Source organism: Lytechinus pictus, chromosome 12 (assembly GCF_037042905.1).
Source record: "Lytechinus pictus isolate F3 Inbred chromosome 12, Lp3.0, whole genome shotgun sequence".
Taxonomy (NCBI): domain Eukaryota; kingdom Metazoa; phylum Echinodermata; class Echinoidea; order Temnopleuroida; family Toxopneustidae; genus Lytechinus; species Lytechinus pictus.
Window position 1 is genome coordinate 7,831,109 of NC_087256.1, and position 72,089 is coordinate 7,903,197.

Below are 72,089 nucleotides of genomic sequence, written 5' to 3' on the forward strand. Positions count from 1 at the left end.
ATAAGAAATAACTAGATTTTAATTCGTCATGCGGACGAATTAGGTGGTCTGTCGTATAGATAGATAAACAGGAAAAAAATATTTAAACAGATATTAGATTGAAAAATAGATAGACAAACAGATTTACATAATCAAACAGATACATACAAGAAAGATAATTATATTAGATGGATGGAGTGATGGATGGAGAGATAAATTATAGGTGGTTATATTAATAAAACATAGACATATATAGATAGATATAGAGAGACAGACATATAGATAGAGAGACAGACATATAGATAGATAGAGAGACAGACTTATAGATAGAGAGATAGATTGATAGATATATAGATATATAGATAGATAGAGAGATGATTGGTGGTTATATTAATAAAACATATATAAACATATAGATAGAAAGAGAGACAGACAGATAGATAGATAGACAGATAGATAGACAGACATATATATAGATAGAGAGACAGACATATCATGAAGCTATTACGAGCTATCTCGTAATAGCTTCATGCTGCGTGGTCCTATCGCGTTATGTAAGCGGGCTCTAACTTTCGCCTGGCGGCTCGCCAATTGATGTTAGATATCGTTCCTTCGCCCGAAGGAAGCGATAACAAAGGATTAAGAGAGAAATTGGAAGATGGTTCTCCTTCTCGTGATAGCTTCATGGATAGATAGACAGACATATAGATAGACAAACATATAGATAGACAGAGAGACAGAAATATAGATAGATAGAGAGACAGACATATAGATAGATATATAGATAGATAGATAGATAGATAGATAGACATATAGATAGATACAGAGACAGACATATAGATTGATAGAGATCGAGACAGAGATAGATAGAGAGACAGACATATAGATGAATAGAGAGACAGACATATAGATAGATAGATAGATAGATAGACAGATAGATAGATAGATAGATATATAGAGAGACAGACAGACAGATAGATAGATAGATATATAGATAGATAGATAGATAGATAGAGACAGGCAGATGGATGGATAGATAGATAGACATATCTAAACAGATAGATACATATATATTAGACAGAGAGAGAGAGAGAGAGATAAACAGACAGATAGATATACAATGTAGGTAGATAGACAGACAGACATATGGATAGATAGAGAGAGAGGGACGTATTCAAACAGAAAGATATATATTAGACAGAGAGATAGATATGTCATGTAGGTAGATAGACAGACAGATAAATAGATATGATATAAAAAAGTAATTATAATCTGTTTTATTTTGCAATATTTTAGCTATTATTTGTTAGAATTCTTATAATTGATCGTGGGCAAGATAGCTAAAAAAAAAAAAAAAAAAAAAAAAATCATGTTCACCCGCGGACTCGAACCCCTGCCTGCATGATGGAATGAGAAGTAAGTCTGACGCCTAACCGATTGAGCTAGAATATTTCCCATAGACTTAACACGTAAGCAAAACACCAGAATCTCAAATCCAATCTTGCAAGTGAATTACGGGCATGATCCCGACATCTGATCGGAAAATGAAGGAAACGCAACCGAAAGCTTAGAATCTCAGCTACAACATACTAAAAGCTCAGGGATAACTAGCAACAAAAATTGGAGATATGGCTTACGAAATAGAAGAATGTAGAATCTAGTTTTGAGAAAAAGTCATGTCCCATAGAGATTACACGCAAAATGAGTAAAAATGACATGCCATTATTATTTGCAATTTTTGAGGATGATCTAATTATCAAAATGAAAAATAAAGGCAATAACTCAGAAAGAGTAAGAACTAAGCTACAACATATCAAAAATTGGGTGAAAATAGACCGATATTCACGGAGTTAGAGCAAGATTTGCATAATTATAATGACGTCATAATAGGCAAAATGGATTTTTTGACTTCCGACGCCATTTTGATGACGTCATAATATAATTGAGGGTCAAATGAGACATGAAATTATATCTCTAGTTCATACTCTATCAAAATATGAAAAAAAAATTGGGGGTCCCCACGCGTTCTGAAGAGCTACAGCGGATTTTCTATAGGCATGTTTTTGCCCATATATGGCCTATAGTGAGAGCTCGCGCGCACACGTGCTGCAAACTTTAACGGGTGTTAATTTCCTTATTAATGGTCGTAGAAGGTTGATCAAGGTATCAAATTGCTCAAAATTATATGATCAATGCAATGAAATAAAAAAATTGGTGTTTCTGAGTTGCATTCAAGGCGTTACGCGCGGAAACGCGCGCGCATACGTTTGCGCGCGCAATTTTTTGAAATGCTTAAAATGACCTAAAACGTACTCTGTTTTGGTCAAAAAGTGATTTTTAGCATTTTAAAATTTTGACGCGCGCGTACGTGCGCGTCGTGACCTTCAGGTGACCTTTGATGACATGACCTGATGACCCTTGATCTGAAGTTTATGTCATGTGAATTTGATTGATTTTTGATAATTGATAATGGAGATATGATTGATAATGTGATTTTACAAAATGGCGTCTAGATGACGTCATGATGACGTCATGACATTAAGATTCTTGCAGAATTGAGGTCTTATTGATGTTGATATGTGCTGATATTTTGATGATTATTGAATATGAACTTTCTGAGATTTGCTGTCCACAAGAAATGGAGGAAATAAAAATAAGAAATAAAAATAAATAAAGAAAGAAAATTCGGACAAACATAAGAGGTGATCTGTCATAGACAGACCACCTAACTAGAAATTTAATTCGTCGTAAGGACGAATTAGGTGGTCTGTCAGTCATTTGTTGACCAAGAATACATATGAAATCGAAATTCTTATGATTCTGATCATGATCATCTTGAAGGAACATTGGAAGGAGTAATGATGTCACTACTAAAATGAATTGCTTGATCATAATGATTATTATTAATTGCTCAATCATGATGATTATTGTGATAAAGATATGATACTGATAATAACACAGGATAATAATAATGAAGTGTTTAATGACAGAAATGAAAGGAAATCTATCAGTTAAATGAGAAGATGCAATGCAAAAGTAATACGAATTGAAGAAATGATGTAATAAAATACATGTAGCAATAAAAATTACCTAATGCACTGCAGTACTGAAAAATTAACACTATGAACATCGTCAATACAATCAGAGATTTGCATCACGACTATGGTGATGTTGATGAACAGATGAAATGTGCGAGAAATGAAGTGATCAAATGAAGCAGTGTAGACAAAATTAGCAATAGAATTGATCATGATCTTCATCATGATCCTTAAGATGAAGATTTAGCATAGATAACAGATAAAAAAGAATTAGAAAAGATCATTAAATATGTACCAGAGATTAGCAACATAACAATCGTCATTATCACCATCAGCGTCATCAACAAGATCATCATGATCACTTTCATAACATATTTCATTAAAAAGGAGCATGAATTCTTATGACCATGATCATCTTAAAGCAACATTGGAAGGAGTAATGATGTCACTACAGTGAAATAAATTGCTTGGTTATAATGATTAATATGATGGTGATATGATAGTGATAATGATAATCATGATAAAATAATGATGTGTTAAATGAAATAATGAAATGAAATCGTGAAAAACAGAAATGAAAGGAAATTTGTTTGTCAAATGATACAATGAAAACCAGTAACGAAAATTGAAGGAATGATGTAACATTTCAACTATAGAAATTTACTATCAAAATTAAGTAGAAATTCTATTAAATTCACTTTTATATCAATACAATATTCAATTGGTTCCATTTCATTAATTTAATAAGATATGTTGGATTAATCAAAATTCTTATTTGAATGCAAGTGGAATCGTTTCTGTTGAAATTGTTGTGGGTATTTATTCGCAATAAAAGGAAAAAATGAAAGGATAAAATTATTAAATCAAAAAAGAAAAGAAAAGAAAGGCAGGGGAAGTTGAGAGTTAATACGATGATGGTCGAAATGATGTCAAAAATAAGAAAGAGAAAGCATTGTCTTATAACGTTTCTCTCCTATATTTCCTTTCATTCCTTCTTTTTTTTTTTGGGGGGGGGGCTGGGGATTCGTTCTTTTTTATCACTAAAGTGTACTTGATATTTCATGCGAGGTGGTTCCCCATTGCTGTTGGTAAATTGTAATGATGATCATGCTAGTGACGATGATAACAGTTATTTAATATTATATTGTAATCCTCTTTCCCCCTTTTCCTTTCTTTCTCTTTTTTTCCAAAAAAGCTAGACAGTCATTTCACAAAGAACAATTAACATGGGATAATATTTTTGTTCCTGAAAGAGCGAAGAACAATTTCCCTGCGATAAGTAGTATAGCGCCATCTTGAGACGTGATCATCACAACTGGGCGTTGTGGCGCACGTGCGCCTGTACTGTAATCCAAGCTGCATTTCAAAGTTTCAAATTGATGCAGCAGCGCAGGGGTTCGAAGTTCGGCACACGTATATGGTTGACGCTCCCACATCGCTGCGAAGCACATCGATGAGAAGTACATTGGCTATAGGCCGATATTTCATTGAAATCTTCAAAATATGAAAAATCTGGTAAGTCCCTTGTTATTATTACATATCATTTTAGATATACAAATCCTCTTTTGATGTTCTGCGGAGTTAAATTTTGAATGCCAGTGTCGGGTGAGGTACCTCACCCCGCCTCACCCGCTTTCCTATAGCAGTGCTTAAGGCCTTCACTACAGCGGTGCGTATTGGAGACTTCGGTCTATGTAGGGACTCGGGAGGGATTCCGTGAGGCCAGACGAAGTCTCAGCGGAACATATCGTGACCAAAATAGACAGATTTTTCGGTCTAATTTTTGCAAGCCTAGGCCCTATAAAAGGCTATGTTATTTGCTGTATTTGCAAGGCCCCCTAGAATTGAAAACTCATTGCCAAACACAAAAAATATTTTCAAAATTAAAGATTTGAGTAGGGCCCTACTCTCTCTGGTGATAGTCTCTAAATGGAAGACGGATCATTCATCTGTTTTAATATTTTTTGTTACGGTACAGTAGATTCTATGCCTAGACTAGAGTCTAGACTCCTAATCATATTTTAATTTAAGAATTATTTTTACTATTTGTTCTTGTGTGCTGTCATCATCGGCCTAGTTTTACTAGTTTTGTTATAATAATAATATTTTAAGACCTTTTTTTACAATTTGTGTTGTGTACTGCTAAGTTTCACTTCACAGCAGGTCTTATTTACATGCTATTTAGTCTGTTTCTGTCTGGGGCATGTAAACAAACAACTATTCTACTAGTATTTTGTAATAAATCTAGAGGTACTCTACACATTTATCCAAAAGAAAATAGAGGGGTTAAAACATTGTACTAATGACAGAACAGCTCTTGCGTGGGTGGATCTAGCTTTAAGAGCGTCGTGATGAGAAAATTTGTATATCATTTTTGATATGGTCTTCATGACACTTTAAAGTCTTGGTTAAAATTTCTTGCGGGCTCATGTAAAGAAACGGCTATTCTAACATTTTATAAAAAATCTACACATTTTACAAAAAACTAGAGGGGTTAAAATATTTTACTTAACTTCCGAACACTTTTTGCGTGGGTGGATCACATTTTTCATTCGGTGAAAAGATGAAAAATAAGTAACAATTCTTATTCAGTGCTATGGTTTTCGCTTCAATATCCACGTGTCACCATGTTTTCATGTGTTAATTCTTGCCGTCGCAATACTGCCATTTGCACAACAAAGAAAGCCAATCTCGCCCATCACATGCACTAGTCTCGATCTTCGCGTACACGTGCAGAATATTTCGTTAGGAAAAACGTAATGGTTACACGTGGGGTTTTCTAAGCAAATATTTTGCACACCTTCAGATCAAGACTAGTGCGTGTGATCGGGTAAGATCGGCTTTCTTTGTTGTGCAAATTGCAGTATTTTACAGCACAAATTAACACATGAAAACATTTGTAGATTTTTTACAAAATGTAAGAATAGTTGTTTGATTCATGACCCGGGCAGGAAATTTTAACCAAAGTGTTAAAGGGTCTTGATCATCATTTCAAGAATCATATAAAAAATTTCATCATCACGATGCTTTTAAATGCTAGGGTGGATCGCATTATTCATTCGGTAAAAAGATGAAAAGAAAGCAACAATTCTTACCCAGCGCTGTGATTTTCACTTCGATACCCACATATCGCCATGACTTCATGTGTTAATTTGTGATGTCACAATACTGCCTTTTGCACAACAAAGAAAGCCGATCTCACACGATCGCACGTACTAGTCTTGATCTTCGCGTGTGCAGAATATTTGTTCTGAAAAACCCAATGTCGAGTTTTCCAAGCAAATATTTTGCACACCTTCGATGATACTTATCTGGGCGACAAAGAGCTGATTAGTTTTTGTTCCCAAGGTAGAAGGTCAAAGGTCATAGAATTCAATAAAGTACATAAGAAATAGATCATTTTCGCGATAAATCAATAATTCTTTGATGGATCAATTGCAAACTTGGCTCATTTGGCACATACAAGTGGTGATGAACTGATTAGTTTTGGGGGTCTCAAGGTTAAAGGTCAAGGTCATAAGAAAGAGACCGCTCTTGCGTTAACTAAAAAAAATTGATTGATCAACTTCAAACTTGGCTCATGTGTACATATGCAAGTGATGATTAGCTGATGATTTTTTTTATTTCAAGGTTAAAGGTCGAGATCATACAATTAGAAAGAATACATCAAAAATAGACCGTTCTTGCAATAACTTTAAAACCCTTTGACAGATTAATTTCAAACTTGGTTCATATTAGCATATACAAATGACAATGATCTTAAGATTTTTGGTCTCATGGTAACATGGTTCGATCAACTTTACATGTTTGATTTTTGGGGAAATAGTTATTTGACAAGACTTCATAGTCACAAGATCAAAGGTTTAGTATTTTTTTAAACTTTATTTGAACAGAAACTAGGATATATTTCTGGTCTTGCACTGGCGGAGGCATGCATTTCGACCGCACACGGTTGAAGATTCGTCAATTTTTTGTTTACCATAACTTGGAAACTATTTTACTCATATTTGAAACTTGAATCATGGACTCGTTACCAAATGACAATGATCTGATTCATTTTGAGGGTAAAAAGTTAGGGTTACAAATTCAATACATAATATGAGAAATAGATTGTTTTGCAATAACCTGAAAATCATTCCAAGGATCAATTTGGAAGTTTGATTACATGTGCCCAGGGATATGACATTTTTAAAATTAGTTTTCAGTTCATTGGGTCAAAGATCATGATTATGAATTCAATATAATACATAATAAATAGATTGTTTTTATAATATTACATTTACTTTTTCATGCATCTAATTGAAAGTTAATTCAAAATTGATAAGAGGGTGACAATGACTTGAAGGTTACATGTTTGAAAAAATTGCTTTATCAATAATAAAACATTATTGGAACACTCGAAAACAAGAAGCTTGGGAAATTTATGTTTCTTTCTATTTTCTCTACAGCTACCCGTAAACAGACAAGAACAGGTGCAAGCTCTATGTAAAAAAAAATAATTAAAAAAAAAAGAAGAGCAGTGGGTTTGAGTATGTATGTGTTATAAAAGCATTTATTTTTCTCTCATTTTTTTTCCCCATTATAGACTACCTAAGTTACGGCATAGACTGTTCGTTCCTGTATTTTGCTGGACATTAGAGTAAGTATGCATGTACAGTCAAAATTCATAAAAAGATCTGATATAATAATATTCCTGATAAAAGAAGATAATATTTTGGTCTTGGCTCTTTATATTCTTTTGTTTTTTAACCCTGATATAACAAGACTTGTGCTATTATTTCTCTTTCTCCCCCTGTTTTTCTTTAATCTCTCTATCTCGTTTCTCTCTTGGTTAAAATGTATACATGTAGATAGCCTATCGAACCAACTTTGAAATAATAGTTTAAATAAAAGAGATTAATTCATACATGAACAAGCAATACACTCTTCTGAAAATGGTATGAATTTGTATTTAATATTGTGAGTGGCAAGTCACGACTTGAAAAGCATTCTACTGATCAATTTTCGAAAGTTTGATCATATGTGATAAGGGAGTGTCAATTATGTAATTACAGTGGAAATTTGGTATAATGAGGTCCTTGGGTACATCAAAATTTCCTTGTTGTAGCGGGAATGTCATTATATCAGGATTAAAAAAAACAACAGAGTAATAAGAGTTGAGACCAAAATATTACCTTGTTATATCAGGAATATTATTTTATCAGATCTCTTTCTAACAAGTTTCTACTGAACTTTTGGGAGTGATGGGTCAAAGGTTCAAAGTAAAAAAATCTATAAAATGCATAAGAATGGACTTTTTATGCTTTCACCCATTAAAAGTGGATGCTGGAAGCATTATGTATTTGGGTTGTCCGTCCGTCCATCTCTCCCATTTTCACTCTCACGATAACTTAAAAATTGGTCAACTGATCAACTTCATACTTGGCTCGATATTTATCTTGGTGACAAAGAGCTGATTCGTTTTTGGTTCGCAAGGTAAAAGGTCAAAGGTCATAGAATTCATTAAAATACATAAGATATGGACAATTTTCACGATAAATCTGAATTCCTTTCAGAGATCAATTGCAAGCTTGGCTTGTGTGTGCACATACAAGTGATGATGAGCTGATTGGTTATAGGGATCTCAAGGTTAAATGGTCAAGATCATAGAATACATAAGACTGTTCTCACGATAACTCAAAAAAATCTGACGATCTACTTCAAATTTGGCTCATGTCTGCATATGGAAGTGATGATGAACTGATTATAATTTGTTTTCAAGGTCAAGGGTTGAGGTCATACAATTCAATAAAATACATTAAAAAATAGACCGTTCTTGAAATACATGTAACTCTCAAACCCTTTGACAGATCATGAAGGTTGTTGACAATGTCACACTTTTAAATTTTCTAAATTAATGAGGTACTATCTAAGCTTTAAATTGAGAATAATTTCATACAATAAAAATGAGTTAGAATTTTGACCCTATTTTGGACTCGTTGTCTTCGTTTCTCTTGAAATAGCCCACATACTCATTGCAAAATGACAATGATCTGATTGATTTGGGGTAAAAAGTTATGTTTACAAATTCAATAGATAACATAAGAAATAGATTGTTTTTGCAAAAACTTGAAAATAATTTTAAGGATCAATTTGGAAATTTTATTACATATGCACTGGGATGTGACATTGATGAAATTAGTTTTCAGGGCCATTGGGTCAAAGATCATGATCATGAATTCAATATAATACATTATATATAGACTGGTTTTATAATAACATTTACTTTTTCATGCATCTAATTGAAAGTTAATTGAAAATTAATTAGAGGGTGACAATGACCTGAAGGTTACATGTTGTGAAAAATACTTCATCAATAATAAAACATTATTGGAACACTACAAAAAATTTATGTTTCTTTTTATTTTCGATACAGCTACCCGTAAACAAACAAGAACGGGTGCTAGCTCTGTGTAAAGAAAAATAATAATTGTTTTAAAAAAAGGAGAGCAGTGGGTTTGAGTATGTATGTGTTATAAAAGAATTTATTTTTCTCTCATTTTTTTTCCCAATGTAGATTACCAAAGTTACAGCATAGCTTGTTCGTTCCTGTATTTTGCTTGAAGTTAGAGTAAGTATGCATGTACAGTTGAAACTCATAAAAAGATCTGATATAACAATATTCCTGATAAAACAAGGTAATATTTCGGTCTCGGCTCTTTATATTCTTTTGTTTTTTAACCCTGATATAACAAGATTTGTGCTATGTTTTTTCTTTCTCCCCGTTTGTCTTTATCTCTGTATCTCGTTTCTTTCTTGGCTAAAATGTATACACGTAGATAGCCTATCGAACCAGCTTTGAAATAATAGTTTAAATAAAAAAGATTAATTCATAATGAACAAGCAATACACTCTTCTGAAAATGGTATGAATTTGCATTTCATATTGTGAGTGGCAAGTCACTACTTGAAAAACATTCTACTGATCAATTTTTGAAAGTTTGATCATATGTGATAAGGGAGTGACAATTATGTAATTACAGTGGAAATTCAGAATAACGAGGTCCTTGGGTACATCAAAATTTCTTTGTTATAGCAGGAATGTCATAATATGAGGGTTAAAAAAACAAGAGAATTTAAGAGCTTAGTCCAAAATATTACCTTGTTATATCAGGAGTATTATTTTATCAGATCTCTTTCTAACGAGTTTCTATTGTACTTATGGGGGTGATGGATCAAAGGTTCAAAGCAAAAAATCTATGACATGCATAAGAATGGACTCTTTAATGCCTCTATCCATTAAAAGTGGATGCTGGAAGTATTACGTATTCGGGTTGTCCGTCCGTCCATCTCTCCCATTTTCGTTCTCACGCTAACTTAAAAACCAGTCAACCAATCAACTTCATACTTGGCTCGATACTTCTCTGAACTGATTAGTTTTTGGTTTGCAAGGTAAAAGGTCAAATGTCATAAAATTCATTAAAATACATAAGTACTAGACCATTTTTGCGATAAGTCTGAATTCTTGTGCCGGATCATATGCAAACTTGGCTCGTGTGCACATACAAGTGACGATGAGCTGATTAGTTATGGGGATCTCAAGGTTAAAGGGTCAAGGTCATAGAATACATAAGAAAGAGACTGTTCTCGCTATAACTCGAAAAAATCTGACGATCAACTTCAAACTTTGCTCATGTGTGCATATGGAAGTAATGATGAACTGATTTTTTTTTTTTTCAAGGTCAAAGATCAAGGTCATACAATTCAATAAAAGACATAAAAAATAGATTGTTCTTGCAATAAGTATCAAACCCTTTGACAGATTAACTTTAAACTTGACTCACGTATGCATATACAAGTGACGATGATCTGATTAGATTTGGGGTCTCAAGGTCAAAAGTCAAGCTCATGGAATTCAATAAAATACCTAAGAAATAGACCGGTCTTGTTATAACTAAAATATCCTTTGATGGATCAACTTCAAACTTGGCTCATTTTAACATATACAAATGACAATGATCTATTAAGATTTTTGGTCTCAAGGTCACATGATTCGATCAGGTTTACAATATACATGTTTGATTTTTGGAGTAATAATTATTTATTTATCGATTTCATAGTCAAAAGATCAAAGGTTTAGTATTTGTTTACTTTAATTGAAACAGAAGCTGAGATATATTTCTGGTCTCGCACTGGCGAAACATTGTTGCAACACTTGAAACAGGAAGGTGGGGAAATTCATGTTTCTTTCTCTTCTCTCTACAGCTTCCCGTAAACAAAGAAGAACAGGTGCAAGCCCGGTATTAAAAAAAAAAAATTTAAAAAAAATTAAAAAAAAAAAAATTAAGAAAAGGAGAGCAGGTGAAACCCCTGGAAAAGGAGAACAGGTGAAACCCTTGAACAGGAGATTAGGTGAAACCCCTAAAAAAAAAAATTGTTCAAAAAAAAGGAGAGCAGGTGAAACCCCTGGAAAAAAAAAAAGATAAAAAATTTAAAAAAAGGAGAGCAGGTGAAACCCCTGGAAAAGGAGAACAGGTGAAACCCTTGAACAGGAGATTAGGTGAAACCCCTAAAAAAAAAAATTGTTCAAAAAAAAGGAGAACAGGTGAAACCCCTGAACAGGAGATCAGGTGAAACCCCTGAAACAAATCCGTCTATCACACAATTCAAGACAGTAGACCTTGCACCTTGCACGAAAGCTTGGTTGAGTAAAAAAGAATTGTGGGTAGCAAACTAAAAAATTTTTAAAAGGAGAACAGGTGAAACCCCTGAACAGGAGATCAGGTGAAACCCCTGAAACAAATCAGTCTATCACACAATTCAAGACAGTAGACCTTGCACCTTGCACGAAAGCTTGGTTGAGTAAAAAAGAATTGTGGGTAGCAAACTAAAAAATTTTAAAAAGGAGAACAGGTGAAACCCCTGAACAGGAGATCAGGTGAAACCCCTGAAACAAATCAGTCTATCACACAATTCAAGACAGTAGACCTTGCACCTTGCACGAAAGCTTGGTTGAGTCAAAAAGAATTGTGGGTAGCAAACGGAAAAAATAAAAAAAAGGAGAACAGGTGAGACCCCTGAACAGGAGATCAGGTGAAACCCCTGAAACAAATCAGTCTATCACACAATTCAAGACAGTAGACCTTGCACTTTGCACCTTGCACGAAAGCTTGGTTGAGTAAAAAAGAATTGTGGGTAGCAAACTAAAAAATTTAAAAAAGGAGAACAGGTGAAACCCCTGAACAGGAGATCAGGTGAAACCCCTGAAACAAATCAGTCTATCACACAATTCAAGACAGTAGACCTTGCACCTTGCACGAAAGCTTGGTTGAGTCAAAAAGAATTGTGGGTAGCAAACGAAAAAAATAAAAAAAGGAGAACAGGTGAGACCCCTGAACAGGAGATCAGGTGAAACCCCTGAAACAAATCAGTCTATCACACAATTCAAGACAGTAGACCTTGCACCTTGCACGAAAGCTTGGTTGAGTCAAAAAGAATTGTGGGTAGCAAACGAAAAAAATAAAAAAAAGGAGAACAGGTGAGACCCCTGAACAGGCGCACAGGTGAAACCCACTGTAAAACCGGCGAAGAGGTGAAACCCCTCAACAAGCACACAGGTGAAACTCCTGTTAAGTTAGTAAAAAAAGGAGAACAGGTGAAACCCCTGAAACCAAGAAAGTCTACCCCACAATTCACGACAGTAGACCTTGCACCTTGCACGAAAGCTTGGTTGAGTCAAAGAGAATTGTGAGGACTGGTAGCAAAAAACTAGTTAACGAGATAAACGAGATAACGAGATAACGAGATTAACAAGAATAACGATAAAAACAAATAAAATAACAAGAAAAACAAAAACAAAAAAAATTAAAAAAGAAAGCGGAGAACAGGTGAAACCCCTGAAAAGGAGATGAGGTGAAACCCCCCAAACAAAGCAAAAACAAAAACAAAACAGAAGAAAAAAGAGAAAATAAAGACGTGTACTTCATTATTTGACTGTAAAGTGTTTCTTTCTTATGAGTTTGAAAAATTACAAAGAGAGTGAATAAAATTGGAGTCAAGAGGACAAGTGGTGTTGAGTAATCTGAAAGAGTTTATTTTACTAAGGTTATTTTTCTTTTAGGATAGCAGAGTGAGGAATATATAATTAAGAGAATAACATTCAGAAGTTTAGAGACTCTCAAGAGAAAGAAGTGAGTAATAAATTATATATACTGAAAAAGGAGACGAGAATTTATATCCAATTAAGTCTAGAGATACAGCTGGGCTTGAATCGTTGAGGAAAGAGTATTTGATTATTTACAGAGTTTTTAGAGGGAAAAAAAGGTGAGGAGAATTGAAGTAATAGGAGTAAGTTGTAATTACAAGTTAGCTTGAGTGGTTGTGAAGAAAATATTGATTAAAAAGTGTTTAGATTGAAAGTAAAGATGTGAGCTTGATTAGGTAGAGTATTGTGAATAAAATTGAAGTCTAGGAAACAAGGTTGAGAAGTACTAGTGGACTTAATAATTTCAGAGGATATTTGATCAAATATATTTCTTATTTAAGGAAGAAATAAGGCTGGTTAATCAGAAAATAAGTGATCAAAATTGTGCTAAGAGACAAAAGGCTAGAGGTTTACAACTTTTGCAAACAAGAAAAAAAGTGGCCTTGATATATTATAAACACAGTTTGTAAATTGAGAATAATTGAAGCTTATGAGATCCAGATAAACAAGTAGGCTCGAGTAGTTCCAGAGAGGGTATTTTATCATTTGCAGAGTTTGATGAAAAGAAGCACACCTGATATAAAAGAATAAGGCTCAGAAGTTCATAGATTCATAAGAAAGAAGTGACTGATGAACTATACTGAAAAAAGGTAAGGAAAATTGAATAGAATAAAATCGAGAGATAAAACATAGTTTGAGTAATTAAAGTAAGAGTTTTTGGTTGTATACAGAGGATTGAAGAAAAAACAAACAAAAAAGGGTTAAAAAACAGTTTGAGTAATCAAAGTAAAAGAGTTTTTGGTTATATACAGAGGTTTGAAAAAAAAAGAAACAAAGGGTAAAAAACATAGTTTTAATAATTAAAGTAAAAGAGTTTACAGACATTTGAAGGAAAAAAAAGAAACAAAAAAGGGTAAATATTATTTGAGTAATTAAAGTAAAAGAGTTTTTGGTTATGTACAGAGGTTTGAAGAAATAACAAAAACAAAAAAGGGTAAAAAAACATAGTTTGAATAATTAAAGTAAAAGAGTTTTTGGTTATATACAAACGTTTGAAGAAAAAACACACAAAAAAGGTAGAAAATATTGTTTGAGTAATTAAAATAAAAGGGTTTTTGGTTATATACAGAGGTTTGAAAAAAAAAAAAAAAGGGTAAAAAACATAGTTTGAATAATTAAATAAAAGAGTTTTTGGTTATATACAGACGTTTGAAGAAAAAAACAAAAAGGGTAGAAAATATTGTTTGGGTAATTAAAATAAAAGGGTTTTTGGTTATATACAGAAGTTTGAAGAAAAAACAAACAAAAAAGGGTAAAAACATAGTTTGAGTAATTAAAGTAAAAGAGTTTTTGGTTATATACAGAGGTTTGAAGAAAAAACAAACAAAAAAGGGTTTTAAAAAATTGATTAATAAGATAAAGTTAAATATCCAAGTGAGCTTGAGTAGTTCGAAGAAATATTTCATAAAAAAGTTTCTAGATTGCAAAAAAGGCTTGAACTTGATAAATTAGAAAAAGAAAATTCAAATCGAGATAACAAGACTGGGAAGTACTAGTGGCTTTCAAATTAGAAAGAGAATATTTGATAAGAGAATTTGTTTTTATCTAAAAAAGAATTGAGCTTGGTTTATTGATAAAAAGTGAGCGAAGTTGAAGGAAGAAAATAAAATTCAGAAGTTAACAGAGCTTGGAAAAGGGAAATTGACCTTGATAAATCACCTGTACATTAAAAAAAGGAAATATTGAAGAGAATAAGATCAAGATACACTGTTATAAAGAGGATATTTTATCATTTACAAATTTTTGGAGAAAGAGCTAAGCTTGATAAATCAAGTATCGAAAAGAGTAAGAAAAATTGAAGTAAAAGAAGAAGGCTTAAGTAAAACAAATTGGTTTAAGTGGCTGGAAAAAATTAAATCACAGATTTTCCATTTTTGTTAAAGCGAGCTTGATATATAACAAAAGTAGAAAAATTGAAGTAAGAAAACAAGGTACAAGAAATACAACAAGGCTTATATAATTTAATAGCCAAAACCCATAAATTCATCCAATAGGAAACCAACGTTTGTTGAGAAAAAAAAAAATATTGGATAAGAGTATTTTGTGAAATACAAGGAGGCTTATATAATTTCATAGCCAAAACCCGTATATTCATCCAATATTCCAGTTGTAAACCAACGTTTGTTGAAAAAAAAAAAGTTATTGGATACGAGTATTTTACGTGTTGAAAACACATCAAGGCATTCATTTGGAATTAACTAGTTGAACTGTAAAATTATAATATTGAGCATTTTATGTCTATTGCAGAAGAGAAATTGAAAATGGCTGTCGATCATTTCAGCTCAGTTGTTCATGAAATTTTGAGCATACTCTCTAATTATACATCGATGATCAATACAGATGTTGATGAATGTTATCTGTGCATGGATAAGATCAATGAATATGAAACCTACGTAACGTGTGAATCTTGCAACAATGATTTCCATGTGACATGTAAGGAATACGTGAACAATAACAAATTTGCTGACCAGAGATTGATATGGATTTGTTCATGTTGTGGTTATAGCAACATTGGTGATCGCATATTTGACAGAGAGTGTATTCCATCTCATTATAACAGATATGAGCCTCTAATGGAAGCAGATGATGATGATGATGATGATGATGACAATAGCAATAAGAACATCAAAACCTTCAAGCAGACAAGGCAAGTTAAGGGAGCAAGGAAGAGGTATGTCAAAGAAAAAAAGAGCACAGTGCTTACAGATCAATGTAGCAGATATGAAAATGGTGTAACAGACAATCTGTCTCAAAACTTGCTCAGTGAAGAATTTGACAATAGCTGGGTGAAAGTAAAATGCACGAGAGCAAAACTAATGGCAAGAAAAAGGGAAGAAAGGTTGCAATCAAATTCAGAACAAAGAAATGATCAGGGCAAAAGGCAGGAAAGATCAGTCAATGGTGTATTGTTGGAACCAGGTGTAACGTACATTGGCACAGCATTCAAGACATTTTATGGAAGTCGTAAGAGGAAAAACACAGTACAGAAAAAAGAGAATGATGAGAACCACAAAATGAAAAATGAAGAAAAACATGTTGGTGTCCAATCCTATGCAGAAACTCTATTGAGCATTTATGCTTGCAGTGTGAAATCTCCGCTTTCCATGAAATTTTGTAATGATGCCAGTAAGGAATTTGAGAAAATGCAAAATCGATCCTATGCTAATGTAACTACTAAGTTGTCTCCATTGTCGAAACCAGATTCTGCTAAGCACTCCAACCGAAGAACGTGTAATATTCTGGGAAAGATGAAGGATTTGAGACGGTACAGAGTTCATGCAGGAGGCAAACAAAGGAACAAGAAAGGTCAGTTTATCAAAGTGAAAAAAAGGGTAGATGATGTCGATTGCACTTTTTCAAAATCGTCAAAGAAGGAAGTAAAAGAGTTGAACACAGATATGATCCACAATGAAGTGACAAATTCTTCAGAGAAAGAAAAAGTTTCTAATCAATCAAACAATTCTGATAAATCGATCACAGTAGGCAAAGATAAAGGAGAATCAAGAGGCAGTAATGACGGTCATCCTCCAAACATGCCATTAAATGAGAATGGAACAGGTGAAATTAGAAAACAAAGTATCGGTAGTGCAGAAAACATGAATGTCACCAATGGAGTAAGGCAAGTCGATTTGCAGGATGATATTGAAGAGAATGAGGAAAGCGGTAGCGACATTGACATTGATACACCTATCAAACGTAATCGTAGGAATTACATCGATTCAGATTCAGACACCAGCATTGAAACTGTTGCAGTTATACCTTGTAGTTCAATTAAAAGTGAAGAGTCATGTCAGGGTATTGGTACACAGCATGTACTTGATGAAACGTGTCACATTGAAATTGTTCCAGATGCAAGACTGAACGAAAATACAAGCAATGCAATTTTGAATACGGGAGATGAGTGTATTGATTACTCTCATGTGCAAATTTCCTTGGAATCTGATATCAAAGCAGACATTGTTGAAGAAGAAAATGAAGTTGAAATCTGTTCGAATGAATCAGGAGACGAAGTAGAGTTTGTATCAGATCTTGGAATGTGCGATAGACCAGACAAGTCTTTCAAATTTGTACCCCTCGAGATGAATGAGAAACAAGCGATTTGTAAAAAAATGAATATTAATTGTGCACAGAAGAGCTGGCTTGAAAGTTTTAATAAAGACGAGAATATTGGGATTCCTTCGTGCATAAAAATTATAATTAGAGATGGCAACTGTTTCTTTCGTGCAATTTCGTATGGAATTTCCGGTACTGAACGTCATCATGCGATTCTGCGGAGACTTACCGTTAATCATTTATTAGAAACTAACGATATGTTCAGGAATACATTGAGAAGTGAGTTCACAAGTGTCAGAGAATATGTTGTTGAAAAGAGAATATCGGAAGATGGAACTTGGGCTACGGACACGGAGATGAGTGCATTGGCCAACTTAATTGATACTGATATCTATTCTTATAATGACCAAGTACCGTGTTGGCAGTTGTACTCTGCTAAGAAACCTGGCAGCATAAATGTTATTACAACTGAGAGAGGCATTTTTCTACAATACACAGATAATAATCATTTCAATGTAGTTGAATCTGTTAAGAGTCTTGGTAGTGATTCATCAAAGACCACAAAAACAAAACAAGATGTGAGTACAGCAGTAGATACACGAGTCAAACCAGTTGCACAGGGAAGATTCAATCAAGGTCATGAAAGATTTGGTTGTTCATCTGGAAAGCAATGTGTTGCTAATTCATTATCAGCTCTGTTGTACAGCAAAGTGAAAAATGCGGCTGATTGGAATAATGATGATTTGGATAGGATTTTGATCAACGGGGATGAATTGTATCGTAACATAAGGCAGTTTGTTTCACGCCAAGACGAATATTTATTGATTTCTGATCTACCAAAACTCTTGGAAGCCTATGATGAATTGTTCGAGATTGAATATCGTGAATCGATTCCTGGTTTGCTAGAAGGAGATGAATCAACTTTGGTGGACTCAATTTCATTGCCACTGAAACAAGCACTAGAGCAAGAGTTATGCAGTGATGTCAATGCTAGCTTTGTAACATTTTCTGGGAACACTTTTGTTGTCATATCTGCATTTGAATCTTTTTTTGTATTTGATTCTCATTCAAGAAACTCAAGAGGCTTACTCATAGAGGATGGCTTTAGTGTAGTACTAGAAAGTCCAAGCTGGCAAGGTGTTCACAAGCATTGTATGAGGTTGGCAAGGACTTTGGGTTGCTCTGAATATACGCAATATGAAATCACAGGTGTTATTGCAAGAACAATTTCCGGCAAGAATGAGACATTGAATGGTCGCTTTCAGTTACCTGGCATTTCATTGCCCCAAGATCCATTACCGAGTGACAATGCAATACACGTAGAGAATGATATCTGTGATAATGTTGGAACAATAGAACAAAGTGTTTTTTCTGACAAATTAATTGTTGAAGACGAGTTATTAAGTCCAGTTGATGAAGTGGATAACATAATCTTTTGTGATGAAAGCAATATGATAAAAGAAGCTTCAGAATCGACAACATGGACTATGAAAAGCTCCCCTGCAGACAAAGACATTAGTATGGAAAGTACTGATGCTAATGATTTTAATCGGTGTGCCAATGAGCCACAGAATTTAGAAAAAAATGGAAGTTGTAATCTGACAAGAAAACGAAAACTGGATACTTTGGAGCAAGAAATAGAAGCTAACATAGATGTTTGCCAAGTAACAAAGAAATTTAGATCGCAGGACATAAACAGAGACAGTTCTGTCCTTAAAGATGGAAATTCTAAGAGAACGGAAAATATCAATGAAAGAAATATTACTGACATGAAAAGTGATAGAAGCAGTACGAAAATGCAGAAAAGACGTAAAAGAAGTTGTACACAAAGAATGAAATACAAAAAGGAGTTTATGAGAAAAATTCGTGGTAGGGTATATGAAAACAAAGTAGAGGCTTGTGTCAAAGATGCAAATACACCTAAGAAAGGAAAAAAAGAGAGCAAAAAATCAAGATATCATGAAGATATTATCTGGAGAATGGAAAAAATTAACAAGGTCAAAGGAAACTACAAATACACATCTGATTCTGATTTTAAGGTAAAACAATGTGCTACCATGAAAAATCTGTATCAATCTAATTTGAAATATAAAACACGTCGACTTAATGCAAATAAAACAAGATATATGACAGATAAAGACTTCCAACAAAAAGTGAAAGAGACTATGAAAACCAGATATCAGAATGAAGAAAATTACAAGCAGAAAAAGAAAAATACCATGAGACACATGATTAAAGAAAAGTATGCAAAAGATTTGAAGTTCAGATATAAACAAAAGAATATCATGAGAAATAGATACCAGAATGAGGAAATCTACAAACAAAAACAAAAGAATATCATTAGAAATAGATACCAGAATGAGGAAATCTACAAACAAAAACAAAAGAATATCATTAGAAATAGATACCAGAATGAGGAAATCTACAAACAAAAACAAAAGAATATCATGAGACACATGCTTAAAGAAAAGTATGCAAAAGATGCGCAGTTCAGACAAAATAAAAGGAATACCATGAAATTCATGTCTTTAAGGAGATATAAAAATAGACAATATAGACAAAGGAAATTGGCAATGTCAAAAGAGAAATATAGAAAAATCAAAAAGTTTAGAGAAAGTGTAATAAAACGAAATACTAAAAGAACTATTGCTAAAAAGGAAAAATTGTGTAAATTTAACAATGTAATCAAAGAATTTAGAGAAATTGTATCTCATGGTCCAGAATATGTATGTGCTGTATGCTTTAAACTTCTTTTTGAAAATCAAGTCAAGAAATGTGTAATTGATGATTATAAGTTTCAGATCTGTATTAGTACAAAGTATTTGCATGTTTGTAATTCAGAATGTAGAGGAGATTGTCCAGTAAAAACCTCAGCTAGATCATCTTTATGGATATGCTTTACTTGCCATAGAAAGTTGAAATCTGACAGAGTACCTGCAGAAGCAAACCTAAATAACTTGCAATTACATGAAATTCCAAAAGAACTTGCGAACTTAAACACATTGGAACAGCATTTAATAGCACTAAATATTCCCTTCATGAAATTGATGGCATTGCCTAAAGGTGGTCAAAACGGAGTTCATGGTCCAGTCGTGTGTGTCCCTTCAAATTCTTATGAAACTGCAGATATTTTACCAAGAGCACAATCAGAAGATCAATTGATTCGTGTTAAACTGAAAAGAAAATTGTCTTACAAAGGTCATTACGAGTATAAATTTGTAAATAAAGAAAAACTGCTTTGTGCTTTGCATTATCTAAAACTAAATAACAAATATTATTCAAATATCACTGTGAATGAGGGATGGAAAAATTCAATGGAACGAAATGAAAATGATGATGAAACTGAAGAAGAACAGGAAAGCGAAATGAGTGCTCAGACTCAATTAAGAAATTATTGGAAAAATTATTGGAAAAAATGGAATGAAGATATTGACAGTATTTTGTCTAAGGACAAGAAAAATGATGAAAACTTCAGACAGAGTGCCAACGTGCCAAATACAAAATCAAACAAAAATGACATCAATGATGAAAAAAAAGACATCACTGACGAGGAAGACCGTTTCCATGGTTTGCATCTAGATTCATGTCTTCAACCAGTTGATATTGGACAGGAAATTCTTGATCAATATTTTGATGAAATAATATGCTGTGCCCCTTGTGAAGGAAAAAATCCTGTATCCGTTCTGCAAGATGAAACTAATGAAGCTAGATGTTTTCCTATATTGTTTCCCAAAGGTCAGCCGACGTACCATGATAGAAGGGAAGAGAGGATAACATTAGGACGTTATCTGCTGAACCGATTGATGCATGTTGACAACAGGTTTGCTCAAAATACAGATTTTATTTTTTATGCTCAGTATATCTATGAAATTCAACAAGTTTTGTCACAAGTGTCTATTGCATTGAGACAAAGTTGCAACAAAAAAGATGATTCCTCACCAATTACTGCCTCAGATTTGAGATGTCCTGAAAAAATTAAAAATGTTTTAAAATCAGACAAAGGATATAAATTTCTTAAGCAGATTCGAGGGACACCTCCTTACTGGCAGAAAACACAAAAAGATATTCTAGCAATGGTTCGACAGCTTGGAAAACCAACCTGGTTTGCTTCATTTTCTTGTGCTGATATGAGATGGCCAGAGATTATGAACACATTACTAAAACAGCAAGGAGATAGCAGAAAGTCAAGTACCTTAGATTGGGCACAAAAATGCAAGCTGATGAACTCAAATCCAGTAACATTAGCAAGGATGTTTGAGAAAAGATTTCATACTTTTCTTCATAAAGTCATTTTATCACCATCTGCTCCTATTGGGAACATCCAAGACTTTGCATACAGATATGAGTTTCAACAAAGAGGAAGTCCACATTGCCATATTTTGTTCTGGGTTGACGCCCCACAATTAGGAAAAGACAAAGATGAAGATGTTGTACAATTTATAGATAAGTATATTTCTTGTGTGACGCCTGATAAGGAAGACGATCCAGAATTGCATGAAATTGTTCGTTCTGTACAGCAACACAGTAAAACGCATTCTAAATCGTGCAGAAAAAAAGGAACGACTTGTAGATTTAATTTCCCGAGACCACCTTCAGAAGAGACGTTTATCATTAAAGTTAAAGATAGAAAAACAAACAAAAAGAAAAAGGGTGAAAATGGAGAAGATGATAGAAAAACAAACAAAAAGAAAAAGGGTGAAAATAATGAAGATGCTGAGAAAAAGGCTACAGAAAATGCAAAAGAACTGTTGAATTCTGTTAAAAATGCCTTGTCGGATGGAACTGAATATAATAGTACTAAAGAACTTTTTGATAAACTTGAAATTACACAAAGCCAGTTTCAAGAGGCACATCACGAGATTGCATCACAGGAAAGTGTGGTAATCAGAAGAAAGCCTGGCGATGTATGGATAAATCAGTATAACCCTAACTTATTGAGGTGTTGGAATGCTAACATGGACTTACAATATGTGACAAATGCCTATGCCTGTGTTATTTACATTGTGTCCTACATGTCAAAGGCAGAAAGAGAAATAGGAATGCTTTTAGAGCAAACAGTTTCTGAGATGAAAGATGGAAATAAAGATGCTAAAGAAAGTATGAAATCAGTCGGGCAAGTGTACATGCACAACCGCGAAGTATCGGCTCAAGAAAGTGTATTCCGTGTTTGCAGTCTAAGACTGAAAGAATGTTCTAGGAAAGTTGAATTTATATCTGTTGGTCCTGATCCCATAAGAATGAGTTTACCGTTAAATGTCATAAGAAACAGACCTGATTGTGATGATGATGAAGAAAATATTTGGTTTCCTAGCAAAATTGAGAGATACAAAGCTCGACCTAAAGATGCAATGTTCAAAAAGATGTGTCTTGCAACTTTTTGTTCTCAATATAGGATATTGACCGCTTGCTATATGAAAAGCAAAGTGCACAAAAACATCTTTAAACTCAGAAATAATTTGGGATACATTCAAAGACGAACTCGTTCCAAAGATGCAGTCGTAAGATATCCACGATTCTCGTCCACCAGATCACCTGAAACGTATTTCATGAGTATATTGCAACTTTTTTTGCCACATTATATCGATGAGCAGTTGAAGCCTCCTGGGTTCAAAAGTTATGAAGAGTTCTATGAGACAGGTTGTGTAAAATTATCTGGAAATGACTTGCAAAGGGTTAGCTCAGTTATCAGTAATAACATGAAAAAATTTGAAATCAATGCAGATTCTATCGAACTGGCACAAGAGCATTTAGATCGTTTTGGTGTACCAGAAGATGCATGGGGCCTATTATGTCCTGAAAGTGAAGTACAGAGACTTGAACATCCAAACGTGTATGTTGATGCCGAAGACCAGGATGAAGAACTTGCTATGCCTGATCTTAAAGAATCCAAAAATAAAGAAAACTTTGCAGTGGAAATTAGGACTCATAAAATTTCAAAAGAAGATAGGCATTGTATCATTAGGTCAATGAATGAGAAGCAGAAAATTGTGTTTTATAAGATACGGCAGTGGTGTCTCGATAAAATAAATGGAAAACAAGTTGAACCCTTTCATGTATTTATCACAGGTGGAGCTGGCACTGGAAAAAGCCATTTAGTCAAATGCATATACTATGAATCAACACGTATATTAGCCAGAATGATGCATAATCCTGATGATGTCTCAGTGTTGAAAATGGCTCCCACTGGAGTAGCAGCTTATAATATAGATGGTCATACTATTCACAGTATTTTGTCTATTCCACCTAATGCACAGATGCCTTACCAGCCATTAAGTGAAGAAAAAATAAGCATTCTTCGCAACAAGCTAATTCAGTTGCAAATTCTAATCATTGATGAAGTGTCCATGGTAAATCAAAAATTGATGTTTTATGTCCACAGTCGTCTACGGCAAATAAAACAATCACGAGATCAGACTGCTTTTGCTGGTGTTTCCGTTATTGCTGTTGGAGATATGTATCAATTACCTCCTGTCTTTGGAAGCCCTTTATATAAAGATACACTTGAAGGAGTGTTATGGAATGACAATTTTAAAAAAGTAGAACTTCAAGAAATTATGAGACAAAAAGACGATGCAAAATTTGCTCTTTTACTGAACAGATTAAGAGTAAAAAAACGAGATGATATTCTTTCTGATGAAGACCTGGCAGTGCTAAAATCCTGTGAAACTGGTGAAGAAAATGAAGACGCTCTTCATATTTATTCATGTAATAAGGAAGTAGATGAATGGAACAGGAAATTGTTGCATAAGAAATGTTCCAATGTGATATGCTTGAAAGCCGAAGACACAGAAAGAGACTCGAAGAAGGGAAGTACAGTTCGCGAAAAACCTGTCACACGTTGTAGAAGCCAATTACCCAGTTATTTATGGATTGCCATCGATGCAAGAGTCATGTTGGTCAAGAACATTGATGTTAGCAAAGGCCTTACAAATGGATGCTTTGGAAATGTTTGTGAAATAATTATGGACCAAACAAATTCTAAATATGTTTGCATCAGAGTAAAATTTGACAAGGAAAATGTTGGTATACATTCCATTGAAAAATGTAACGAATTTCTGGGTAAGAAGTATTCAAGGAGACAGTTTCCATTGAAACTTGCTTATGCATGTACAATACATAAAGTACAAGGTTTGACCTTAGACAAAGCTGTGGTATCATTGAAAAGGACATTTGAGTCTGGTCAAGCATATGTTGGGCTTAGTCGTGTTTCTTCATTATCTGGCCTTACTATAGAAAATTTTGAATCTAAAAGCATACATTGTAATCCTGAAATCAAAGAAAGATTGGATAACATGAAACCATTTATTGAAAATTTGGAAGCTGAAAAGAGTGATAGTGATAAGTTCACTTTAATTTTGCACAATATACAAGGATTAAGACAACATTTTTTAGATCTTCGTTCCCAACAACAATTTATGAATGCAAACATAATTTGTTTGACTGAGACATGGATTAATGATGACAACATTTTAAATATTTTTATGGATGGACATAAATTCTACCATCAGCCACGTAGTCTTTCATACAATGAATCTGGAAATTCAGGCAAATTTAAAGACCTAGCACACGGCGGCGTTGGAATGTATGTGAAGAAAATTGACACGAGCAGATTAAACATAAATGTGGATAATTTGGAGTTTATTGCAGTTCTTATTAGTAGATCTCCTTCTCTTGTTGTTTCAGTCGTATATCGACCTCCTTCTTATGATATTAATCATTTTTGTCAAAATTTGACTGATTTGATAAATGAACTGAATAAAAGATGCACAAGATGTATTATAACAGGTGATTTTAATGAAAATTTGATGAAAGGATCATCAAAGATACATCAGTTAATGTCTATGAATGGTTACAAACAGCATGTTATGAATCCTACAACAGAGAGTGGAACATTAATAGATCATGTTTACAGTAAGGGATTAGACTCATTAGAAGCTGAAGTCATTCCTGTGTATTATAGTTATCATGAAGCAATTCAAGTAATATTTTAGTTGACGTGAAATGAAATAAAAATACTCATGTACCCGTTTTCTATTGAATTTTGGAAGTGTTTACTTAAGATACATTATAGTAACATCCTAAATCAAGAAGCATTAATTTTGAGGCATGTAAAAAAAAATCATATTGAGTGTAATATGATTGTGAATGCAGTTTGTTAATGTATTAAAATATCTTGACTGTTATTTATCGTACGATACAGATGTCAAAAGGGAGGAGAATGTTTATCTGATATCTTAGAAAAGCAAGAAGGAAAGAATAAAGGGTAAGTGTAGATTTAATTTTGTATTGATCAAATAGTTATGATTGCAAAATGAAAAATTTAACATATTTTGATAAATGAAAGTCTGCATAGATTATGAATAAAGGCAATTTTCAAAAGAGCTCTGCATTTATGAATACATTAATTAAAAAAAAAGGATATTCAACCAAGTATATTTAAATCAAGTTCAAAACATTACATTTCATGTAAAGGACATTATGACAATGCCTCCACCCACCAAAGGTGCTGCCAGAGACATTATGTTTTCGGGTTGTCCGTCCGTCCGTCCCACTTTCGTTCTCGCGATAACTTAAAAACCAGTCAACTAATCAACTTCATACTCGGCTCGAGGACACCTATTTGGGTGACGATGAGCTGAGTAGTTTTTGGGTCCAAAGGTCAAAGGTCAAAGGTCATAGAATTCAATAAAATACATAAGAAATAGACCTTTCTCACAAAAAATCAAAAACCCTTTGACAGATCAATTTCAAACTTGGCTCATGTGTGCATATACAAGTGACAATGAGCTGATAAGTTTTGGGGTCTCAAGGTCAACGGTCAAGGTCATAAAATTCAATAAAATACATAAAAAATAGACTATTCTTGTAATAACTCTAAAACCTTTTGACAGATCAACTTTAAACTTGGCTCATGTGTACATATACAATAGACGATGAGCTGATTAAATTTTTTGAATGTCAAGGTCAAAGGTCAAGGTCATAAAATTCAATAAAATACATCAAAAATAGACCGATCTCATGATAACTCCAAAACCCTTTAACAGATCAACTTCAAAACTGGCTCATGTGTGCATATACAGCTGACAATGATCTGAGTAGATTTTGGGTCTCAAGGTCAAAGGTGAAGGTCATAAAATTCAATAAAATGCATAAGAAATAGATTGTTCTAATGATAACTTTTAAACCCTTTGAAGGATCAACTTCCAACTTCTTTCATGTGTGCATATACAAGTGACAGTGATCTGTTCAGATTTTTGGTCTCAAGGTCACAGGATTCAGTGAAGTTTATATGTTATCTGACTAGATTCTGCAGTCGCAACATCAAAGGCCTACTATTTTATACTTTATGGAAAGAGAAACTAGGATATATATTTCTCGTCTGGCAGTGGCGGAGGCGTACATTTCGACCGTGCGCAGTCAAAGATTCGTCTGGTTTCAAAATGCAATTACTACTGCAAAGATATTTTATTTTACAATACATGGTGTCATAAGAAGCATCAGTTTATTATTGCAACAGCAATTATCAAAAAGAAATGAAACAGAATTTGAATCTAGTTTGGAAGTGAAAGAAATGAAAACTTTCTACTAAGAATGTGCTTTTATTTTCAATGAATACAAAAATCTTGTAATTTATAATGACTACATGGTATACATCGACTCAGAAAAAAGGTAGTCCAAGGGGGAGGGGGTTATGGGACAAAGATATATAAGTGTATTGTGTAATAGTTCTTAATTTTCTTTACATACCATTTGCAGTTTCTGTAATACACTGTGTAATAATGTTGTTCTCTCAATGTTACTATTAAGTACAGGTACCAACAAGAACCCAAACACCAACAATGTGATAACTCCTCTTGGGGATTACTGCCTGACTTGCGGTTATTAGACCGCTTTTCATCTAAAGATTTGGGACCATGTAGGAGTGTGCATAGTGTACAAAGCCATTCATTTATGCAGTTTCACTCCATTGGTTTGTATTGATGAAATTTATATCCAATCCCAATCGGTGCCATACAAGCCTGGTGTCTGTAAATGCTCCTGTGAGTAATGTGCTGACCAGGTTTATCCCTGAAATTGTTAGTGAACGGAGCAGCTGGAGGATCCCAGCCCTTGGTGATAAATGCTGGGTATTGTGGTGAATAATAATCTTTAATATCATCAAAACACTTGTCTACAAACAGGAAAAACAATTTAGAAATTTGTTTTATTGACAAGATTTGATGATGATAACTTATGAAATTTAGATAATTGAAAATGTGTCACAGATATGTAATCCCCTCTCACCCATATTTAGTGTTTGTCGTCCAGTTAATCATTTGTCGTCCAGTTTATCATTACTCTAAACAAAAGACTTTAATGAAGAACACACCTTCAAGACAAGGATTGACTAACTCCTCACTACTTGCGCACTTATTTCAAAGAAAAACGTTTATCAACCATAATCTGTCAGTCTCATTGGCTACCAGACAAATCGCCTGCCCACAAATGCTACAGGTCCTTGAAATTGTCAAAGAAAAGACCACTTAGAGGACATTGGCTCGTCTAAAATGTAACTGGACTCTGTGATGGGTCACTTTCTATAAATTTGTTTATTATCATCTGAACAATTTCAGCTTTCTTATCATTGCAGAATTTTTGTTTATTTTGATTTTCAACAGTTTTTTTAAATTATAGTTCACAATCTGCTTCATATGTAAACCCCAACTGAGATGTGCAATACAAAAAGAAATCAAAAGTAAATCAATGATTCAAGACTTATAAAAGCCATGTCCACCCCAAGAACAAATGGATTTGGACGAAAAGGGAAAAATCAAACGAAAATGCTTTATGCTGAAAATTTCATCAAAATTGAATGTTATTATAGTATTTGAAAAGAGGTCGGATTTTTCCTTTAAGATTTACTTACAAGAGTTGGACGAAGAGGGTGTAAAGTGTTTGTCTTATCACAACATTGAAATGTACATCTCAGAACAAATAGTTCCATTTTTGTAAAGTTATTATATTGAATATGGACTGTTATTAGAAATGAAAATTATATATAATTATGTAAATTGCTTGGGATAAAGTATACTTCCTTTTTTATGAAATTGTATTACGGAATGGTGTTATAACTTAGTAAAGAGGAAGGATCTTGTGAAAGTGATTATGTTACGCGGGAAGAAAACCCGCTTGGTCAGTAGAGATCGATTGTTTTGAGGTCATTGGTCAAGCTACTCAGTGAGGAGAGCAATCAGTCAGAGAGTCCTGTAGGATCCAGATAATTTAGATCTCAATCCTGTCGAGGTATGTTGATTGATATGTGCTATTTTATAAGAGAAGGATATCTTTTGGAATATATTATCTCTAAATCATGAACTAAAATTAGAGCATTGAATCGTAATTTTTCTGTTAGGTCAAGGATACCTACTACGTGGCATGTTACGTAACAATGAATGTGTGTATATATGTATCGGGTACCTCGATTCAAGATGGTATCACTCTTTCCTTTTTGTCTTGGAATTGCCGAATTGGAGGACTATATTTATGTAGTTGTATTTCTTTAACGCTCGATAAATTATTTACCTGGTGTATTTAAATAGACGATGAGTAGAATTTATAAATGTGAATAATTCGTAAACCGGGAGATTTGGTAAATGGTAGCCTCAAGGTCAGGCAATGTCAAATCATTTCGTACTGATGGTTTCGATTAATTATCGATTTAACTTTAATCGATTAATATTTTCGCCAGTTCAGTTATATATTTTAGATTTTAAAATGATACGTGATCAATTGATATTATACAATCATATATATTAAGGATTGGTGTATCGTTTATTTATTTAGGAGTTCGAATGTTCATTGTTGATGGAACTAGCTGGATTGTGATGATTTCTGGGTTTTCTACGAAGGTACGAAAAGTTATGAATTTTCCTTGTAATTTAATGACTGTGTTGTTCGAAGTGATATCTTATAATATTAGGATAAGAATGATTGGTGAATTTGATTTTTTTCCTTCGAGCATTGAAGGCTTAAATGATAACTTTTTCATTAGATCACGGTGTTTGAATTAATAATTCTAATTTTTTGTCAATATGATGTTAAGAACATTTACAGTTAATCGATTGTAATTTCCCTGTAAGATGTATAGGAACCTAAAAGGTATTATGATATAGTTGAATAGTTACTCATGCAAATGTATGTTATTATTTATTTTAGATTGCAGTGTTGGGTACCGGAATCTGACCCTAGAAAGTGATTGTTTTGGTCCTTGGTATGGTTTTTAACCTGTATCTGCCCTAGTCGGGTGAGTCAAGATGGCCGTACTTAAAAGATTGATACGTGCAGCATTTTTTACCAAAATTAACGGTGTTTTGTGATCGATTACGAAAGTTTGAATTTGTTGACATATATAAAAGATTGATATATTTGGAAGAATGTTTCCAAAGTTTGCTATATAAATTGTGAATTCATATATTTTACAATGAAAGAAACTATTGCAAAAGAGGTCGATTTAAGCTTAGAAACATATAATATCTATGATAATTGTGACTATTTAATTATCGATAGTTGTATTAATAACTTGTTATAAATATTATTACTTTTCGCATATTATCGAGCGCAGACTAATATCTACTTATATGATTGCAAATCATTTAAAAAAAAAAAAAAACACACATTGTAGTGGCCTGCTCAGTGATCGACAGGTGTATTCGTAATATTAAGAGTTTATATTCTGTCTTGACATGTAAATGCTTTATTCATGCTGTAATGATATTTTGAACATTATACTCATGTTCTTTATTGTTTCTCTCTTTTCTGCTTGCAGAGGTTTTTTCTTTTCCAATTTGTTATATACTGAACAACTGTTGTGCTCAAGTGGGAAATTAAATTCCGCTCACAACCTACAACTCTCGTCGTATCGTGTCTTGTGTTCTGGAGTGTCCTGACAACTTCCCCCAAAAATCCAGAATACTACATTATGTCAGTTCAAAGTTTTTCTGTATTCAGCAAAACAGTTATATACACATCATGCTTTGTATGCAATTTAGAAAGTGATGACATCAAGTCACTATTTCTTTTGTATTTTTATTAAATAAAATATGAAATATTTCATTTTTTTCCTCCTTAGGAAACAAACCAAGTTTGATTCTATTCTCACATTCTTCATAAACCATTGATAAAACCTGTTGTGAAGAAATTAAGTGTATCTGTGTTATCATATTTTCAAAAACATGAAATTTGGTATGATTTATGTAATAAAATGCAAAAGAAGTAGTGAGTATGTGACATCATCAACTCATTGATTTGGACATGACCACGATTTGGTTATAACTGTTTTGTATAAGATAACCAATATTTTAAAATTACATTACTTTCTTATTTTCCATGCAATTTGTATTAAGTGTGTGACATAATGTTTCCTAGATTGTCCTCTTTTGGTTCAAATCAATTTTTGTTGGGGGTGGACTACTCCTTTAAGGAAAGTGTCTTAAATTGGTTACTTATGTTACATTTTTGTATTGTTTTATATTATCCATTTACTACTGTTTTATTTGTCACTGCACTTGAGTGTTTCGTGATTACCAATGTATTCAGATAATTGGAAATTCAGTTTTGCTGTTGTGATTCTTTTGTGAAATGGTGATTGAATGTAAAAAAGAAAATTTGCATCCATTTTAGATTTCAGTTCATATGTCTGCCTTTTGGAGAAACAGTTACCTGACTAGATTTCAAAGTGTGAAGATTGAAGGTCTATAGTGTTTTTTTGTTCATGGAAATAGAAAGTAAGAAATATTTTTCTGGTCGGGCAGTGGCGGAGGCATACATTTTGACCGTGCACAGTCGAGATTTATCTAGTTTTCAATGAGAATTGTGGCAACATCATTTTAATCACCAAAAAACATAGATTGTTTTGACTGAGTAAAAGTAGAAATAATGACACATTTATGAATTTTGGGAGAAAAGTTTATTTGATTTGTTTTGATCATTACAGCATTTTAAAGCCTGACAGTCATTTACATAATATTGCATAACTTGAGAACCACATATATGAATTTGATATGGAACAATGTGCAAAGCTTGTATGTAAATTGTGTTGAACCACTGTGTTGATGAGTTCTCAACATTGTCAGTTTTCACAGTTGATTTAACACCACAAAAAATTAAGCCAGTTATATTTAAAGAGATCTTCATTACCAATTGACCTGCGTGAATGGTAAAACATCCCACTATTCATAAAGGAAAGTTATTATTTTAGTTTCTCTTTATACATCAGTAACTGACATTGTCTAAAGCAAGCTAAAGAATTTTTATTCCTCTGCTCATCAAAAGTGGTTGCCGGTGGCATTATGTTTTGGATTATCCGTCTGTTCGTCCATCCGTTCATCTGTCTGTTCATTCCATTTTTGTTCTCGCAGTAACTCAAAAACCATTTCACAGATCAACTTCAACTTGGACCATATATGCATTAGGTGCTCAAAATGATTTCACACATGCGTATGCATGTATGTATCGTTAGAAAAAAATTAATATTCATATTCTGTTGGTACATGATCTCATTATTTAGGGTTAACAGATCAAGGTCAAGGTCAGAAAGTTCAAGCAAGTACATAATAAATACTCTGTTCTTGCTACAACTCAAAAACAGTTTCATGGATTCACTTGAAACTTGAATCCTGTATGGAATGGCGGTGAAGAAGATCTCATCAGTTTAAAGGTCATGAGGTCAGAGGTCAAGTTCACAAAATTAAAAAAAAATAGATAAAAATACTCATTTTTACTTTTACAATTTTGTAGATCATCTTGTAACTTTGATTGTGTATGCATCTGTAATGAATTTTTGCTTTTCGCTTAATGGACTTTTTGCAAAAAATATCAAACAACAAAAATGGTCTACTCCACCAGGCCCCCCCCCCCCCTCTTCCCAGTGAATTGTTAAACTAAGCATCACTTTTCTGTTTAGATGCAGTATTTTGCAATAATACATTATATGAATGAAACTTTATGTATGTAGTCTGTGTATGTATTTAGGATCCCTATGATATTGGAATAACAATGTAAGCCCAAGCCTTCAGGGCTTTGGGTAACAGTTAAAATGCTGTGAACCTTTTAATTTGATTATTATGAATTATTTGTTGATCATTGTTATTGTATTTATATTTTCTTTTTTATGTTCAGAAATCTGTCATTATCTTTTATGGCTTTTGATTGTACAAATAAAGATAGAAAATAAAAATACTAAAGAGTATTTTCTTTTAGTGTGATGCAGTAAATTCAATTTTTCCTTAAATTTTGAAATTATTTCCTCTTATCATTGTACTTAAAGTAATAACCACACCATAAGCCTGAAAAAAAAAAAAAACAGTGAAAGAGATTAGGTAATAATAGCAAAGAAGGTCATGGTGGTTTAATGGTGAATGATGATTATGGTAGTGGTAATGATAATGGCGATGTTGATGATCATAATTTACAAGTCTGGTGTCTGTAAATGCTATAGCCCCTGTGAGTAATGTGCTGACCATGTTTATCCCTGAAATTGTTAGTGAACGGAGCAGCTGGAGGATACCAGCCCTTGGTGATAAATGCTGGGTATTGTAATGAATAATAATGTTTAATATCATCAAAACACTTGTCTACAAACAGGAAAAACAATTTAGAAATTTTATTTGATTAAAGACAATATGATGATGAATATGTTGATAATCATGGCAATAATGAAAAAAAAAGGGATTGTGATGATGATAACAATACATTAGATATGCTGAAACAGGAAAGTCAACCATGATCTATCATTTCTATTTTCCTCTTTTATTTGTTTCTTTTCTCTCTTTTTCAACGGACTTCATTGGTGGTTGGTAGGAGGTTTTTGCCCCAAACATTTGATAATGGCAAATATATCATAAAATGATACGGCGATGAAAATTTTCGAGAAGAAATTGATAGTGATTATGTTACGAATGAAAGTAATCAACAAATCGGAATAAACTAAGATCAATGCAGCTTGTGACCATGATAAAATAGAGAATGATGGTGATGATGGTAATGTTAAAAAACGATGAGAAAGAGAGAAAGAAAATCTTTCCTCTTTTTTTAACCTCTCTCTCTCTGTCTCTCTCGTATTGGTTTTCTTTCTTTTCTTTTTCTTTTTTATCTTCTTTTTTTTTTTAAGCATACATGAATAGTCATTAAAAACGTCATCATAATTGATGTCATCATCATCATGATCATCAATATGTTCGTGACCATTAAATATGTACCAGAGATGAGCAATATAACAATAATGATCATGAATATCATCATTATCATCATGGTCATCAACAGCATTATCATGATCATTATCATTATCCTTTTCCTAAAAGAAAAGAGCATAGGAAATGGAAATAATCTGTGATAATGATAATCATGATTATAATAGTGAAGTATTAAATGAAGTAATAAAATTTGGTTGATGTTTGAATTGATAATAATTAAGATGATAATGGTGATGATAATGATAATGTTGATGATGATGATGATGGTGATAGTGATGATGATCATGATCATTATCATGATCCTTTTGCTAAAAAAAAGTGCATAGGAAATGGAAATAATCTGTGATAATGATAATCATGATTATAATAGTGAAGTATTAAATGAACTAATAAAATTCAGTTGATGTTTGAATTGATAATTAAGAAGATAATGGTGATGATAATGATAATGATGGTGATGATGATGATGATGATGGTGATAGTGATGATGATGATAATGATTATGATGATGATAATGATTATGATGATGATAATGATAATTTAGAAATTTTATTTTATTGACAACTTTGATCATGAGAACTAAATAAGCACTCTTGAAATTTAAATAATTGAACATGTGTCAAAGCTATGTAAAGCTCCCTCCCCAATTTAGTCTTTGATGTCAAGTTTATCATCACTCTAAACAAAAGACTTCCAAGAATTGAGTGACTCCTCACCACTCGTGCACTTATTTGAAAGAGAAAGGTTTATGAACCATTGCCTGTCAGTCTCATTGTCTACCACGCAAATCCCTGCCCATGAATGCTTCAGACCCTTTAATTTGTTGACTGTGAATCAGTACCTTTGTCAGAGAAGAGACCACCTGGAGGACATTAGCACCCGTAAATAATGTAATTAAAGTCTGTCCTGGGTCACTTTGAATAAAGTTGTTTATTATCATCCGAACAATTTTATTGTTATCATGGCAAATCATTTGAATAATAGAAAAAATATGGAAAAAATCCAAGGATAATTTAAAAAAAAAAAAAGTGGGGAAGGTCGAGACTTAATACAATGAGGGACAAAATGATGTCAAAAATGGGAAAAATGAAGTACTTGTCCTTTAACGCACCTCTTTTACGTTTCCTTTTTCCCCGCTTTTATTGGGGGGGGGCGGAGGAGTACTTTCTTTTTTTATCACTAAAGTGTAAAGGCGGTGCTCCCTTGCCTTTAATCACTTATAATGATGATCATGATAATGACAGCGATGACAATTATTTTAGACCATGTACCTGATCCTCTGTTCCCCTTTCCCCCTTTTTTTCCTTTCTTTTCCAAAAAAAATCTACTGTTGTTTTACAACTGATGGAACAACATAAAGTATGAATTTTTCTTTAAAAAGCAACGAACAATTCCATTGTGATTAGTGGTATACCGCCATCTTGAGACGTCATCACCACTTATATCAGAAGTTAATTGCATGGGCGTTGTGACGTGCGCCTGTAATCTAAGCTACATTGAGGAAGTTATAAATTGCTGCAGATGTTCGAGGTTCGGGCCCTAGTCACGTCTATCGGACGTTGACGTTAAAGGTCGGTCTCGGGCGTAAATAATCATATCTGATTGATACACGTCTGTATAAACTTAATTACACACGCACACACATAATGATAAGCTGGAATGTTGAGATATTTGTGCTACCTTGATAAACATACTTGGAAAATGAGAACCATATTAAAGACAATTATGATGATGAATATGTTGATAATCATGGCAATAATGAAAAAAGGGATTGTGATGATGATAAAAATACAGAAGATATGCTGAAAGAGGAAAGTCGACCATGATCTATCATTTCTATTTTCCTCTTTTATTTTTTTCTTTTCTCTCTTTTTCAACGGACTTCATTGGTGGTTGGTAGGAGGCTTTTGCCCCAAACCTTTGATGATGGCAAAAATATCATAAAATGATACGGCGATGATAATTTTCGGGAAAAATTGATAGTGACAGATCAGAATAAACTAAGATTAATGATAAATACAACGCAGCTTGTGACCATGATAAAATTGGTAATGATGGTGATGATGGTAATGTTAAAAACAAAGAGAAACAGAGAAAGAAAAATCTTTCCTCTTTTAACCTCTCTCTCTCTCTCTGTCTGTCTGTCTCTCTTTCTCTCTCTCTGTCTCTCTGTCTCTCTCTCTCTCTCTCTCTGTAATATGTTTATTATGATGATCATGATCATTAATATGCTCATGACCATTTGATATTACCAGAGATAAGCAACATAACGATCATCATTATGATCATACATAACATCATTATTATCAGCATGGTCATCAACAGCATCATCAGGATCACTATCATAATCCATGTGATTAAAATGAACATAGGAAATGAACATAATCAAGAAAGATGGTGGTATAGGCATTAGATACGTAAAAAAGGCTTGATACTGAGAAATTATATGAAAAACATGGAAAATGACCTTTAAAATGGTTATTTATTGCAATATGTGTACCTATATACATTCCAATGGACATAAGAAATAAGGTGAAAAAAAGAATAACAAAGAAAAAAAAAGTTGCAGGAGTCGGACTCGAACCCCTGCCTGCATGATGGAATGAGAAGTAAGTCTGACGCCTAACCGATTGAGCTAGAATATTTCCCATAGACTTAACACGTAAGCAAAACACCAGAATCTCAAATCCAATCTTGCAAGTGAATTACGGGCATGATCCCGACATCTGATCGGAAAATGAAGGGAACGCAACCGAAAGCTTAGAATCTCAGCTACAACATACTAAAAGCTCAGGGATAACTAGCAACAAAAATTGGAGATATGGCTTACGAAATAGAAGAATGTAGAATCTAGTTTTGAGAAAAAGTCATGTCCCATAGAGATTACACGCAAAATGAGTAAAAATGACATGCCATTATTATTTGCAATTTTTGAGGATGATTTGTCTATCAAAATGAAAAATAAAGGCAATAACTCAGAAAGAGTAAGAACTAAGCTACAACATATCAAAAATTGGGTGAAAATTGACCAATATTCACGGAGTTAGAGCAAGATTTGCATAATTATAATGACGTCATAATACGCAAAATGGATTTTTTGAATTCCGACGCCATTTTGATGACGTCATAATATACTTGAGGGTCAAATGAGACATGAAATTATATCTCTAGTTCATACTCTATCAAAATATGAAAAAAAAATTGGGGGTCCCCATGCGTTCTGAAGAGCTACAGCGGATTTTCTATAGGCATGTTTTTGCCCATATATGGCCTATAGTGAGAGCTCGCGCGCACACGTGCTGCAAACTTTAACGGGTGTTAATTTCCTTATTAATGGTCGTAGAAGGTTGATCAAGGTATCAAATTGCTCAAAATTATATGATCAATGCAATGAAATAAAAAAAAACGGTGTTTCTGAGTTGCATTGAGGTGTTACGCGCGGAAACGCGCGCGCATACGTTTGCGCGCGCAATTTTTTGAAATGCTTAAAATGACCTAAAACGTACTCTGTTTTGGTCAAAAAGTGATTTTGAGCATTTTAAAATTTTGACGCGCGCGTACGCGCGCGTCGTGACCTTCAGGTGACCTTTGATGACATGACCTGATGACCCTTGATCTGAAGTTTATGTCATGTGAATTTGATTTATTTTTGATAATTGATAATGGAGATATGATTGATAATGTGATTTTACAAAATGGCGTCTAGATGACGTCATGATGACGTCATGACATTAAGATTCTTGCAGAATTGAGGTCTTAATGATGTTGATATGTGGTGATATTTTGATGATTATTGAATATGAACTTTCTGAGATTTGCTGTCCACAAGAAATGGAGGAAATAAAAATAAGAAATAAAAATAATAAAGAAAGAAAATTCGGACAAACATAAGAGGTGATCTGTCATAGACAGACCACCTAATAAATAATAAATAATAAAGAAAGAAAATTCGGACAAACATAATAGGTGATCTGTCATAGACAGACCACCTAATAAAAACTAGATTTTAATTCGTCATGCGGACGAATTAGGTGGTCTGTCGTATAGATAGATAAACAGGAAAAAAATATTTAAACAGATATTAGATTGAAAAATAGATAGACAAACAGATTTACATAATCAAACAGATACATACAAGAAAGATAATTATATTAGATGGATGGAGTGATGGATGGAGAGATAAATTATAGGTGGTTATATTAATAAAACATAGACATATATAGATAGATATAGAGAGACAGACATATAGATAGAGAGACAGACATATAGATAGATAGAGAGACAGACTTATAGATAGAGAGATAGATTGATAGATATATAGATATATAGATAGATAGAGAGATGATTGGTGGTTATATTAATAAAACATATATAAACATATAGATAGAAAGAGAGACAGACAGATAGATAGATAGACAGATAGATAGACAGACATATATATAGATAGAGAGACAGACATATCATGAAGCTATTACGAGCTATCTCGTAATAGCTTCATGCTGCGTGGTCCTATCGCGTTATGTAAGCGGGCTCTAACTTTCGCCTGGCGGCTCGCCAATTGATGTTAGATATCGTTCCTTCGCCCGAAGGAAGCGATAACAAAGGATTAAGAGAGAAATTGGAAGATGGTTCTCCTTCTCGTGATAGCTTCATGGATAGATAGACAGACATATAGATAGACAAACATATAGATAGACAGAGAGACAGAAATATAGATAGATAGAGAGACAGACATATAGATAGATATATAGATAGATAGATAGATAGATAGATAGATAGATAGACATATAGATAGATACAGAGACAGACATATAGATTGATAGAGATCGAGACAGAGATAGATAGAGAGACAGACATATAGATGAATAGAGAGACAGACATATAGATAGATAGATAGATAGATAGACAGATAGATAGATAGATAGAGAGACAGACAGACAGATAGATAGATAGATATATAGATAGATAGATAGATAGAGACAGGCAGATGGATGGATAGATAGATAGACATATCTAAACAGATAGATACATATATATTAGACAGAGAGAGAGAGAGAGAGATAAACAGACAGATAGATATACAATGTAGGTAGATAGACAGACAGACATATGGATAGATAGAGAGAGAGGGACGTATTCAAACAGAAAGATATATATTAGACAGAGAGATAGATATGTCATGTAGGTAGATAGACAGACAGATAAATAGATATGATATAAAAAAGTAATTATAATCTGTTTTATTTTGCAATATTTTAGCTATTATTTGTTAGAATTCTTATAATTGATCGTGGGCAAGATTACGAAAGACCATTAGTGCCACGGAGAAAAAAAAACACTATTTCTACTAATCTGTTATAACAGATTACGGTATTTCTACTAATCTGTTTAAACAGATTATAATCTGTTATAACAGATTACGGTATTTCTACTAATCTGTTATAACAGATTACGGTATTTCTACTAATCTGTTATAACAGATTACGGTATTTCTACTAATCTGTTATAACAGATTACGGTATTTCTACTAATCTGTTATAACAGATTACGATATTTCTACTAATCTGTTTAAACAGATTATAATCTGTTATAACAGATTAGTAGAAATACCGTAATCTGTTATAACAGATTAGTAGAAATACCGTAATCTGTTATAACAGATTAGTAGAAATACCGTAATCTGTTATAACAGATTATAATCTGTTTAAACAGATTAGTAGAAATATCGTAATCTGTTATAACAGATTAGTAGAAATACCGTAATCTGTTATAACAGATTAGTAGAAATACCGTAATCTGTTATAACAGATTAGTAGAAATACCGTAATCTGTTATAACAGATTATAATCTGTTTAAACAGATTAGTAGAAATATCGTAATCTGTTATAACAGATTAGTAGAAATACCGTAATCTGTTATAACAGATTAGTAGAAATACCGTAATCTGTTATAACAGATTAGTAGAAATACCGTAATCTGTTATAACAGATTATAATCTGTTTAAACAGATTAGTAGAAATATCGTAATCTGTTATAACAGATTAGTAGAAATACCGTAATCTGTTATTACAGATTATAATCTGTTTAAACAGATTAGTAGAAATACCGTAATCTGTTATAACAGATTAGTAGAAATACCGTAATCTGTTATAACAGATTAGTAGAAATAGTATTTTTTTTTCTCCGTGGCACTAATGGTCTTTCGTACAAGATAGCTAAAAAAAAAAAAAAAAAAAAAAAAAATCATGTTCACCCGCGGACTCGAACCCCTGCCTGCATGATGGAATGAGAAGTAAGTCTGACGCCTAACCGATTGAGCTAGAATATTTCCCATAGACTTAACACGTAAGCAAAACACCAGAATCTCAAATCCAATCTTGCAAGTGAATTACGGGCATGATCCCGACATCTGATCGGAAAATGAAGGAAACGCAACCGAAAGCTTAGAATCTCAGCTACAACATACTAAAAGCTCAGGGATAACTAGCAACAAAAATTGGAGATATGGCTTACGAAATAGAAGAATGTAGAATCTAGTTTTGAGAAAAAGTCATGTCCCATAGAGATTACACGCAAAATGAGTAAAAATGACATGCCATTATTATTTGCAATTTTTGAGGATGATTTGTCTATCAAAATGAAAAATAAAGGCAATAACTCAGAAAGAGTAAGAACTAAGCTACAACATATCAAAAATTGGGTGAAAATTGACCAATATTCACGGAGTTAGAGCAAGATTTGCATAATTATAATGACGTCATAATAGGCAAAATGGATTTTTTGAATTCCGACGCCATTTTGATGACGTCATAATATACTTGAGGGTCAAATGAGACATGAAATTATATCTCTAGTTCATACTCTATCAAAATATGAAAAAAAAATTGGGGGTCCCCATGCGTTCTGAAGAGCTACAGCGGATTTTCTATAGGCATGTTTTTGCCCATATATGGCCTATAGTGAGAGCTCGCGCGCACACGTGCTGCAAACTTTAACGGGTGTTAATTTCCTTATTAATGGTCGTAGAAGGTTGATCAAGGTATCAAATTGCTCAAAATTATATGATCAATGCAATGAAATAAAAAAAAACGGTGTTTCTGAGTTGCATTGAGGCGTTACGCGCGGAAACGCGCGCGCATACGTTTGCGCGCGCAATTTTTTGAAATGCTTAAAATGACCTAAAACGTACTCTGTTTTGGTCAAAAAGTGATTTTTAGCATTTTAAAATTTTGACGCGCGCGTACGCGCGCGTCGTGACCTTCAGGTGACCTTTGATGACATGACCTGATGACCCTTGATCTGAAGTTTATGTCATGTGAATTTGATTTATTTTTGATAATTGATAATGGAGATATGATTGATAATGTGATTTTACAAAATGGCGTCTAGATGACGTCATGATGACGTCATGACATTAAGATTCTTGCAGAATTGAGGTCTTAATGATGTTGATATGTGGTGATATTTTGATGATAATTGAATATGAACTTTCTGAGATTTGCTGTCCACAAGAAATGGAGGAAATAAAAATAAGAAATAAAACTAGATTTTAATTCGTCATGCGGACGAATTAGGTGGTCTGTCGTATAGATAGATAAACAGGAAAAAAATATTTAAACAGATATTAGATTGAAAAATAGATAGACAAACAGATTTACATAATCAAACAGATACATACAAGAAAGATAATTATATTAGATGGATGGAGTGATGGATGGAGAGATAAATTATAGGTGGTTATATTAATAAAACATAGACATATAAAGATAGATATAGAGAGACAGACATATAGATAGAGAGACAGACATATAGATAGATAGAGAGACAGACTTATAGATAGAGAGATAGATTGATAGATATATAGATATATAGATAGATAGAGAGATGATTGGTGGTTATATTAATAAAACATATATAAACATATAGATAGAAAGAGAGACAGACAGATAGATAGATAGACAGATAGATAGACAGACATATATATAGATAGAGAGACAGACATATCATGACGCTATTACGAGCTATCTCGTAATAGCTTCCCCTTACAAAAAATTCCTGCAGTACTTTAGTGGTACTCTGTTGTACCTGTGTGATACTTCTGTCATACACGACGGTACCTCAGAATTACCACAGGACTTCTGTGGTATCACTCTGTGATAGTTCTGTCATACTTCTGTGGTACAGGAAAATATGAAAATTTCCTGCAATACCTTAATGGTACTCTGTCGTACCTGTGTGATACTTCTGTTGTACAAAACTGTATATAGAATTACAACAGGACTTCTGTGGTATCACTCTGTGATAGTTCTGTCATACTTCTGTGGTACAGGAAAATATGAAAATTTCATGCAATACCTTAATGGTACTCTGTCGTACCTGTGTGATACTGCTGTTGTACAAAACTGTATATAGAATTACAACAGGACTTCTGTGGTATCACTCTGTGATAGTTCTGTCATACTTCTGTGGTACATAAAAATATGAAAATTTCATGCAATACCTTAATGGTACTCTGTCGTACCTGTGTGATACTTCTGTTGTACAAAACTGTATAAGGAATTACTACAGGACTCCTGTGGTATCACTCTGTGATAGTTCTACTTCTGTGGTACATAAAAATATGAAAATTTCATGCAATACCTTAATGGTACTCTGTCGTACCTGTGTAATACTTCTGTTGTACATAACTGTATACAATATCACTCTGTGATAGTTATGTCGTACTTCTGTTGTACATGAAAATTCTAAAATATCCTGCAGTACTTCTATGACAACCCTGCGATACTTCTGTTGTATATGAACATTTTTTTAATTTCCTGCAGTACTCCTATTACTAAGCACTTCTATGGAAACCCTGTGATACTTCTGTGGTACATGAACATTTTGAAATTTCCTGCAGTACTCGATCCTATTAAAGACACTTCTATGAAAACCCTGTGATACTTCTGTGGTAAATGAAAATTTTGAAATTTCCTGCAGGACTCAATATAGGCACTTCTAAAATTCTATGGCAACCCCAGTGCTATACTTTCAAAATTTCCTGCGGTACTTCTCATGCAGCCACCCCAGAAATATGACTGAAACTGTATCACAGACGCTACTGGTGTATTTTCTGTGGTACAGTACATGAAAAAATTAGTTTCCTTCAGTACTTGTATGGAAGCCCTGTTTGTACCACAGACTAATTTTTTTATTTCCAGTGAGGGATTTATCTTTTTTTTCAGTTTCGGGAGAGGTCAGTAGCGTATTGAGTCTTATATTTTTAGAAGGCCATATGGCTTAAAAGGGCACCATTCATTTTAAAAAGTACAATTTTTTATATGAAAATTTAATTTTGTGATAGCTAGATTGTGACATATAGGCCCTATTTCAAAATTATATTTCACCCTGTCCCATTGTGTAGGTCTATATCAGCGAGGGGGGGGGGGGGTTATGCCTACTGAGACTCAGAGGTTTTAAGTTTGATAGCTTCTGTTTCTACGAGAAAGGGTACTATAATACTAGATCAAAACTAGGAGCAAAGCGCGAACTGAAAAATGCGAAAAATTATCGACCCCAAAATGGGCAACTTATATTTTGAGGACTATTGTTCGTTTTCAGGGTTATTTCTTTTTCATGCGCTCTTTTAAATTTCAATTATCATTTTTGTTTTGTTTGTTCGCCACTTATTTTTCATAAAAAACAGGATGAATAATAAAAAAATGACTATATTTAAAAGGGTACGTGTTGAAATATACAGGACACACCTAACACTCTTAGAGCTTAATGGTTGTGAGGAAGCCGGGTTGAATTTCAAAGAGATATTGTAATGAATAAAAATATAAGCATGAACGTATTATTCTACTTCATCCATCTCTTTCTAACAATACAAGAAAATAATTGAAGGGGAGGTCAACGCTAGAGATAATCAATAAATAGAGTAAAATTCACAAAACAAAATGCTTAAAATTTATTCAAAATCGGATGACAAATAACGAAGTTAAGTTGAATTTTAAGGATTTGCAATATTCCCATGAAACAGTTTTATTTAGGCATGTCTCATGAATATTCATTAGGTGGGCTGATGATGTCATATCCCATGTTCTTTTGTACAATATATGAAATTAGATTTATTCAACATATTTCTACCAAGAACTTAAACAATTGGAATGACGACTAATTAACCGCATTAGTTATTTAATGCAGCAACTTTACAATGGGGACACATTATTTACACATGTATTGAAAAAATAGATAATCATAATTTCATATCTAACATTAAAAAAGAAAAATGGGAATGTCACATCATCAGCCCTCCAAATGAATATTCATGACGATGTGCACACTATCTGTTTTCACAAAATATTGATAAACAATTAACATAAGAAAGTTCAGCGTTGAATGTTGATTAAAAAATAAATCTCAGTTAAAATGCTATCTAAGATTTTGTTTTACACGTTTCATAACCAAGTTTTAATGCGATTCTGGCCCCTTAAAGTTTTTATTGCGAGAAAATACATTTTTCCAAGTTTCCCATCTATTTTTTTATTTATTTTTTTTTAGTAAAAAGGACCTATTTTCTTACAAATATATTATTATAAATAAAATTACTTCAATATTTGTTCTCCTATTCACAATATTTTTTACAGGTGGAATAGGATAAACTAAAAATAGGATATTTAATTTCCATTTTAAGGCCTATTTTTTGCTTTATATCCCCGGTTTATATCTTTGCCACCTTGCAATATGTTAGCCAGGCTGGTTTATATCTATTTCTTTTTAAATCAAATAAATTTGGATATTTTCAATCTATTTTTATGATGCGAAGCTATATATAGTTTGTAAATATGTTTTTTAATTGCAAGAACAATCTTGTATCTCTGTTCATATATGATGGCAGTTTATTTTGCTTCTTTTTTTCTAATTTGTATGAAGTTTGTATCTATATATTTTCAAACTATTTTCCATCCTTAAAGTGTCACAACCGATATCATATTATTTTTTACCTCGTTGGCAAAGTTATTATCTTTTCTTATGTTTCGCTTCAAAATGGTATCTTTATATTTGCTTGTCTTGCTCCTCCACCCCTTATCAAAATACCCTGCCGGCACTTGATCTAAGATTATTTTCTTTTACTACTTGAACCTTATAAAGGGATCTTTCCTTCGATCGCAAGAAAGGATAAAATGTGTGTTTTTGAAAAGAAATAAAATTAAAAATACATAGGATTGGAGCTGTGATTTTCCTCATTGCTTTCTTTGTCATCCTACTTGCATACTATATAACATATTTTCAGTAAAATTGTGAGACATGTTTTTAAATCCTATCCTTATATTAAAAAAAAGAATAAAGAGAAAGAAACAAATTAAAAGACATAGAAAAGAAAAAGAAAGGAAGAAGAAATAAATATTTGAATTTTACTTTATTCAATTCCTTTACGTTAATAATATGATATATAAATGATGGCGAAAATAGTCAAATTGTCTGGTTGCCAAGTAAAAAGTAAGACCCCCCCCCCCCTCCGAGCTCCCCGTACAAACGCACGGACTGTACCGCACCGTATACGTGTTTCCGGTTCCGCCATTTGAAAAAAAACGTTCGTAACTGCTCAGCTGAACCCGAAGCTTGATGAAGAAGGCCGTCAATATTTCAACAAAAACTAACAAAATATGGATCAGATTCGGACAACGACTTCTTAAGACATTCACACAACAGGCTAAACAGTAAGTTAGATCAATTTTTCGTAGTTTGGCGCGGCATGCACTTAAATTTCTTCGACTTTTTAATCATTACCGTACGGCCACTGCACTGCCGTTGTTCCCGATCGCTTATCGGGTGGGGGCTGATCTGCGGTGTGCGCGGCCGGGGACGGCCAACGGCTGGCTAAGTTAGTAGTATATTGATGGCGGCGGTGAGGATGTTTGTATTGTCATGATTGTAGCCAGGTCAGGGGTGGGCGCTAATGCAGTTTCGCACCGGCCGATTAATACCAGCATACCTCATCACCAATATTTGTTCCCAAATGTCATGACAAGTCTCTCAGTCACATTTGAAGTCAATATATCCACCACTTTTCAAAATATCGTGATCGGGAATGGCTGTAGGCCTAGCCAGGCGGCTTCTAGAGAGTGAAAATCATTTACTAACGTAACTTCGTAAGGTCACTCTCATATGAAGCCAGGGATCCTTTCTCATATACCCACACAGAGGAAGCCAAAACTTGAAACTTTCACCCCCGGCCCCGAGATTTCTACTTTCCTTCTAAAAGATCTAGCCTAACGTTAGACCTAAATCATGTACATGGGATAAAACTTAATTTCCAACATTTCTACGCTCTCGTCGTTATTTTTGAAGAAGAAATTCATTCCAAAAAATGCGAAAAATATCATGATTAGACGGAAGAGACTTGCCCGATGTTTACGCCGCCATCTTGTTTTCTATTGTTCTTCGCCAACGTTACAGACGCGAACTTCGAGACCATGAACTCGATCTGATATTCTGAGTGACAGAGGTGGGATTTTATGGGGGTGGGGAATATAAAATTCATGCAACATCTTGATTTTTAAAAAGAATTAAAACTAATATTCTTACTTTACACAAAGTTTCATTTAGTTCCATGCTTTTATCAGTCTCAAAATTGGTGATTTAGAGCCAACATGAAGTTCCTCACACATATTTATAATTCGCTGCCGATTTCAAAACATTGCATGCGGATGCAATATTCGCGAGATACCGGGCCTGGTCTGACCCGACCGACCTCACACGCATGCGATGTATTGAATATTGATACGTGTGAGAAACTTCATGTTGGCTCTAAATCATCAATTTTGAGACGGATAGAGGCATGGAGAAGAACTGAAACTTTGTGTGCAGGAAGAATATTAGTTTTAATTTTTTTAAAGAGCGTGATGTTGCATGAATTTGATATCCCCCCCCCCCATAAGATCCCACTTTTTGTCACTCGGAATATCAGATCGGCAGATCCAGTTCACGGTCTCAAAGTTTGGGTAGGTGGAGCGTAGTGTAGCAATAGTGAAGTGGAGTGGAGCCTGCACAAACTTCACTCGAGGTAGGCAATCCCACAAATTTAAAAGAGGTTTCTATAAAATCAAGTCCGGCCTTCTATGAACATGACAAACTTACGAAAAGATGTGAAGTCAATTCACCCTAAATATCATCAATATCCCTCAAATAGCTTCATTTAAGCACTAATTTCTCTTCCGGTTGATAAAATATGGATCCGTCTTTAATTTCCAAAATTGTTCGTCTAACTAGCTAAAGGACGCATGTTTTATCTACATATTAAAGACACTACATAGAAAAGACTAGGCACAAAGACTATTATACATGTAAATCGATGCAAAGCATTACGCGATGTCGGCAAAGTGCCCAATCTTCTTATTGTAAAGACTTTAGCGACAATAACAGACTGTGAGTAAGGTTAAAATGCTCCTCTACTTTTAATGTTTTCATTAGTGCTGTTGTCGGGAACAAAAATCCATGTCGACATGTCGCTTAAAAATTAATCCCGACATCGACAATGTCGACATGAAAAAGGGACCGTAATTTAGCCTGGGCTCCCTAACATAAAAAAAACGCATTCGATCGTGGAACAACACTCTCAATCAAATATATTCACCTTGACACGAGTGATATCCCCACACTAGATCTATATAATACAGGCTCAGTTCGGGAATTGAGCTTCCAAAATCACCGATTTAATCCACATTTTTTTTCTGGAGAATCAAGTTTTTGTACCAGGATCCGGTTTCGAAAGCATTGCTCAATAACACTCGTAGCCAATTTGAGAATCACCAATTACAACAGTGATCATTGCTGCAAACGCAAGCTCCTCAATTTGACAATGAAAAGTAATGAAAATCGACCGATAATTTTAGTATCACTTCCGCGGCGATCCGTGCAACGATCTCCAAACGAATGAAGGGAAGTTTTCTGTGACTTCGTGATATGAAGTAAGCGCTCAATTGCGGCAGTCACAACTTTGACAAAAACACGTGTTCGCTGCTGCTCACGTTTATGTGAAAAGTAATGCATTGAGGAGCAACGTATTATCAAGCACGGTGAATAGCGCGCGATGGGTACATATTTCCGTGGATGGGTACGGTGAATGCTACTCTCGCTATAACGGGATATCGAGGGCGGCTCGATCGGGCAGGCCGGCCCTGCACTGACGTATTTCTACTGCCGCACAGCTCGCAGATATTCTTTTTTCATTTAATGCGCTGCTAAGCTGAATAAACCTTTTAATCGCGCCAATTACTGTGGATAAATGCTTCTAACTTTTCAGCTAATCTTTACACTCGTGATTGTAGGCTAGACCCCTTTTTATTTTATGTTTACATGTCGATGTGGGTGCGTGCATGTCGACATGTCGGAATTTTGAAAATCCTTCGTATGTCGACATCAATGTCGATATGAGGCCTATCGACAACAGCACTAGTTTTCATTGATTTTATGTTGAATATTATTAAAGAATATGACTCTTTGCACCTGAATTGTAACACTGAAATATGGAAATGAAGAAGTTTTATCATGTATTTTTATTACATCATGTATTTGTATTAACCTGCAAATAAAATTTTACTATGTCACTCAAATTCATTTCATTTCATTAAAGATTCAAAGAGGGATCTCTGGATGATCGAGCAGCAAGTCCAGCATTATGTGGGAAAGATACTACAGGTGTACACAGAAAAGGCCATGTTCTTGTACAAGACACGGTTGGAGTTCATAAAAGGTGATTATATAGGCATTCACTTCAGTAGATATTATAATTACAAAATTAAGCAGATTGTATTCATGCAGTGGCATACAGTGTAATCCTTGTTAGAAGATGTAGATTTATTCTTCATTGTTTTATTAAAGAGTTTCAATATGTGCTTATGACAATTTGTTTGCATTATAAATTGTTTGTCACTCTTCGGCTTAGTTTGCTTTTATAAGCAAGAATATGCTAAGAGAGATAGCCGCAAGGACCTCATTATCCGATAGATATGTACTTGTGAAAAGAGATCTAGATGGGGGCAAAACACCTTATTTCTTGTATTTTTATGTTGTTCATGTTATCGTAATGGTATGTGTTTTTTTTTTCTACAGATTAAGCTGCCTCGTGCTATACAGACTTGGATAAAAACAAGCTGTCCAATGAATGGTGACTACTCAAGAGGAGCCAGAAAGTCAACTAAAGCCAGGGTATTTTGGGAGTTGATATGGCCGGGGAAGGGGGGAGGGGGGGTTTCCAGGGCCCCCCCCCTTCCTTGAGATCTTGACCGCACAATCGCGTCTAACATTGGCACATGGGTTGTCTAGGGCATAATTTACAAAATTAAATTGTAAATTATTTCACGCAAATTGTTAGTAAGTGATAATACTAATTTATGCGTAATTAGAATACAAAATCATACTTTTTCCTCTATTGCATTGACTTTGTACACAAAATCACGTTTTTGAGCAATTTTTGGTATGACATGTACTTACATAATGTCACGTTATTACAGAACCACGTACCGGGTGACACAAGATTGGTCTCAAAAGATGCACAAGACTAGAAAGAGGCATGTTTTAAAAAAATTGTGCGACAGCATGGTCGCAAAATTTTTGGAAGGGGGGGGGGGGTCAAATTGGTCCAATTTAACTAAGGGTTAATAACTGGGAGGCTGTTAGCTGCCTTTTTACTTTCAAGTCTTGCACATCTTTTGAGACCAAATTTGTGATGCCTGGGTACGCTGTTCCGAAATTTCGCAACATTTTTATGTATTAATCCAACACAAATACTGTTTCTTGCTAAAAATTCACAATTAGTATACCAGTAATATACATTTATCAAGTCAAATTATTTAATTACATTTATAATCATAAAAGCTTTGATAAAGTATAAAAAAAAAAAAGAGTTGTATGTAGGCCTGGGACTTTCGGGTTTTTTCTCTTCGGGTACCCGTGGTAATTTTCGGGTGGGTACCTGAAAATCATGTCACTTGAAATATGACTGGTGGAAACACCCCATAGGTGACGTCATCAAGCCAATGCGATGCAAGCCAATTTATGAATGAAAATATAGTAAGCATGCGCATTGCAAGCCTCCCGTGCCCCACGCAGTATTCCATCGAAACAAGTTTCAATACTCTGTCACCTCGTACCAAAATCGACCTAGAATTCCACTTTCCTATATATCATATGAATTATAAAAGGTTTTCTCACCGATACTGCACAGGTAAGCAAATTTTTATTCTTGCTTTTCCGTCAAAATCTTACGAAGTAGCATCGATATTACATCGTGTTCGTGAGTTTGTATCGCTACGTGAACAAAGTCAATTGATTTCCGGGTTTCGGAGCGTCAAATGCGCCAGCCAATCACGATCGTGTTCCCATTTTCGGTTTATGATGAACTAAAAATGGTAACAAGAACGTGATTGGCTGGTGCTTCGTAGGTCGATTTTGGTATGAGGTGACAGAGTATTGCAGACTTGTTTTGACGTAATACTGCGTGGGGCTGAGGCTTGCAATGCGCATGCTTACTATATTTTCATTCATAAATTGGTTTGCGTCGCAGTGGCTGGATGACGTCACTGCGCTGCAAAAGAAACATGGCGATGATTGAACGATCTCGGTCACATCATCATCACTTGAAAACTTGTATATTTATGGATATTTAGAGGGTAATTGGTGAAATTCAAAATGAGGCTTGTGTACTTTTGTAATGAGTTACAATCATGTCTTACACTACGCAATACAAATCAAATACATGTACATTATACTGGTGAGCAATTTTCGGGTATCGGGTATTGATTTTTCTACTCGGGTACCCGGGTTTTAGTCCCAGCCCTAGTTGTATGAAAATTTTCAAAAATAATGAAAGGTAAAAGAAAACAAGATTACAATGTCCATTGCAAGGGGGCTAGTCTAGCTATTCAGGATAATTGGGATTTTATTCAGTTTTTAATTGACATAACATTATGACAAGATCCCTCCAGTTAGTGTATAAACAGCACATGGCCATGATTGAAATTCATATAACATTAAAGTATGCAAACCAGGCAGCTACATGTACATGTAGGACTCACTGCTTGTCAATTCTATTGTCTGCCAGGGTCAAGTGACATACAGTGCACATGTATAACATGTGTGAAAGTACATAAGAAAATCAGCTTTTTATTTTTGTACTGTAACATTGGGTGAACTGGTGATCACTTTGGATATGATGCTCTTCATATTGGTTTATTTTATGTATATGAATTTTTGGATAATCATTAAGAATTAAAGCCATTTACTTAATATATGGAAGCATAAGCCCATCAAAGAACAGAATTATGTCATGTACAGCTAATTCATTTTGCGTGATATTACAATTGTAATTGTTTACTTGAGCAAGTAATTTGAATTGCTGCATGACCTAAACAATGACATGTTCCAATTCGAATAGTAACATGACCTAAAGAAGAGTTACTCCACCTCGATTGAGAGTGCTTATGTTAAATAATTGATGTTGCTACTTCAAATAATTGAGGTCAATCAAATTGGTCATAATTATTCAAGTCAATTTTGAGCTATATGTCATAATTAATTAGGTCATATACTAATTGAAATTACTAAATGACTCGAGTAGGTATGAATTCACATTGCCACATGACCTTAATTATTTTATGTAGCAACATCAAGTATTGAACGTCATTTAGTTATCAATTATGACATGTAGCAAATCAAATTACATGCCGCAATTTCGTGTTTATGATGGGCTCATGCTTACATTCATATATAACCCTTCAATACGTAGTTGGAGCAATTCTTAGACAAGAAGACTGTGTAAAATGATATGCCTATTCAATGTCAAAAAGGTTAATGTCTCAATAGATTTGATCTACGTTTTGGCAAAGTAATCTTATGTAAATATTTTTTCTAACCTATGGTGAACGTTCTAAATCATGTGAAATTCATTCAAAAATATCTTTCAGTATTTATGGACTTAAGTGAATTCTGAGCAAAATGAAGTGATTATGATTACGTTCATGTACTTTAAGTTTATACTGGTGATCAACACATCATAATTTCATCCCTTACTGTATGTGCACCATGCATTATCTGTACATGCAGAAGTGGTTATCCATTGTTTCATAACATGGTTGAGTAAAGGATGTTCTGCTTTTAGTATTAAGCCAATCGGGTGTTGACAAGAAGGGGAAAATGCAATTGCTCAGCTATTACAGTTTTTTTTGCAACCATAATACTGGTTAAGCCTTGGTTACATTCGCCGGCTCGTGGCCTTACGTCGAGTCAAAATTAACAGTCTTAATCATCCTTGTACCAGCTACTACCAGCTACACGTGGGTGGTTTGTACAGGAATACCTAAAACTGCTGATTTTGTCTCGCCGTAAGGCAACCGGTCAAGGAATGTGACCAAGGTATTAATAATAATCGCTTATTGTTGTGTTAGAGGGAAGGATTCTGGGTCGAATCTAGCTTTCTTTATGTGATCTCAAAATGGCAGCAATGTATGAATAGTGAAAGTAGTTCATGTGGCATCTCAATGTTCATGGATATAAATCTTTGTACATGTCTTATCCTAAAGATGAAATGTTACTGCATTATTCTAGCAGTCATTTATGATATCAAAGATGTTCTATACTGTGCATAGTACAGCTCATACATAATAAAGGTATGTGAATATGCTTTTAACGTCTTTGCAAATTTGTGGGTTTTTTCACGCCTCTTTTCATTAGTCAAGATGTCAAAGTTGTTGTGCTGGATCACAGGAAATTCTTACAAACTACTACGCCTAACAAACCAGTGCAGGACGGTGTCGTGAGAAAATCGCACAGACTACTACAGGACAATACCATAGGATTGTCACAGGAAATCAACAAGAATACCCCTGCAGGATTACCACAGTAAAGTATCACAAGAAGGCTGCAGGATGAGACCAATAATGCCACAGAAGATATCAAAGATCAGTATCACAGGAATACCACAGGACAGTACTGCAGGAATTGTCCTGCGGTAAGGTCTCTTGGTATTCCTGCAGTACTGTCCTGTAGTACTGTTCTGTAGTACTTTCCTGTGATACTGGTCTGCGGAATTCCTAAAGTACTGTCCTGTCATACTGTCCTGTGATACTATTTATCACCACAGGATAGTATCACAGGACAGTACTACAGGAATACCAGACCAGTATCACAGGACAGTACTACAGGAATACCAGACCAGTATCACAGGACAGTACTACAGGAATACCAGACCAGTATCACAGGACAGTACTACAGGACACAGTACCAGAAGCCTGCGGTACTCCTGTAGTACTGTCCTGCGATACTGTTCTGTAGTACTTCCCTGTGATACTGGTCTGCGGTATTCCTGTAGTACTGTCCTGTCATACTGTCCTGTCATACTATCCTGTCATACTGTCCTGTCATACTATCATGTGATACTATCCTGTGATACTATCCTGTGATACTGTCCTGTAGTACTAATAGTAGTGTGGTAGTGGTTGTAGCGGTTGTAGCGGTTGTGGTGATCGTGTCCTGTCATACTTCCTGCCATACTTATGCGGTTATTACCACAGGAAGTATCACAGGACACGGACCTGTTGTACTCCTGTTGTACATTTCTGTAGTACCGTCCCAAATTACGTGCACGTAATTCCTGCAGTACTTTCCTGCGATACTTCCTGCAGTACATATCACAGAGTACTACAGGAATTTTTTGTAAGGGTCATGCTGCGTGGTCCTATCGCGTTATGTAAGCGGGCTCTAACTTTCGCCTGGCGGCTCGCCAATTGATGTTAGATATCGTTCCTTCGCCCGAAGGAAGCGATAACAAAGGATTAAGAGAGAAATTGGAAGATGGTTCTCCTTCTCGTGATAGCTTCATGGATAGATAGACAGACATATAGATAGACAAACATATAGATAGACAGAGAGACAGAAATATAGATAGATAGAGAGACAGACATATAGATAGATATATAGATAGATAGATAGATAGATAGATAGATAGACATATAGATAGATACAGAGACAGACATATAGATTGATAGAGATCGAGACAGAGATAGATAGAGAGACAGACATATAGATGAATAGAGAGACAGACATATAGATAGATAGATAGATAGATAGACAGATAGATAGATAGATAGATAGAGAGACAGACAGACAGATAGATAGATAGATATATAGATAGATAGATAGATAGATAGAGACAGGCAGATGGATGGATAGATAGATAGACATATCTAAACAGATAGATACATATATATTAGACAGAGAGAGAGAGAGAGAGAGATAAACAGACAGATAGATATACAATGTAGGTAGATAGACAGACAGACATATGGATAGATAGAGAGAGAGGGACGTATTCAAACAGAAAGATATATATTAGACAGAGAGATAGATATGTCATGTAGGTAGATAGACAGACAGATAAATAGATATGATATAAAAAGTAATTATAATCTGTTTTATTTTGCAATATTTTAGCTATTATTTGTTAGAATTCTTATAATTGATCGTGGGCAAGATAGCTAAAAAAAAAAAAAAAAAAAAAAAAATCATGTTCACCCGCGGACTCGAACCCCTGCCTGCATGATGGAATGAGAAGTAAGTCTGACGCCTAACCGATTGAGCTAGAATATTTCCCATAGACTTAACACGTAAGCAAAACACCAGAATCTCAAATCCAATCTTGCAAGTGAATTACGGGCATGATCCCGACATCTGATCGGAAAATGAAGGAAACGCAACCGAAAGCTTAGAATCTCAGCTACAACATACTAAAAGCTCAGGGATAACTAGCAACAAAAATTGGAGATATGGCTTACGAAATAGAAGAATGTAGAATCTAGTTTTGAGAAAAAGTCATGTCCCATAGAGATTACACGCAAAATGAGTAAAAATGACATGCCATTATTATTTGCAATTTTTGAGGATGATTTGTCTATCAAAATGAAAAATAAAGGCAATAACTCAGAGAGAGTAAGAACTAAGCTACAACATATCAAAAATTGGGTGAAAATTGACCAATATTCACGGAGTTAGAGCAAGATTTGCATAATTATAATGACGTCATAATAGGCAAAATGGATTTTTTGAATTCCGACGCCATTTTGATGACGTCATAATATACTTGAGGGTCAAATGAGACATGAAACTATATCTCTAGTTCATACTCTATCAAAATATGAAAAAAAAATTGGGGGTCCCCATGCGTTCTGAAGAGCTACAGCGGATTTTCTATAGGCATGTTTTTGCCCATATATGGCCTATAGTGAGAGCTCGCGCGCACACGTGCTGCAAACTTTAACGGGTGTTAATTTCCTTATTAATGGTCGTAGAAGGTTGATCAAGGTATCAAATTGCTAAAAATTATATGATCAATGCAATGAAATAAAAAAAAACGGTGTTTCTGAGTTGCATTGAGGCGTTACGCGCGGAAACGCGCGCGCATACGTTTGCGCGCGCAATTTTTTGAAATGCTTAAAATGACCTAAAACGTACTCTGTTTTGGTCAAAAAGTGATTTTGAGCATTTTAAAATTTTGACGCGCGCGTACGCGCGCGTCGTGACCTTCAGGTGACCTTTGATGACATGACCTGATGACCCTTGATCTGAAGTTTATGTCATGTGAATTTGATTTATTTTTGATAATTGATAATGGAGATATGATTGATAATGTGATTTTACAAAATGGCGTCTAGATGACGTCATGATGACGTCATGACATTAAGATTCTTGCAGAATTGAGGTCTTATTGATGTTGATATGTGGTGATATTTTGATGATTATTGAATATGAACTTTCTGAGATTTGCTGTCCACAAGAAATGGAGGAAATAAAAATAAGAAATAAACTAGATTTTAATTCGTCATGCGGACGAATTAGGTGGTCTGTCGTATAGATAGATAAACAGGAAAAAAATATTTAAACAGATATTAGATTGAAAAATAGACAAACAGATTTACGTAATCAAACAGATACATACAAGAAAGATAATTATAGTAGATGGATGGAGTGATGGATGGAGAGATAAATTATAGGTGGTTATATTAATAAAACATAGACATATATAGATAGATATAGAGAGACAGACATATAGATAGAGAGACAGACATATAGATAGATAGAGAGACAGACTTATAGATAGAGAGATAGATTGATAGATATATAGATATATAGATAGATAGAGAGATGATTGGTGGTTATATTAATAAAACATATATAAACATATAGATAGAAAGAGAGACAGACAGATAGATAGATAGACAGATAGATAGACAGACATATATATAGATAGAGAGACAGACATATCATGAAGCTATTACGAGCTATCTCGTAATAGCTTCATGCTGCGTGGTCCTATCGCGTTATGTAAGCGGGCTCTAACTTTCGCCTGGCGGCTCGCCAATTGATGTTAGATATCGTTCCTTCGCCCGAAGGAAGCGATAACAAAGGATTAAGAGAGAAATTGGAAGATGGTTCTCCTTCTCGTGATAGCTTCATGGATAGATAGACAGACATATAGATAGACAAACATATAGATAGACAGAGAGACAGAAATATAGATAGATAGAAAGACAGACATATAGATAGATATATAGATAGATAGATAGATAGATAGATAGATAGACATATAGATAGATACAGAGACAGACATATAGATTGATAGAGATCGAGACAGAGATAGATAGAGAGACAGACATATAGATGAATAGAGAGACAGACATATAGATAGATAGATAGATAGATAGATAGATAGACAGATAGATAGATAGATAGAGAGACAGACAGACAGATAGATAGATAGATATATAGATAGATAGATAGATAGAGACAGGCAGATGGATGGATAGATAGATAGACATATCTAAACAGATAGATACATATATATTAGACAGAGAGAGAGAGAGAGAGATAAACAGACAGATAGATATACAATGTAGGTAGATAGACAGACAGACATATGGATAGATAGAGAGAGAGGGACGTATTGAAACAGAAAGATATATATTAGACAGAGAGATAGATATGTCATGTAGGTAGATAGACAGACAGATAAATAGATATGATATAAAAAAGTAATTATAATCTGTTTTATTTTGCAATATTTTAGCTATTATTTGTTAGAATTCTTATAATTGATCGTGGGCAAGATTACGAAAGACCATTAGTGCCACGGAGAAAAAAAAACACTATTTCTACTAATCTGTTATAACAGATTACGGTATTTCTACTAATCTGTTTAAACAGATTATAATCTGTTATAACAGATTACGGTATTTCTACTAATCTGTTATTACAGATTACGGTATTTCTACTAATCTGTTATAACAGATTACAGTATTTCTACTAATCTGTTTAAACAGATTATAATCTGTTATAACAGATTACGGTATTTCTACTAATCTGTTATAACAGATTACGGTATTTCTACTAATCTGTTTAAACAGATTATAATCTGTTATAACAGATTACGGTATTTCTACTAATCTGTTATAACAGATTACGGTATTTCTACTAATCTGTTTAAACAGATTATAATCTGTTATAACAGATTACGGTATTTCTACTAATCTGTTATAACAGATTACGGTATTTCTACTAATCTGTTTAAACAGATTATAATCTGTTATAACAGATTAGTAGAAATACCGTAATCTGTTATAACAGATTAGTAGAAATACCGTAATCTGTTATAACAGATTATAATCTGTTTAAACAGATTAGTAGAAATACCGTAATCTGTTATAACAGATTAGTAGAAATAGTGTTTTTTTTTCTCCGTGGCACTAATGGTCTTTCGTACAAGATAGCTAAAAAAAAAAAAAAAAAAAAAAAAAATCATGTTAACCCGCGGACTCGAACCCCTGCCTGCATGATGGAATGAGAAGTAAGTCTGACGCCTAACCGATTGAGCTAGAATATTTCCCATAGACTTAACACGTAAGCAAAACACCAGAATCTCAAATCCAATCTTGCAAGTGAATTACGGGCATGATCCCGACATCTGATCGGAAAATGAAGGAAACGCAACCGAAAGCTTAGAATCTCAGCTACAACATACTAAAAGCTCAGGGATAACTAGCAACAAAAATTGGAGATATGGCTTACGAAATAGAAGAATGTAGAATCTAGTTTTGAGAAAAAGTCATGTCCCATAGAGATTACACGCAAAATGAGTAAAAATGACATGCCATTATTATTTGCAATTTTTGAGGATGATTTGTCTATCAAAATGAAAAATAAAGGCAATAACTCAGAAAGAGTAAGAACTAAGCTACAACATATCAAAAATTGGGTGAAAATTGACCAATATTCACGGAGTTAGAGCAAGATTTGCATAATTATAATGACGTCATAATAGGCAAAATGGATTTTTTGACTTCCGACGCCATTTTGATGACGTCATAATATACTTGAGGGTCAAATGAGACATGAAATTATATCTCTAGTTCATACTCTATCAAAATATGAAAAAAAAATTGGGGGTCCCCATGCGTTCTGAAGAGCTACAGCGGATTTTCTATAGGCATGTTTTTGCCCATATATGGCCTATAGTGAGAGCTCGCGCGCACACGTGCTGCAAACTTTAACGGGTGTTAATTTCCTTATTAATGGTCGTAGAAGGTTGATCAAGGTATCAAATTGCTCAAAATTATATGATCAATGCAATGAAATAAAAAAAAACGGTGTTTCTGAGTTGCATTGAGGCGTTACGCGCGGAAACGCGCGCGCATACGTTTGCGCGCGCAATTTTTTGAAATGCTTAAAATGACCTAAAACGTACTCTGTTTTGGTCAAAAAGTGATTTTTAGCATTTTAAAATTTTGACGCGCGCGTACGCGCGCGTCGTGACCTTCAGGTGACCTTTGATGACATGACCTGATGACCCTTGATCTGAAGTTTATGTCATGTGAATTTGATTTATTTTTGATAATTGATAATGGAGATATGATTGATAATGTGATTTTACAAAATGGCGTCTAGATGACGTCATGATGACGTCATGACATTAAGATTCTTGCAGAATTGAGGTCTTATTGATGTTGATATGTGGTGATATTTTGATGATTATTGAATATGAACTTTCTGAGATTTGCTGTCCACAAGAAATGGAGGAAATAAAAATAAGAAATAAAGAAAGAAAGAAAATTCGGACAAACATAAGAGGTGATCTGTCATAGACAGACCACCTAACTAGACTTTAATTCGTCATGCGGACGAATTAGGTGGTCTGTCGTATAGATAGATAAACAGGAAAAAAATATTTAAACAGATATTAGATTGAAAAATAGATAGAGAAACAGATTTACATAATCAAACAGATACATACAAGAAAGATAACTAGATTTTAATTCGTCATGCGGACGAATTAGGTGGTCTGTCGTATAGATAGATAAACAGGAAAAAAATATTTAAACAGATATTAGATTGAAAAATAGATAGACAAACAGATTTACATAATCAAACAGATACATACAAGAAAGATATATAATTATAGTAGATGGATGGAGTGATGGATGGAGAGATCAATTATAGGTGGTTATATTAATAAAACATAGACATATAGATAGATAGAGACACAGACATATAGATAGATAGAGAGACAGACTTATAGATCGATAGATTGATTGATAGATATATAGATAGATAGAGAGAGAGAGAGATGATTGGTGGTTATATTAATAAAACATAGATAAACATATAGATAGAAAGAGAGACAGACAGATAGATAGATAGACAGATAGATCTAGACAGACATATAGATAGAGAGACAGACATATCATGAAGCTATTACGAGCTATCTCGTAAGAGACAGACATATAGATTGATAGAGAGACAGAGATAGATAGAGAGACAGACATATAGATGAATAGAGAGACAGACATATAGATAGATAGATAGATAGATAGATAGACAGATATATAGATAGATAGAGAGACAGACAGACAGATAGATAGATAGATATATAGATAGATAGATAGATAGATAGAGACAGGCAGATGGATGGATAGATAGATAGACATATCTAAACAGATAGATACATATATATTAGACAGAGAGAGAGAGAGAGAGATAAACAGACAGATAGATATACAATGTAGGTAGATAGACAGACAGACATATGGATAGATAGAGAGAGAGGGACGTATTCAAACAGAAAGATATATATTAGACAGAGAGATAGATATGTCATGTAGGTAGATAGACAGACAGATAAATAGATATGATATAAAAAAGTAATTATAATCTGTTTTATTTTGCAATATTTTAGCTATTATTTGTTAGAATTCTTATAATTGATCGTGGGCAAGATAGCTAAAAAAAAAAAAAAAAAAAAAAAAATCATGTTCACCCGCGGACTCGAACCCCTGCCTGCATGATGGAATGAGAAGTAAGTCTGACGCCTAACCGATTGAGCTAGAATATTTCCCATAGACTTAACACGTAAGCAAAACACCAGAATCTCAAATCCAATCTTGCAAGTGAATTACGGGCATGATCCCGACATCTGATCGGAAAATGAAGGAAACGCAACCGAAAGCTTAGAATCTCAGCTACAACATACTAAAAGCTCAGGGATAACTAGCAACAAAAATTGGAGATATGGCTTACGAAATAGAAGAATGTAGAATCTAGTTTTGAGAAAAAGTCATGTCCCATAGAGATTACACGCAAAATGAGTAAAAATGACATGCCATTATTATTTGCAATTTTTGAGGATGATTTGTATATCAAAATGAAAAATAAAGGCAATAACACAGAAAGAGTAAGAACTAAGCTACAACATATCAAAAATTGGGTGAAAATTGACCAATATTCACGGAGTTAGAGCAAGATTTGCATAATTATAATGACGTCATAATAGGCAAAATGGATTTTTTGAATTCCGACGCCATTTTGATGACGTCATAATATAATTGAGGGTCAAATGAGACATGAAATTATATTTCTAGTTCATACTCTATCAAAATATGAAAAAAAAATTGGGGGTCCCCATGCGTTCTGAAGAGCTACAGCGGATTTTCTATAGGCATGTTTTTGCCCATATATGGCCTATAGTGAGAGCTCGCGCGCACACGTGCTGCAAACTTTAACGGGTGTTAATTTCCTTATTAATGGTCGTAGAAGGTTGATCAAGGTATCAAATTGCTCAAAATTATATGATCAATGCAATGAAATAAAAAAAACGGTGTTTCTGAGTTGCATTCAAGGCGTTACGCGCGGAAACGCGCGCGCATACGTTTGCGCGCGCAATTTTTTGAAATGCTTAAAATGACCTAAAACGTACTCTGTTTTGGTCAAAAAGTGATTTTTAGCATTTTAAAATTTTGACGCGCGCGTACGCGCGCGTCGTGACCTTCAGGTGACCTTTGATGACATGACCTGATGACCCTTGATCTGAAGTTTATGTCATGTGAATTTGATTTATTTTTGATATTTGATAATGGAGATATGATTGATAATGTGATTTTACAAAATGGCGTCTAGATGACGTCATGATGACGTCATGACATTAAGATTCTTGCAGAATTGAGGTCTTATTGATGTTGATATGTGGTGATATTTTGATGATTATTGAATATGAACTTTCTGAGATTTGCTGTCCACAAGAAATGGAGGAAATAAAAATAAGAAATAAGAAATAACTAGATTTTAATTCGTCATGCGGACGAATTAGGTGGTCTGTCGTATAGATAGATAAACAGGAAAAAAATATTTAAACAGATATTAGATTGAAAAATAGATAGACAAACAGATTAACATAATCAAACAGATACATACAAGAAAGATAATTATATTAGATGGATGGAGTGATGGATGGAGAGATAATTATAGGTGGTTATATTAATAAAACATAGACATATATAGATAGATATGGAGAGACAGACATATAGATAGAGAGACAGACATATAGATAGATAGAGAGACAGCCTTATAGATAGAGAGATAGATTGATAGATATATAGATATATAGATAGATAGAGAGATGATTGGTGGTTATATTAATAAAACATATATAAACATATAGATAGAAAGAGAGACAGACAGATAGATAGATAGACAGATAGATAGACAGACATATATATAGATAGAGAGACAGACATATCATGAAGCTATTACGAGCTATCTCGTAATAGCTTCATGCTGCGTGGTCCTATCGCGTTATGTAAGCGGGCTCTAACTTTCGCCTGGCGGCTCGCCAATTGATGTTAGATATCGTTCCTTCGCCCGAAGGAAGCGATAACAAAGGATTAAGAGAGAAATTGGAAGATGGTTCTCCTTCTCGTGATAGCTTCATGGATAGATAGACAGACATATAGATAGACAAACATATAGATAGACAGAGAGACAGAAATATAGATAGATAGAGAGACAGACATATAGATTGATAAAGATCGAGACAGAGATAGATAGAGAGACAGACATATAGATGAATAGAGAGACAGACATATAGATAGATAGATAGATAGATAGATAGACAGATAGATAGATAGATAGAGAGACAGACAGACAGATAGATAGATAGATATATAGATAGATAGATAGATAGAGACAGGCAGATGGATGGATAGATAGATAGACATATCTAAACAGATAGATACATATATATTAGACAGAGAGAGAGAGAGAGAGAGATAAACAGACAGATAGATATACAATGTAGGTAGATAGACAGACAGACATATGGATAGATAGAGAGAGAGGGACGTATTCAAACAGAAAGATATATATTAGACAGAGAGATAGATATGTCATGTAGGTAGATAGACAGACAGATAAATAGATATGATATAAAAAAGTAATTATAATCTGTTTTATTTTGTACGAAAGACCATTAGTGCCACGGAGAAAAAAAAACACTATTTCTACTAATCTGTTATAACAGATTACGGTATTTCTACTAATCTGTTTAAACAGATTAGTAGAAATACCGTAATCTGTTATAACAGATTAGTAGAAATACCGTAATCTGTTATAACAGATTAGTAGAAATACCGTAATCTGTTATAACAGATTATAATCTGTTTAAACAGATTAGTAGAAATACCGTAATCTGTTATAACAGATTAGTAGAAATAAAATAATCTGTTATAACAGATTATAATCTGTTTAAACAGATTAGTAGAAATACCGTAATCTGTTGTAACAGATTAGTAGAAATACCGTAATCTGTTATACCAGATTATAATCTGTTTAAACAGATTAGTAGAAATACCGTAATCTGTTATAACAGATTAGTAGAAATACCGTAATCTGTTATAACAGATTATAATCTGTTTAAACAGATTAGTAGAAATACCGTAATATGTTATAACAGATTAGTAGAAATACCGTAATCTGTTATAACAGATTATAATCTGTTTAAACAGATTAGAAGAAATACCGTAATCTGTTATAACAGATTAGTAGAAATAGTGTTTTTTTTTCTCCGTGGCACTAATGGTCTTTCGTAATTTTGCAATATTTTAGCTATTATTTGTTAGAATTCTTATAATTGATCGTGGGCAAGATAGCTAAAAAATAAAAAAATAAAAAAAAAAATCATGTTCACCCGCGGACTCGAACCCCTGCCTGCATGATGGAATGAGAAGTAAGTCTGACGCCTAACCGATTGAGCTAGAATATTTCCCATAGACTTAACACGTAAGCAAAACACCAGAATCTCAAATCCAATCTTGCAAGTGAATTACGGGCATGATCCCGACATCTGATCGGAAAATGAAGGAAACGCAACCGAAAGCTTAGAATCTCAGCTACAACATACTAAAAGCTCAGGGATAACTAGCAACAAAAATTGGAGATATGGCTTACGAAATAGAAGAATGTAGAATCTAGTTTTGAGAAAAAGTCATGTCCCATAGAGATTACACGCAAAATGAGTAAAAATGACATGCCATTATTATTTGCAATTTTTGAGGATGATCTGTTTATCAAAATGAAAAATAAAGGCAATAACACAGAAAGAGTAAGAACTAAGCTACAACATATCAAAAATTGGGTGAAAATTGACCAATATTCACGGAGTTAGAGCAAGATTTGCATAATTATAATGACGTCATAATAGGCAAAATGGATTTTTTGACTTCCGACGCCATTTTGATGACGTCATAATATAATTGAGGGTCAAATGAGACATGAAATTATATCTCTAGTTCATACTCTATCAAAATATGAAAAAAAAATTGGGGGTCCCCACGCGTTCTGAAGAGCTACAGCGGATTTTCTATAGGCATGTTTTTGCCCATATATGGCCTATAGTGAGAGCTCGCGCGCACACGTGCTGCAAACTTTAACGGGTGTTAATTTCCTTATTAATGGTCGTAGAAGGTTGATCAAGGTATCAAATTGCTCAAAATTATATGATCAATGCAATGAAATAAAAAAAACGGTGTTTCTGAGTTGCATTCAAGGCGTTACGCGCGGAAACGCGCGCGCATACGTTTGCGCGCGCAATTTTTTGAAATGCTTAAAATGACCTAAAACGTACTCTGTTTTGGTCAAAAAGTGATTTTGAGCATTTTAAAATTTTGACGCGCGCGTACGCGCGCGTCGTGACCTTCAGGTGACCTTTAATGACATGACCTGATGACCCTTGATCTGAAGTTTATGTCATGTGAATTTGATTTATTTTTGATAATTGATAATGGAGATATGATTGATAATGTGATTTTACAAAATGGCGTCTAGATGACGTCATGATGACGTCATGACATTAAGATTCTTGCAGAATTGAGGTCTTATTGATGTTGATATGTGGTGATATTTTGATGATTATTGAATATGAACTTTCTGAGATTTGCTGTCCACAAGAAATGGAGGAAATAAAAATAAGAAATAAATAAATAAAGAAAGAAAATTCGGACAAACATAAGAGGTGATCTGTCATAGACAGACCACCTAATAAATAATAAATAATAAAGAAAGAAAATTCGGACAAACATAATAGGTGATCTGTCATAGACAGACCACCTAATTATATTAGATGGATGGAGTGATGGATGGAGAGATAAATTATAGGTGGTTATATTAATAAAACATAGACATATATAGATAGATATAGAGAGACAGACATATAGATAGAGAGACAGACATATAGATAGATAGAGAGACAGACTTATAGATAGAGAGATAGATTGATAGATATATAGATATATAGATAGATAGAGAGATGATTGGTGGTTATATTAATAAAACATATATAAACATATAGATAGAAAGAGAGACAGACAGATAGATAGATAGACAGATAGATAGACAGACATATATATAGATAGAGAGACAGACATATCATGAAGCTATTACGAGCTATCTCGTAATAGCTTCATGCTGCGTGGTCCTATCGCGTTATGTAAGCGGGCTCTAACTTTCGCCTGGCGGCTCGCCAATTGATGTTAGATATCGTTCCTTCGCCCGAAGGAAGCGATAACAAAGGATTAAGAGAGAAATTGGAAGATGGTTCTCCTTCTCGTGATAGCTTCATGGATAGATAGACAGACATATAGATAGACAAACATATAGATAGACAGAGAGACAGAAATATAGATAGATAGAGAGACAGACATATAGATAGATATATAGATAGATAGATAGATAGATAGATAGATAGATAGACATATAGATAGATACAGAGACAGACATATAGATTGATAGAGATCGAGACAGAGATAGATAGAGAGACAGACATATAGATGAATAGAGAGACAGACATATAGATAGATAGATAGATAGATAGATAGACAGATAGATAGATAGATAGAGAGACAGACAGACAGATAGATAGATAGATATATAGATAGATAGATAGATAGAGACAGGCAGATGGATGGATAGATAGATAGACATATCTAAACAGATAGATACATATATATTAGACAGAGAGAGAGAGAGAGAGATAAACAGACAGATAGATATACAATGTAGGTAGATAGACAGACAGACATATGGATAGATAGAGAGAGAGGGACGTATTCAAACAGAAAGATATATATTAGACAGAGAGATAGATATGTCATGTAGGTAGATAGACAGACAGATAAATAGATATGATATAAAAAAGTAATTATAATCTGTTTTATTTTGCAATATTTTAGCTATTATTTGTTAGAATTCTTATAATTGATCGTGGGCAAGATAGCTAAAAAAAAAAAAAAAAAAAAAAAAATCATGTTCACCCGCGGACTCGAACCCCTGCCTGCATGATGGAATGAGAAGTAAGTCTGACGCCTAACCGATTGAGCTAGAATATTTCCCATAGACTTAACACGTAAGCAAAACACCAGAATCTCAAATCCAATCTTGCAAGTGAATTACGGGCATGATCCCGACATCTGATCGGAAAATGAAGGAAACGCAACCGAAAGCTTAGAATCTCAGCTACTACATACTAAAAGCTCAGGGATAACTAGCAACAAAAATTGGAGATATGGCTTACGAAATAGAAGAATGTAGAATCTAGTTTTGAGAAAAAGTCATGTCCCATAGAGATTACACGCAAAATGAGTAAAAATGACATGCCATTATTATTTGCAATTTTTGAGGATGATCTGTTTATCGAAATGAAAAATAAAGGCAATAACTCAGAAAGAGTAAGAACTAAGCTACAACATATCAAAAATTGGGTGAAAATAGACCGATATTCACGGAGTTAGAGCAAGATTTGCATAATTATAATGACGTCATAATAGGCAAAATGGATTTTTTGACTTCCGACGCCATTTTGATGACGTCATAATATACTTGAGGGTCAAATGAGACATGAAATTATATCTATAGTTCATACTCTATCAAAATATGAAAAAAAAATTGGGGGTCCCCACGCGTTCTGAAGAGCTACAGCGGATTTTCTATAGGCATGTTTTTGCCCATATATGGCCTATAGTGAGAGCTCGCGCGCACACGTGCTGCAAACTTTAACGGGTGTTAATTTCCTTATTAATGGTCGTAGAAGGTTGATCAAGGTATCAAATTGCTCAAAATTATATGATCAATGCAATGAAATAAAAAAAACGGTGTTTCTGAGTTGCATTCAAGGCGTTACGCGCGGAAACGCGCGCGCATACGTTTGCGCGCGCAATTTTTTGAAATGCTTAAAATGACCTAAAACGTACTCTGTTTTGGTCAAAAAGTGATTTTTAGCATTTTAAAATTTTGACGCGCGCGTACGCGCGCGTCGTGACCTTCAGGTGACCTTTGATGACATGAACTGATGACCCTTGATCTGAAGTTTATGTCATGTGAATTTGATTTATTTTTGATAATTGATAATGGAGATATGATTGATAATGTGATTTTACAAAATGGCGTCTAGATGACGTCATGATGACGTCATGACATTAAGATTCTTGCAGAATTGAGGTCTTATTGATGTTGATATGTGGTGATATTTTGATGATTATTGAATATGAACTTTCTGAGATTTGCTGTCCACAAGAAATGGAGGAAATAAAAATAAGAAATAAAGAAAGAAAATTCGGACAAACATAAGAGGTGATCTGTCATAGACAGACCACCTAATAAAGAAAGAAAATTCGGACAAACATAAGAGGTGATCTGTCATAGACAGACCACCTAATAAAGAAAATTCGGACAAACATAAAAGGTGATCTGTCATAGACAGACCACCTAATAAAGAAAATTCGGACAAACATAAGAGGTGATCTGTCATAGACAGACCACCTAATAAATAAATAAAGAAAGAAAATTCGGACAAACATAAGAGGTGATCTGTCATAGACAGACCACCTAATAAAGAAAATTCGGACAAACATAAGAGGTGATCTGTCATAGACAGACCACCTAATAATAAAGTAGATTTTAATTCGTCATGCGGACGAATTAGGTGGTCTGTCGTATAGATAGATAAACAGGAAAAAAATATTTAAACAGATATTAGATTGAAAAATAGATAGACAAACAGATTTACATAATCAAACAGATACATACAACAAAGATAATTATATTAGATGGATGGAGTGATGGATGGAGAGATAAATTATAGGTGGTTATATTAATAAAACATAGACATATATAGATAGATATAGAGAGACAGACATATAGATAGAGAGACAGACATATAGATAGATAGAGAGACAGACTTATAGATAGAGAGATAGATTGATAGGTATATAGATATATAGATAGATAGAGAGATGATTGGTGGTTATATTAATAAAACATATATAAACATATAGATAGAAAGAGAGACAGACAGATAGATAGATAGACAGATAGATAGACAGACATATATATAGATAGAGAGACAGACATATCATGAAGCTATTACGAGCTATCTCGTAATAGCTTCATGCTGCGTGGTCCTATCGCGTTATGTAAGCGGGCTCTAACTTTCGCCTGGCGGCTCGCCAATTGATGTTAGATATCGTTCCTTCGCCCGAAGGAAGCGATAACAAAGGATTAAGAGAGAAATTGGAAGATGGTTCTCCTTCTCGTGATAGCTTCATGGATAGATAGACAGACATATAGATAGACAAACATATAGATAGACAGAGAGACAGAAATATAGATAGATAGAGAGACAGACATATAGATAGATATATAGATAGATAGATAGATAGACATATAGATAGATACAGAGACAGACATATAGATTGATAGAGATCGAGACAGAGATAGATAGAGAGACAGACATATAGATGAATAGAGAGACAGACATATAGATAGATAGATAGATAGATAGACAGATAGATAGATAGATAGAGAGACAGACAGACAGATAGATAGATAGATATATAGATAGATAGATAGATAGAGACAGGCAGATGGATGGATAGATAGATAGACATATCTAAACAGATAGATACATATATATTAGACAGAGAGAGAGAGAGAGAGATAAACAGACAGATAGATATACAATGTAGGTAGATAGACAGACAGACATATGGATAGATAGAGAGAGAGGGACGTATTCAAACAGAAAGATATATATTAGACAGAGAGATAGATATGTCATGTAGGTAGATAGACAGACAGATAAATAGATATGATATAAAAAAGTAATTATAATCTGTTTTATTTTGCAATATTTTAGCTATTATTTGTTAGAATTCTTATAATTGATCGTGGGCAAGATAGCTAAAAAAAAAAAAAAAAAAAAAAAAATCATGTTCACCCGCGGACTCGAACCCCTGCCTGCATGATGGAATGAGAAGTAAGTCTGACGCCTAACCGATTGAGCTAGAATATTTCCCATAGACTTAACACGTAAGCAAAACACCAGAATCTCAAATCCAATCTTGCAAGTGCATTACGGGCATGATCCCGACATCTGATCGGAAAATGAAGGAAACGCAACCGAAAGCTTAGAATCTCAGCTACAACATACTAAAAGCTCAGGGATAACTAGCAACAAAAATTGGAGATATGGCTTACGAAATAGAAGAATGTAGAATCTAGTTTTGAGAAAAAGTCATGTCCCATAGAGATTACACGCAAAATGAGTAAAAATGACATGCCATTATTATTTGCAATTTTTGAGGATGATCTGTTTATCAAAATGAAAAATAAAGGCAATAACTCAGAAAGAGTAAGAACTAAGCTACAACATATCAAAAATTGGGTGAAAATAGACCGATATTCACGGAGTTAGAGCAAGATTTGCATAATTATAATGACGTCATAATAGGCAAAATGGATTTTTTTTGACTTCCGACGCCATTTTGATGACGTCATAATATAATTGAGGGTCAAATGAGACATGAAATTATATCTCTAGTTCATACTCTATCAAAATATGAAAAAAAAATTGGGGGTCCCTATGCGTTCTGAAGAGCTACAGCGGATTTTCTATAGGCATGTTTTTGCCCATATATGGCCTATAGTGAGAGCTCGCGCGCACACGTGCTGCAAACTTTAACGGGTGTTAATTTCCTTATTAATGGTCGTAGAAGGTTGATCAAGGTATCAAATTGCTCAAAATTATATGATCAATGCAATGAAATTAAAAAAAACGGTGTTTCTGAGTTGCATTCAAGGCGTTACGCGCGGAAACGCGCGCGCATACGTTTGCGCGCGCAATTTTTTGAAATGCTTAAAATGACCTAAAACGTACTCTGTTTTGGTCAAAAAGTGATTTTTAGCATTTTAAAATTTTGACGCGCGCGTACGCGCGCGTCGTGACCTTCAGGTGACCTTTGATGACATGACCTGATGACCCTTGATCTGAAGTTTATGTCATGTGAATTTGATTTATTTTTGATAATTGATAATGGAGATATGATTGATAATGTGATTTTACAAAATGGCGTCTAGATGACGTCATGATGACGTCATGACATTAAGATTCTTGCAGAATTGAGGTCTTATTGATGTTGATATGTGGTGATATTTTGATGATTATTGAATATGAACTTTCTGAGATTTGCTGTCCACAAGAAATGGAGGAAATAAAAATAAGAAATAAAGAAAGAAAATTCGGACAAACATAATAGGTGATCTGTCATAGACAGACCACCTAATAAAAACTAGATTTTAATTCGTCATGCGGACGAATTAGGTGGTCTGTCGTATAGATAGATAAACAGGAAAAAAATATTTAAACAGATATTAGATTGAAAAATAGATAGACAAACAGATTTACATAATCAAACAGATACATACAAGAAAGATAATTATATTAGATGGATGGAGTGATGGATGGAGAGATAAATTATAGGTGGTTATATTAATAAAACATAGACATATAAAGATAGATATAGAGAGACAGACATATAGATAGAGAGACAGACATATAGATAGATAGAGAGACAGACTTATAGATAGAGAGATAGATTGATAGATATATAGATATATAGATAGATAGAGAGATGATTGGTGGTTATATTAATAAAACATATATAAACATATAGATAGAAAGAGAGACAGACAGATAGATAGATAGACAGATAGATAGACAGACATATATATAGATAGAGAGACAGACATATCATGAAGCTATTACGAGCTATCTCGTAATAGCTTCATGCTGCGTGGTCCTATCGCGTTATGTAAGCGGGCTCTAACTTTCGCCTGGCGGCTCGCCAATTGATGTTAGATATCGTTCCTTCGCCCGAAGGAAGCGATAACAAAGGATTAAGAGAGAAATTGGAAGATGGTTCTCCTTCTCGTGATAGCTTCATGGATAGATAGACAGACATATAGATAGATAGACAAACATATAGATAGACAGAGAGACAGAAATATAGATAGATAGAGAGACAGACATATAGATAGATATATAGATAGATAGATAGATAGATAGATAGATAGACATATAGATAGATACAGAGACAGACATATAGATTGATAGAGATCGAGACAGAGATAGATAGAGAGACAGACATATAGATGAATAGAGAGACAGACATATAGATAGATAGATAGATAGATAGACAGATAGATAGATAGATAGAGAGACAGACAGACAGATAGATAGATAGATAGATATATAGATAGATAGATAGAGACAGGCAGATGGATGGATAGATAGATAGACATATCTAAACAGATAGATACATATATATTAGACAGAGAGAGAGAGAGAGAGATAAACAGACAGATAGATATACAATGTAGGTAGATAGACAGACAGACATATGGATAGATAGAGAGAGAGGGACGTATTCAAACAGAAAGATATATATTAGACAGAGAGATAGATATGTCATGTAGGTAGATAGACAGACAGATAAATAGATATGATATAAAAAAGTAATTATAATCTGTTTTATTTTGCAATATTTTAGCTATTATTTGTTAGAATTCTTATAATTGATCGTGGGCAAGATAGCTAAAAAAAAAAAAAAAAAAAAAAAAATCATGTTCACCCGCGGACTCGAACCCCTGCCTGCATGATGGAATGAGAAGTAAGTCTGACGCCTAACCGATTGAGCTAGAATATTTCCCATAGACTTAACACGTAAGCAAAACACCAGAATCTCAAATCCAATCTTGCAAGTGAATTACGGGCATGATCCCGACATCTGATCGGAAAATGAAGGAAACGCAACCGAAAGCTTAGAATCTCAGCTACAACATACTAAAAGCTCAGGGATAACTAGCAACAAAAATTGGAGATATGGCTTACGAAATAGAAGAATGTAGAATCTAGTTTTGAGAAAAAGTCATGTCCCATAGAGATTACACGCAAAATGAGTAAAAATGACATGCCATTATTATTTGCAATTTTTGAGGATGATTTGTCTATCAAAATGAAAAATAAAGGCAATAACTTAGAGAGAGTAAGAACTAAGCTACAACATATCAAAAATTGGGTGAAAATTGACCAATATTCACGGAGTTAGAGCAAGATTTGCATAATTATAATGACGTCATAATAGGCAAAATGGATTTTTTGAATTCCGACGCCATTTTGATGACGTCATAATATACTTGAGGGTCAAATGAGACATGAAACTATATCTCTAGTTCATACTCTATCAAAATATGAAAAAAAAATTGGGGGTCCCCATGCGTTCTGAAGAGCTACAGCGGATTTTCTATAGGCATGTTTTTGCCCATATATGGCCTATAGTGAGAGCTCGCGCGCACACGTGCT

The 72,089-nt window shown here is 34.0% G+C and overlaps 1 protein-coding gene and 1 long non-coding RNA gene across 10 annotated transcripts; both read left to right on the forward strand.

Moving 5' to 3' along the window:
• Positions 1-4,375: 4,375 nt before the first annotated feature.
• Positions 4,376-32,538, forward strand: LOC135156231 (uncharacterized). 9 transcript variants are annotated; one of them, XM_064108027.1, is made up of 12 exons: positions 4,376-4,532; positions 7,603-7,656; positions 9,574-9,627; positions 11,261-11,295; positions 15,820-15,930; positions 16,461-16,565; positions 21,048-21,132; positions 25,513-25,575; positions 27,125-27,282; positions 29,136-29,200; positions 29,508-29,595; positions 30,118-32,538. In XM_064108027.1, the coding sequence occupies exons 5-11, from the start codon at positions 15,843-15,845 to the stop codon at positions 29,532-29,534; spliced, it is 591 nt and encodes a 196-aa protein (XP_063964097.1). In that variant the 5' UTR covers positions 4,376-4,532; positions 7,603-7,656; positions 9,574-9,627; positions 11,261-11,295; positions 15,820-15,842; the 3' UTR covers positions 29,535-29,595; positions 30,118-32,538. The 9 variants fall into 9 exon arrangements, 8 of the variants coding, with proteins under 8 accessions (XP_063964097.1, XP_063964096.1, XP_063964100.1 ...); XM_064108026.1 differs by lacking the exon at positions 11,261-11,295; XM_064108030.1 differs by lacking the exon at positions 11,261-11,295 and having other exon boundaries at positions 15,820-15,906.
• A 12,596-nt stretch (positions 32,539-45,134) lies between these two features.
• LOC135156163 (uncharacterized) lies at positions 45,135-52,211 on the forward strand. Its single transcript, XR_010295313.1, has 3 exons — positions 45,135-45,243; positions 48,159-48,278; positions 48,638-52,211. It is a non-coding gene; the product is annotated as an uncharacterized LOC135156163 (long non-coding RNA).
• Positions 52,212-72,089: the final 19,878 nt, after the last annotated feature.

Coding starts and splice junctions, on each gene's coding strand:
- LOC135156231 (XM_064108027.1), top strand. CDS start 15,843: ATGATGATGATGATGATGATGATGACAATAGCAATAAGAACATCAAAA. Junction 16,566..21,047: donor CAAACAAAGGAACAAGAAAG/GTCAGTTTATCA, acceptor TGTTTCCCAAAG/GTCAGCCGACGTACCATGAT. Junction 21,133..25,512: donor TTGATGCATGTTGACAACAG/GTTTGCTCAAAA, acceptor CGTACGATACAG/ATGTCAAAAGGGAGGAGAAT.